Raw genomic sequence first — 52,647 nt, 5'->3', positions numbered from 1 at the left:
GAGATGGACATCTGTCTGAAATAAAATCTGGCACTCGGGATCGTATAAACTAGTAGTCTGAAATCAGAAAAATTTGTATAGGGTTGCTATGAGTCGCTGGGTAAGGTTCTGTAATGTGCATATATTTAATTGATCTAGGGACTTCACAACTTTAGCATTTCAGGAAATAGGAGTTTCTGAATCAAGTTCTTGGGCTTTACAGCATCTCTTTCTTTTGTGAGTTTAAACTATTTTTCTTTCAGGAATCTCTAAACCCAGCAATGCTGACAGTACCTCAAGAGATAGGGACAAGTATGGCCACCTTTTCTCCTCTCTAAGAAACCATGTCAGCATATACCCAACCACAAGCATGCATCATCAAATTTATTCTTGGATCTGGGGTGTCAGTGATACCAAAAGTGTTTGGGCAGCAGCTAGGAGGTTGGGTTGCATCTGAGGGTAGTAGGAAAATAATCTGAGAGAAGCAGAAAGCATTATTTAAGTAACATACTTGTGTGGACTGGTGTGGGAGTTAATTATTTCTGATAAACAGAAAAGCAAAATAGAATGGGAAAAAATGGCTCAAGTCCTTCTAGTCTAAACCAGCAACTGGGATATTGCTATGTTAGCAAAGTCCTTTTTGAGTTCTTCCCAACCCTCTCATTTCTCCTTTATACTGCTGCGATTGCTGCCCAAGGAGTCTTCCTACCTACGCTAGTCTCTCTCCAATCTGTTTTACAGGTCACTGTTTGGTTAATTTTCCAATGTCATTCTCAGCTTAAGGCTTCCCTAAACAAAAATCTCAGTGGCTCCATGTTGTCTATGGAATTAAGTCCAAGTTCAATTTGGCATTCTGAATTCCAACCTATATTCCTTTTAATGAATTTAAGACAAATCATACTACTCATTCCTCCCCACACTTCTGTTATCTTTTTGGTCTCCAGATATTTATAATTTCATGCAGTGAAATTCCTTGCCTCAAGGAATTTCTTTCTTCCACCCTTCTACCAGTTCAAATCTTACCCAATTTTTGAAAGCCCTATTTAAATTCTATTTTCTCCATAAGATTCTCTAATCCTTTCTGCAACTGAATTCCAGTAAAAGTTTCTCTGCCATTTTGTGACCCAACTCCCTTTCTCTAAATACCTTATTTTCCCCGTCAAACCAAGAACTCTTCTCCCGTTTTACTGTCCAGAGCACACAGCCCATTGTTTTGTATACAGCAAGTATTCATTATATGTTGAAATGGAAGTATTTCAGATGATTCCAAACGTGAACATAAAGAACAATAAACAAACTGTGCGATATTGCGTGTGTAACAAAACCATCCCACTCTAATTTGGGGAAAAAAAAAGTGAAAAATACATTTATTTTAAAAAATTTGTTTTACTACAGTGTAGTACAAGGTTGTGGCAACAGAAAATAAAAAAGAAAATGGATTGATAGTTATAAATATCTAAAGCCTCCTTTATCAATTATTAAAGTGATACCATTCTCCTGTTCTATTGTAAAATTTATAGAGAAAAAAGATTTACACTGTACACAAAAGTAAGGAATACCTTACAAGAGTTGTGGAATAAAGGAAGGAGGAAGAATACTTGACCTGATTCAAAAGGTGGTAGAGATCCAGAAGTTTCTGGGAGAAACAGCCCAATCTGGCTGGCCAGCCACCCCCTATTTGGAGGCCCTATTAACGCTTTCTTGTGAGCATATATGTATACGTTCTATTTCTAATACAATCCTTCCATCTTGAAGAATCTAGCTCTTTTTCAGTATTAAGACATGCTTTTATCTTGGTGGCCCCATCTCCAAAGCCACTGATGTTGGCAGATTTAAGAGGTTGGGTTTTTGTTCTACATCTCTTCTACTCTAGATGGTGGCATTCCTGGAGAAGCTGGCATTCATTTATCTGTCTTCCCATCTGGCAGAATACATTCTGAAATCAGACCTTGACTCCTGAAAACTTCCACAATAGGAACTCACTGTCAAAACACAATCACTTCCCTCTCCTGCCAGTTCTCCTCCCACTTCCACTGTGTGATGGTTTATGGAGAAGTCTGTACAAAGAATCACTCCGTCTTTGCAGTGTGTCTTCTGAAGAAGGCAGGATACCAGTTGATTTCAGAGAGTTGGATTTCCTAGGTCATGGTCGCATATTGTCTTGAATCCAGTCTAGGTAATTAGCAACCTTGGTATATACACCCGGAACATCTTTCTGTCCACAGCCAATGCCCCAACTGATGATGCCAACCAAAGTCATGCGCTTGTCCGTCATACACACCAAAGGGCCTCCTGAATCACCCTGCAAAAGAAAGAACGGGTTCGTTGTTTGCCAGAAACAGGGTTAATATTGTATTCTTCAAAGCGCTTTGTTTAGAGATGGAAATTTTTACATCAATGATCTTGATCTTCTACACAATTAGGTTGTATCTACATGTGTAAAGTGAAGTAGAATTGAGATAATTCCTCAGACATTTCAGGCCGCAAAGATCCCTGGTTTTAACTCTACTACTTATTATATGGCCTTAAGCTAAAAGTGCTTTGGTTATAAAAAAAATAGGCACTTGTAAAACCAAAACAGAAAACCAAACCCAGTGCCGTCGAGTCAATTCCGACTTTATGTGAATTAATTGGGAGAATGTATGACTAGCAAAACTCTTGGTAATTGTTAACTGTTATTATTATATTGAATCCAAATGATTTTTTGGTTTTGTTTTTAACTTGAATTTTGCAGGTAGTGGTTTCACTTTGCATACAACCTTTTTATGACTGTTGAGTTAGGTGGTACATTTGAGGTTTCTAAAGAGACCATTCAAAAAGACACCAAATGCTGTCAAGAAGCTAAGAAAAAAAAAAAAAAAGCAACATGATTACCTAATAAGAACACAGCCTACAAAGTCTTCAGCCACAGGAGCCCTGCTGTGCTGCTTTTTGGGTATGGTCCCCTCTAACCCCCTTTTTTTTAACCCCCGGCTCCTAAAGGAGAGCCTGGCCTGCTGCGTTGTTGTTGTTAGGTGTTACCAAGTCAGTTCCAACTCATAACAAACCTATGTACCATAGAACAAAACACTGCCTGGTCCTGCGTCATCCTTACAATCGTCGTTATGCTTGAGCCCATTGTTGCAGCCACTGTGTCAATCCGTCTCATTGAGGGTCTTCCTCTTTTCTGCTCACCCTGTGCTTTACCAAGCATGATGTCCTTCTCCACCAAAATGTCTGCTCGGTAATAGTTCCTGAACTATATTTATGTTCTAATACCAGGAAGTTTGTCTATCCGTAGTATTCCAATATCTTGTTATCCTGAAATTTAAATACTAACTCTGCTAAGAATGTCAGCACAGAGAACCTAAAATAATTGGCTTTCCCAGGGTATTAGGGCTGAATATCAGTTTTAAAAATTACTTCTCTCAGCTCATCTATATCCTGCTTCCCAGGGAGCTCCCTTTTCTCCTTCCTCCTACAAAGCAAACTCCAATCCTCTAACACCTACAGATATGAAGAATTTCTTAATTTGTGTTGCTTTATCTGTCACTTCAACAATCAATTGCCTTGGCTTACAGGAAATCGTGTACCAGGTGGAGTTTCCTGTGTAGACACTGGGGAAATTTCCTGCAATTTAGACTTCTTAACTTTGGGTAACTTTGATCTTTCTCCAATTGCTTTATTCTCTGAGGACCTCATCTAGAATCCCTGGGGCCTCACCAAGATGAAACCACTCCATTCTGATTGTATATATTCTTGTTTAAAAACCTGTTGACTGAGGAACACTTTTCCCCTTGGGTGGGCCCAGAGCATGAAGAGACACTCGTGTTTACCTGGCAGGCGTCATGCAGGTTCACTTGGCTTCCTCCACTACGTGTGTCTCCGGCACACAACATATTGTTTGTGACGGTTTTATTGAACATATGCTGTGATGTGCAGCGGCTGGACGGATACAGTCGGATATGAGCCTCCTTCAGGCGCTCGGAATAGGAAGGAGAAGCTGAAAGAGAGGGGGAAGAAGTCTTATGGTTTTAGAGAAAGGAACGAGGAAGCCAAATTTTCCAGTAAGACCTAACATTTAACAAGTGTTTTGCACACAGTATGTTTAACACTATGATATTGCCAATATTTGTTCTGATTTACAAAAACAACAATTTTATAGGATTTAACCAGGGTTTCTCAATAGCAGCGCTATTGATATTTTGGGCTAGAAAATTCTTTGTTGTGAGGGTCTGCCCTATGCATTGTGGGGTGTTTAGCAGTATCCTTGGCCTCTACCAGATCCCGGTATCAACCCTTCTTTACCCCAAGTTGTGACATGAAAAATGTCTCTAGACATCACCAAATGTCCCCTAGGAGACAAAATCATCCCTGCTTGAGAACCACTAGTTTAACTGCTGTTATCTAATCCTCATAATCTAATTAGGCAGGTGGTTTTACCCCCAATTTACCAATGAGGAAAGCAGTTTAAAAGCAAAAACATGATGTCCAGGACCACGCAGCTAGCAAGATGCAGATCTAGGATTTGACTTCAGGTCTTCACAGCTTCAGAGTCCAAGAACCAGAACCCTCAACCGCTATAAAACCCGTCGCTGTCAAGTCAACCCTGACTCAGGGCAGCCCTGTGTGAGCCGAGGAGAATTGTGCTCTACTGGGTGACCTTTCAGAAGCAGGTCACCAGGCCTTTCTTCCAAGGCGCCTCTGGGTGGGTTAAAACCACCTTCCTTTTGGTCAGTAGTTGAGCACTTAACTGTTGTGCCACCTAGGGACTGCTTTAACCACCATACTGCACTTACATGGTACCTTCTTTAAATCTGAAGTACTTCAAAGCTCTCACAACATCCAGACCTGCCCTGACCTGCATGGTGACCTTGTGAGGAGGACGGTGTGTTCTCAGATACTAGGAGGCAGGGGACGTGCCCACGTTTATGCAGAGTTAGTGCCTACACTGGGGCTAGAACCCAGTTCTCGTAACCACTTTTTCCTCTTTCTGGTCACCCACACACCCCCTGCTATCCTGCAGACAGACAGGATGGAGCCGAGACTTCCTTCCACTTACTCGACTCGTGCTTGCCGTAGCCAGAAAGCTCACATTCGGTCCAGTCGGGCAGCTGCAGGCTGGCCTCAGGGAGGCAGACAGGGCGCACCGTGTTGCTCTCCTGAGCACAGTACGATGAATCAGATTTCAGCCGCAACAGTGCTGGGAGGGAGAGTGAGGCAGAGTAAGGCCTGGGTGAAGAGCTGCTTCTAATTTCAGGGGAGGAAGATAAGGGAGGGGCGAGGGTTTGGAAGGAGGAGGTGCATGCGTGTTTTTGTGGGGGTGTTAGCCCACATGCATGGGTAGGGGTTGCCACCTGGGGAGGTCTGAACTCGAGCAGAGAGAATCCTGACAACTTACCAATGTCATTGTTGTAAGTGTCGTCATCAAATTCCTTATGGACGATGTATTTTTCGACTTCAAATTTCTGCTCCTCCTCTCCAGGAACCAACCGGTACGTCCTGCCCAAGACCACCTTAACATGGTGGGAAGGAAACCTATGGAGAGACGGCCTTAGAACGTCAGATTTCATCTAATGAACACACCTGGTTTCAAAGCCTAAGAGAGTAGAAACACTTATTGGGTTTCCCAAGCTCCTACCTCTCCTGGAAGCAGTGGGCAGCAGACAGGACCCAGCAGGAATTGATCAGTGTTCCCCCGCATAGAAACCTCTCTCCTGGTGACCTCCTGTTCTTGACAAAGATGGCGGCCTGCCAGGGATGAGAGGTGATGTCCGTGTAGAGTCCTCCTTTAATGCGAAACTGAGGCTGCTTGTACTGTCTCAGGCCACAGGTGGCTGGCAGAGGTAAGGACAGAGAAGGGACATCAGAACTTTGGTCCCTAAAATGAGGCCCTTGAGCACTTATCTTGGTTTTTTCTCTTGAAACCCTATAGGCTTAGTGCACTCTAAGAGTGATGTAACAGTCTCTAAGGTAAAAGATCCATGATTCTCACTTGCTCAGTACATACTACATGCCAAGCAGTATATATATATTATGTTTAATTCTCACAACACTGAGCTTCAGAGAGGCTGAGAAACTTTTTACCAAGGTCACAATGGCACCAGAATTTGAACCCAGGTCTGTCTGACTCCAAAGGTGGGGATCATCTGCTATGCTTCAGTGCCTATAGTTTTTCCTGCTGTCACTTCCTAGCTTAAGGAATCATGAAGCAGGCTACCAAAATCCCTTGCAGCTTCCTTCTGGGGAATGTCTACCCCATTTCTTTTTCACCAACTCAACCTTCCTCCATCCTTCGAGGCCCAGGTGAAATCCTACCTCCTCCTGAAGCTTTCTTTAACACCCCAGCCCAGGAGGTTCTGAGCCAGCTTACTGATGCCTCTCATTGAGGATGCACTGTAGATGACCGTGGTTGTGAGTTAACTGGCAGTTTGTGTCTTACCCTCCCAGTCAGACTGTTCCTTGAGGAACATTCTGGCTGATCCTTGTGTTCTCGGAACTGAACTTAATCCTTTCTCAGACCATTCAATCTATTCTCACACAATTTCCAAACTAAAGATTTAGAATTTTCTCTGTCTCCTGTGCTCTACCACTAACCCTGTTCCCTAATGTTAAATGAGCTCAGGAGAAAAGTGAAAGGGTTCACAGTCAGAGTATATAGGATCAGACCCCAGCTCTGCCACTTCAGAGCCCAGTGAATTTGGGCAGGCGACAAGATTCTGAGAGATGGTTTCCCAATCAGTAAAATGGAGACAGGAAGACTACCTCTCACCAGATTGTTGGGAGAATGCTATGAAAGCACTTTATTATCTAAGGAGTGGTATACGAGAGACATCATCTTCCTCTTCCACGAGGATTAATAAAGGAATCTAGAGAGAAAAGTTGGGAGCCTACTTACTGAATTGTTTGTGAAGACTAATGTCAACATAAATTGATATGGGCTGTCTTTTCTTTCTTTCTGCCCCCTCCTCCTCATCCCTATGTTGTGGAAAGTAGTCACTTGCCCAAGCGTGTTGCTGTCCCACCATTGCTTGAGTCATGGAAGTCCCCCTCCCCATCAAGACCTGGCTTTCCTTGGAGACAGGAAGCTATATGGTCTGAATCAGACAACTGTGAAGACACAGAAGGTGGCAGAGAAAATGGTCAAGAAGTGAGACAGGACAAAAGAAAGTAGCCAAGGGCAGCCCTTACAGCACTGGGGCACGTCACAGTATTCCCACGTCAGCTTGTGGTCCTTTAGCACGTGGCACCAGGGCTTGGCATCACCATCTGGATTCCTAGATGATAAGGGAGTTTATAAGAGTTTCAGAAGCTTATGTTCTTCCAGACAGCACATCACAGCCCATGTGAGAGGAGGAGGAGGCTCAGTAAACCAATGGCAAAAACACTGACCTGGGAGGGAGGACCCTGAGCTCTGGACTTGGGTCCATTTTAGACTCCCTCCACAGGAAAAATAACTTTCTTTTAACTTTAATTTTCTATCAGTAATACAGCAATCTAATCTCACAGGGATGTTGAGAACAACTATGAGACGTTCCGTGAGGAAACTCATAATTCATTGAAATAAGGGCACTATGTCAGAATGGAGCAGATGAGGACTAAATAGCTCTGGGGACCAGACCCTTAACTGGGCATTCTCATTGAGAAACAGGTATGCCTGGCTTTTCATAATAGGTGGCATTCTAGCACATGAAAGTTAAATTATATAATATCCATGGTTTCTTACAACCCAGTGAGTCTTTCATAACTTTAAGCACCAAATCTTCTCCCAACCCATCTTACCCCCATGATGTACCCATGCAGTACGCACCGGCAGTAATTGTGTTTGCCCAGGCCCAGTGCCTGGGCGTTGCTGTTCCATGCTGTGTAAATCTTGCCTATCAGGGTCAGAGAATCCCACTGAAGGCAGGTGGCACCAGATGTGGTAATGCTGTGGGTCCCCTGGTAATCTAACCCTTTTCCAAAGTAGCAATCCTCTTTTTTTTCTAGAACAAAAGAAATCTCAAACTGAAACAAAACCAATCAAGCAGATCAGTCATGTCGTTCAGGAGGACCTGGCCTGGAGATGCTGACCAGAGAAGTTGAAGGCCAGCCTAGCATTGAAAAGGGTGTGATACCATCCCACTCCCCTTTTTTCTCTTTCTTAAAGCCCTTTTTTACTTAGTGGCATGGATTGAATTGTGTCCCCCCAAAATATGTGTCAACTTGGCTAGGCCATGATTCCCAGTATTGTGTGCTTGTCCTCCATTTTGTGATCTGATGTGATTTTCCTGTGTGTTGTAAATCCTAATCTCTGTCTGTGGTTAATGAGGCAATATTAGGTTACGTTAAAGAGGATTAGGGTGGGATGTAACACCCTTATTCAGGTCACAGCCCTGTAAGGGGAGTTCCCCTGGGGTGTGTCCTTTTATCTTATAAGAGATAAAGGGAGAGAGAAGCAAGCAGAGAGAGAGGGACCTCACACCACCAAGAATGAAGTGCTGTCCTTTGGACCTGGGGTCCCTGCACTGAGAAGTTCCTAGGCTAGGGGAAGATTGATGACAAGGACCTTCCCCCAGAATTGACAGAGAGAGAAACTCTCCCACTGGAGCTGGTGCCCCGAATTCAAACTTCTAGCCTCCTAAGCTATGAGAGAATACATTTCTGTTTGTTAAAGCCACCCACTTGTGGTATTTCTGTTATAGTAGCTCTGGATAACTGAGACACATAGGGATGACAAATAGATTTCCTCTCATATGCCAACTTCCATCAATTGGATGTGGCTTCCTAAATTGCTGTGTTGACAGAGATTCTGAGGTATATTCAGGTTCAGCAGGAAAAGGTGCTACGTTCAGTTAGTAGTGAGCGCCATGAGCTTAGGAAAGGGAGAGGGGGTGAGCCTGCGAGTGTTGCCTATTTTTACCTATTTGCCTTACTTTTCCCCCTTCCCATTTGAAACTGACCAAGTATACCACTATGCATAAATAATCTAAACCAGTGAGTCCCATTTTAGACCAGATCCTGAGACGTGGAGTGGATGCTTTAGAGTTATGGTAAAAAAGTTCTCAGATTCACAGGTATACCAGCATTACCTGTAGACTTAATGTATACATATAAACACACACATACATATAGAGATATAAATCTTGAAAAAATATACTTATTAAGTCTACAGGTAATAAAGATATGTATACATAAACGTGTGTGTGTGTGTGTGTGTGTGTGTAGGAGCCCTAGTGGTACAGTGGTTAAGAGGTTGGCTGCTAACCAAAAGGTTGGCCGTTCAAATCTACCAACCGCTTCTTGGAAACCTTATGGGGCAGTTCTACTTTGTCCTATAGTGTCACTATGAGTTGAAATTGACTCAACGGTGATGAGTTTGGTTCTTTTGGTAGGGTTGCTATGAGTCAGAATCAACTCGATAGCAACAGGTTTTGGTTATATATATATATGTATATACACACACACATATATAGACACACACACGTGTATATATATATATATACACACACACACACACATTTGGTGTTGTCGTGTGCCATTGAGTTGATTCTGACTCATACCAATCCTAAATAGCATAGTAGAACTGCTTCATAGGGTTTCTTAGGCTATAATTTTTATGGAAGCAGAACGCCTGGTCTTTTCTTCCACGGAGCAGCTGGTGGGTCCAAACTGCTGACCTTTTGATTAGCAGCCAAGCACTTAACTATCATGACACCAGGGATCATATATATATATTTTTCATACCATTGTGATGAATGACATACAATTATTTGCTAAAGCACCACTGAATTCATAGTAACTTTTTGTAACTTGATATTTTTTCAATCTGAGAAATTTTTTTTCACATTAAAAAGTCTTTAAAGAGAGAGAAAAATAATAGGCTCCCTTGCCTGCCCCCCTCCCCCAAAAGGGAGAGACTTCATTCGTTCTCAGAAGGATCGGAAACCACTGACCAGCCTCATCCTCTCCTCTGTAGAGAACAAAACTGAGGGTCACAGGGGTAAAGAGATCACCTCAAGGTCGAACACCTAGTTAGAGGTCAAGCCTGGGTAAGGACCTAAGTCAGGACTTTCTCGCTTTTACAACTAACATGGTTGACCACCCGCTCACTCCTTTTGCTCCTCAGCTCCAGAAGGACTGTCAGGCTTGTCCTCCCAGACACTTCTACCCCAGGGGACACTGCAGGGGGAGCTGGGTGGGGGGGTGCCCTTACCATTGGCACAGGCTGGCGTGCTGCAGAACTCGGAGGTGTACTTCCCCTCCTTAAAGATGTAGCACCAGGGCTTCGAGTCTCGGTCTGGGTTTCTGAAAAATCAGCCAGGCAGGGCCGGGAGAGGTTGGAGAAGTAAGGCCTTTCCTTTCGCACCCCACATTGAGGGCCTTTTCCCCAAGTGTAGCAGCTTCTCGCCTGAGAAGAACCCACTCGGTAGGAAAGAGGCCTTCTCACCTGCAGTAATTGTGGTTCCCAAGGCCCAGCCTGACAGCATCGGGCCTCCGCCCATTGTACGGCTTCAGGGCCAGTGCGCTGCTGTTCCAGTTGAGGCACTCAGCCCCGCTTTCCGCTGTGCTCCATGTGCCCCTGTAGGTGACTCCCTGGTCCTTGTAGCATGTGGCGTTGGTGTCTGGTTTAAAGCAGAACACATGACCCCCTGCATGTGAATCCTCTGCTTATTTAGCTCTTTAAAGGGCTCTCCTATCTGCTCTGTCATTGCAGCAAACCCATGAGGCAGGCTGGCTGCTGACACACTGGAGCCCATGAGGTAAATCGGGTGGCTGCGGTTACCCAGTGGGCTGGGCCAGAGCCAGGTTCTAAATCTGCACCTGAGGTCTGCCCATTTGGCCCAGCACCTTGGTTTCCTAACTGACCCTTGGATGACCCTTTCCTGTTCCCACCCCCACCATTGCCCTTGCCACTACACACTTCTTTTCCTTTCTGGATAAATTCAGAAGTTTGGATGCCAGTTCCTCTCCCACACCCACCCACCTACCTACCCACTCACCTATTTCACAGCGTTTCCCCACAAATCCTTCAGGGCACTGGCAGACAAAATCTGAGAAATAGACAGCCTGCTTACACGTCCCCCCATTGAAACACCTTGGTTCACTGCAACCTGTCAAGTATAAATAAAGAAACACCTAAGTACTTTCTGGGGGCAGTGATGGTTCAGTGGTGGAGTTCTCGCCCTCTGTGCTGGAATCCTGGGTTCAATTCCCGGCCGATGCCCCTATGCCCGGCAATTTGCCTGTTGCTATGATGCTAAACAGGGCAGCATTTCGTCCCTCGGGGCCCCCACAATTTGGGAGCTGACAGGATGGCAGCTAGCAACAAGTGCTTTCAAAGCAGCTTCAAGGATTATTAAAGTTTTAAGAGTCGCTATGAGTTGAAATCGACTCAACGGAACGGGCTTGGGGTATTTTTTTGGGTTTCTATATGTCTGGCACTATTCTCCTTTGTAAAGTGGTTTACAAAAATTAATGTAATCCTCACAGCAAACTATGGGTTTTTGTAAGTGAAGTAGCATTATTTTTAAGAGTGCTTTCTATATGCCAGGCGCCGTTCTAAGCAGTTTTTAAAAATCAACTCATTTAACTCTTGAAGCAATCTGTGAAGTATGTCTTATTATTCTCCCCATCTGCCAGATGAGGAAACCGAGGTTCAGCAAGTGAGGGCATTTCCCTAAGGTCGCATAGTCTCACTCCTTTTACTCTGCCACCTTTACCTTTGCCTAAGGTAGAACATGCCTGGAGTCACACCTTTTGAAGATGCTGGGGATTGTGAAAGACAGGGTTGGAGCCCTCGAGACTGGACCCCAGGAGTTCGAAGCCTCAGTGCAAAGTCCAATACGTACTTTTGATGGGCACGGAGTGGCACTGTGCCCTGCCACTGTTGCACCAGCAGTACTCCACCCGGTTGCTTCTGATCACGGGACGCAGCCACGACTCGTGATGCAGGTACGTCATCTGTGTTTTTTCATCTCTGCAGGTCACTATAACGAAACACAGGCTGGCCTCTTTAGAGTACAACTCACAAAATAATGACTTGCCACTGTCTGGCCCTGCTGAGAGGAATCCCTCTCTTGCTTTCAGTATAATCCATCCTTTACCCCTTTCTTGCTCTCTGTGGTAGACAACAAATACCTAATATTTGCCACCCAAGACCCCTTTCATTGCTTTTCCTCTGAGGGACCCCTGTTTTGAAGGAATTTACCTATTAAAGTACATTTATTAAATAATGCTCCAATTTTCCATTCTTAATTCATCAAATATATACACATATGCACTCTGCCTACCAGAGTTTTTGATTCACATGACTAGTACCACATTGAAATGATTTATTTCTGGCCCCAGAGTGGCATTTTAGTCTGTACAGAAAATGTGCTACTTCCATGGGTATTTTGGATGTAACGAAAATAGTTGAGGTACCCCCTTTACCTCTCCCTCTTTCCGCAAACCAGAATGCCAACTTTAAAAACTCTTTATGCTCATTGTAAATAATACTTTTGCTTCTTTTAAGGGTCTCTTGGGACCCGGATGCCTTGTAGGAAATGCTGTGCTATTCGACAGCTAAGGCAGTCAGAATTAAGGAAAAACTCACTTTGGGGAAACTTCTACTTTAACAGGATGTTGAAAAGTCTTCCATACTCAAAGGAACCAGGTAATGATGGAAGGAGCATGAGAGCCCCAAGCTGATAGTTTTGGACCTGAAGCTGGGCCTAGAGTTTTCCAAATCAGAGTCCAGAGCTTAACCCAGTCGTTAGCTATTTTTTGTTCCTTGGTTGATTTGTTTTGGTTTTTGTGTTCACAGTTTTCTTCCTCCAAGTTCCCCTTTTTGGAAACCTAATGGGAATGGTTCCTCAGCTTTCTAGACATGAGCTAGAGTCAACTCTAGATGTGGACTTATACAGAGAAACTCCCTCTTTCTTTCAATACCATTTCTGTGAGGTGAGCCGGGTTAAAACAGAAAAACCAAGCTCCTCGCCATTGAGTAGTTTTCGACTCATAGTGACCCTATACGACAGAGTAGAACTGCCCCATAAAGTTTCCAAGGCTGTAATCTTTATGGAAGCAGACTGCCACAGCTTTCTCCCGCAGATCACCTGGTGGGTTTAAACAGCCAACCTTTCAGTTAGCAGCCGAGCACTTTAACCACTGCACCACAAGGGCTCCTTAACCCAGGTTAGTTATCCCTATTTTACCGACGGAAAAACACAGAGACATAGAAATGGAAGTTAATGTGTTCAAGGACACCGAGTGGGTTCCTCCAGTGGGATTGGGATTACAATTTTTAGGAGAAGACCACCGAGGACCCAGGAGAGCCTCGCTGTCCTGAGTCTGCTCTCTGGTAATTGTGCAGCCTTCAGCAAGCCGCTTCAGTTCTCTGGGGCTCCATTTTCTCATCTTTATAACAAGGACTTTGCGCTATAGAGCTTGCAGGTCCCGCAGGCTCTGTGGTTCCATGACAGCCTGACTCCTTGTGAGGACATGTGTTCCCTTTCCTCTCAGACCCTGGCTAGCTGGTGTCAGCTGAGTGGACAGAAATAAATGATGGAGGGATGATGTGGCGTCTTTGCGGAACCACCCTGCATAATTCCACCTTCGCATGGCTTAAGTAAAAAGGTCAGGGGTAGAAGATAAATCCCCCGACAGAGCCTAAAGTGCCCTTCACCCATCCTACGTCCTGACCCTGCCTCCTGCCTCCCCCAAGCCCCTTCCACCTCAGCCTCATCTTACCACTGTAAGACCTGGCCCCTCTTCCAAATCGGGCGCGGCTTTCCTGCAAAGAAACCAGGGTTGGAGGGAGGATCAGCAAATGCTGGGTGTCCCAGAAGAAAGGCGACCAAACCAGAAGACCACCCGTGAACCTGCCAATCAGACGTCACCTGCCACCCATGAAGCTGCCAGTCAGACATCACCTGCCCTGAGTTCACCCCTAAGGTAACTGGCCCCAGGTGGAATGTCCAGTTCTTGCCTCTTTTCTAATTTTTCCTCTCCTTCTAGACTAGCGCTTTCCAAAAGAACTTGCTGCATGATGGAGATGGTCTATATCTGTGCTGTCCAACGCGGTTGCGACTAGTCACATGTGACTATTGAGTGCTTGAAATGTGGCTAGTGTGACTGAGGAAATGAATTTTTATTTTATCAAATTGTAATTAATTTCAAAGTTAAATCGCCACATGTAGTTAGTAGCTACCATACCGGTCAGCAGAGCTCTAGACCCCTGTCTCCTCCATGTAGCCCTTCCAGACTCTCCCCTTTCTAGAATCCCGCAGCTCAGGTATCACTCACGTGGCCTGAAATGATACCCTTTATTGTGGGGCATTTTCAGAGAATTTCTGCAGCTTCCTTCTCAGCTAGATAATAAGCAGCAAGAGGACAATTTACCCTCGTTTTCTGGCTCACAGCACTTACATTCTCTTTTATAAATACTTTACGGAGTAACTCAAACACATTCTTTAAAATCAGCTCCAAACATTGCAATCAGAGACAGTGGACTGGAACTGTTTACTCATGTCAGTGACTGGTTCCACTGCTGGGACCCTGAATCCCTAGTATCCTATACACTGGGCAGCCATGTATACGTGCATCCTGCAGGCACACTGATCCGCTCTCCCTTCGCCTGTCCACTCTTTGCCACTACTTCCACCCCTGGGGCTCACACGCCGACTCCTGATAATACTGAGGGGCTTCTGGAAGTACTGCAGCCTCAAGGGATAGGGCACACAGAGATAGCCTGGACACCTCACCTGGCTGGACAGAGTGAAGACTACACCACAAAGCAGCAATAGACACACGAGTTCTTGCTTCATTTTATTCATCGTTTCTTCAGAGTGTCCCTTAAATTCTGGAAGAAGAAGGAGGAAAAAAAAAAAAAGGCTGAATCATGTGGTATGAGAACTCAAAGTATATGACAAAGTTCAAGAATCTGAGACTTCATCATGGTCGGAGTCCTTCGGCATCAGCTCCCACAACAGGAAATACCAGGGCAACTGTCTGGAACATGCTTTCACCCAGAGATTTCTGTATGCTGAAGGACAGGACCATCTGTATGGCTCGCGTTCGCTGGAAGTGAATTTCTGCCCTGGGTTGACTACTCAAGCCACAGTAATGTCCTCTTTCTGACTTTTTCAGAGGAAGCTGTAGGGATTTTATTGCCAGCAAATCACAGGGCCAGCTTACCTCAGATTGCCTCTGCGCTTCCCCTGAAAAGGGAGCCCACTTCCATGTCCGAGCGCTTCCCTGGGTCCAACCGACAAAGGCAAGGCTCCCTCCATGCCAGCCCTCCCCTATCCCACCCCTCCATCGGAATGTCTGCCTCTTTTTATAGAGTGACAGGCCTGACAAAGTGCAGATTTGCAGAAAGGAGAGGAGGCATCTGGTTTTTGGTCATTAGACTCAGATCTTCCTGGATCCACAGTTCCCAGTTTCCATTTATCTTTCCCCAGTGATCTCGCTCTCAGCAGCTTAAAGTAGGTTAGTTGGTTGGGGTGTTATTTTGTGGTCTGGCAGGCCCTCTCACTCCTTCATCCACAAGAATTAAATCAGGGCATTTCTTCCCTTGACTCATTTCCCTTCAGTCACAACAACTTTTTGATCCCACCCCTCCCCCCTTTTCCCTGAGGATCCAGGGAAGCTCCATCCCTCTATCTGTCAGAAGCTTCTAGGACTTTCATCTTTAACTTGCTCTGGCCCCTTCTTTGTTTCTTTGCAAAACTCTGTTGGAAGTCCCATCCTCCTCCCATCACCACAAGCTCTCTTAAGAGCAACAATTAAAAAAATAATAAAAGAGAAGGAAGGGGCTCTTTATGCCTGACTCTCTTGGGCAGCTGATGACAGGTAGCGGAGGGAAAACGGAGCTGGGGAAAGAGGGTGAGAGGTCGTGCAGAAGGATCTGATGGACAGTGAGTCCAATAACAACACCGAGGGCAGGGACTCAGGGGGATTCATGGCTCCTCTTCCCATGAGGAGGGACCGTTGGTCTAATTCAGCATGGCTTCCAAGGCAGGGTGTGCTGTTTGAGGGCCCTTTTCTCACCAGAAGAGCCCTGGTGGCACAGTGGTTAAACACTTGGCTGCTAACCAAAAGTCGGTAGTTCCAACCCTCCAGCAACTCCTCAGGAGAAAGATGTGGCAGTCTGTTTCCACAAAGGTTACAGCCTTAGAAACCCTATGGGGCAGTTCTACTCTGTCCTAGAGGGTCTTTATGAGTCAGAATTGACTCGAAGGCAATGGGATTGGTTTGTTTTGTTTTTTTCTCACCAGAGGAAGCGACTCTGCTACTTACTACTCAGTGGTTTCAAGCAGTTACTGACCAAAAGAAGTAGGGAGTAGGGAGTTGAGTCCATTCAAAATAGGAGCACGCCATGGAATCTTCAGATCATACGGACTTTCTCTGGATTTTCTCTTTCTCTGCTTCCTCCCAATTTCCCTTCTCAAAATTTCTGCAAATTCCTCTCAAGTTCTCCTTTCTAATTTTTCTCCATTACTTATAACCTTTAAAAGTAGATCTTCTTAATATTTACTTCCTTGAGTTGCCCTAGAAATTTAAGTAAAATAATGAAAGAAAAAAAGAAGAGATATAGAGAGAGTGAACAGAAGGAAGGAAGAAAGACCTATTTTCTAGTAGGCATAGTTATTTTCTTATCTTTTTCATGGATTTTCTCAAGAACAAAAATAAAGATTTATTCAACAACTAAAAACAAAAAAACTTCTTAAATTTGTTCCCCTTTTTCTTCCTATGGTAATCATTTTGTACATTTTTTATAGGTGGTCCTACCCTTTATTACCGAGATTAGGATAGAAAGTGTATGTTAGCTTTAAAGTCTTAGGACTTTTTGAAGAAATTCTGAATGAAGCAATGAATAAATGAGTAAATGAACCACCACCCAAAAAAGGAACTTAACTCTTCTTTCATTCCAAGCCACCTAGTCCTTTCAATATACTTATTCACGTGAGTCCTGGGGATTGGTTTTGTCTCTTCTCTGGATGCCCTTATTAGTTTAAGAACTCAAAGTCCTCTTAATGGAAGACAATTCTAGATGTGGGAAAATTGCAATGTGAGAGATGAAGTATTAGTGCCTTTGTATTCCCTGCCTTTCCACAAGATGACAGCTCCTTCCCCGAGCAAAGTTGGGTGGGGGCAGGAGGACAGGGAGGGGGAGCATAACTTAGGGCTGGGTGTAAAAACTCCAACAACTGCATCACGTTAAATTCTACTGCAACTTAAGAATGAGCATAAGAGGGAAAACAAACAAACAAAACAAACCCGTTGCCATTGAGTCGATTCTGACTCACAGTGACCTGGTAGGACAGAGTAGAACTGTCCCATAAGGTTTCCAAGGAGAGGCTGGTAGATTCGAACTGCCAACCTTTTTGGTTAACAGCTGAGTTCTTAAGCACTGTGCCACCAGGGAAAGGAATCTGTTTTTGTTTTGGCTCCTGGGAGAGTTAGATAGAGACTTGTCTTTCTTGGACCAGTCCTTGGTCTTCCTAGGCTTCTTTTCACCTTCCTGGGTCTTCAGGGAATCCAGTGCAAACTAGTCTCACACAAGCAAAGCGAAAGCTCCATCCGTGCTGCACAAACACAAGCAATTAGAGCAGCTGGACAGGCTGTATGGGGCAGGCGGATGACAAAGAAATTAGTCATCTTGCCAGCAGGAAAGGAGCGCAGTCCATAGACAAGGGAGAAAGAAGAGAGCCAAGATAAAAACAGTCCTTGTTTTGCCTCTGTTAAAGGGGTGGGCGTAGAAGTCTGGGGGCACTGCCTGGACAAAGAACCAACTGAATACCAGAAATGTGGACTCAGAATTGGGGCCTGTGGGGCCCAGGCCAGAACAGACTACAGCTCCTTAGGCCACTGTCTCCCACCAACAGGAGAAGCTCCAAGTGCTCATAGTGAGGCCAGGGTGGGAAATGAGATTTTAGGAATAAATATAAGGAAAAAAAAGTCCTTTGGAGGCTCATTTTATAAATACAGAGACTTTGATTTTTTTTTTCCTGGTGATGTTTTTCTTTTGTTCTACTCAACAGTTTCCCAGAATCACCAAAGAACTGAAAAAAAAAAAAAAACCCACCAGGGTGACTGACTTTTTGTTGGACTGGAATCCCTCAATCATGGAAAGCATCACTGTCTTGAGAGTAAGGGTCCCTGAGCCCCAGGCCTGGCGCCAAGGCCCAGGCCCTAGCACACACAGTTGCTTTTTGTAGATTTGCAAAAGGCACCCTCTCTGGTGCATGGGGCTCTGCAGGCACAGGGCTTGGCAAGTTGACAAAGAAGCTGTGCAAATTAGAAATAAACTGTCCTTTCCTCCATGTGGATACAGCCCCAGGCCAGGACACGTGGCTAGGCAAATAAAGTGTGGGCTGGATTTCAAGGCTGCGTGGGACAGAGAGTCCTTGTCTGGGACACAACCTGCACATCCGTCCGTGGCGGCCTTGACTACTTCCAACATGCATGTGCGTCCTGCAGAGAATCTCTGACCTTCCTGCCTGGAAGCCGTGTTTGGTCCTGTTGGCTGTAGCAACCGAGAAACTACTCACTGGCACCGCTCAACAACCTGAGAATGATGAATGTTCTGGGGAAAACGGAAACAATGGTCTGGTAACCAGGGAGGGGTGAAACTCGCTGTAACTCTCCCGGGAAATGGACTGTTTCCCAGAGTCAAGGATGTGTGCCATTTTGACTGAGAAATTGATGCTGTTATCAGCCGGAAACTCAGTGTTCATTTCTACAGTAGTAACATGGCAGAATGCTGATTGATGGGCACCAGTTAACACTTATCTGAGACAGGATTGGGCAGAAGCATTGGAATGGTAGTCAGAGAGCTAGAGGAAGGACCTGGGCGGGGAAGAGTAGGTGAAATTTTGTCTTCAGAGTCTTTACACTTTCTTTCCATTACCTTTTTCCTCTTAGCTAATACTCCCTCTACTGTCTACCTGGTGGCACAGTGGTTAAGAGCTACGGCTGCTAACCAAAACATTGGCGGTTTGAATCTACCAGCTGCTCCTTGGAAACCCTATTGGGCAGTTCTACTCTGTCCTACAGGGTCTCTGTGAGTCAGAATCAACTCAATGGCAATGGGTATGGGTACTGTCTACCTAGGAGTCCCTGGGTAGCACAACAGTTAAGACAACAGCTAAGAGCATGGCTGCTAATAGAAAGGTTGGCGGTTCAAACCCAACCAGTGGTTCCGTGGGAGAAAGACCTGGCAATCTACCACCTTAAAGATCACAGCCAAGAAAACCCTGAGTAGTCATTCTAGTCTGTCACATGGGGTCACTATAAGTCAAAAATCAACTCAATGGTACCAAACAACAACACTAACGAAAAGGTTGGGGGTTCAAATCCACCCATCCAGAGGCACCTCGGAAAACATACAGCCTTGAAAACCCTGTAGAGAAGAGTTACGCTCCATAACACATGGGGTAGCCCTGAGTCAGAATCAACTCGATGGCAACTGGTTTACTGTCTTCCTTCTTCATCTTCCCCCCGTAAAAATCTGCCCTCAGAAGTTGATAAACTCGTTCACATATGGTAAAGATGACTGAGCTACCCTTCTAAAAAACATCTACATTTTGACACATAAAATCTGCTCCTACGGGTGCAAAACCGAGTAGGCTGAGTTGTCCGAGTTTTCCTCCAGGGCTAACGGTCTATGGTTTCCTTTGTTATGAGAAAGAATTACGGAAGGGGTGTGTACATACTGTGTAAACTGTGAAACACTTATAAATGGGTATAAGTACTTTTGTTTAAACACTCAACCACATGCTGTGGTTCTATTTTTAATATTATACAGGAAGGTGATGTGTAATAAAGAACTACGCAAATGTAGTCGGTCAATCACATTTTACGACTGTAGGTGCAAACAATGCAATTGTCCCAGCTGTAACAGCACTTGAGGACTTGTAGTTTCTACTCTTGCCAGCAAGAAAAAGGCAGAGACATGAGCAAGCTAGAGCGGGATGGATACTGCAAGGGAAAGACAAAAGGACGTTGATACTATTATCAAATTTTGTGCCATGTTCACGGTTTGCTACATGAATCTTTGAAAAGGGAATTCTTAATTTTTTATTGCTTTGCCAAGCTTCTCTCTGGAAATCTAAGACAGATTTGCTCTCCAAAAGCGCCAATACTCTGAAGTGACTCACTGACTCAGCTTTTAAAACAAACAACATGTATCCCCCTTCTCCCTTCCTCCTCCCAGCTGTGGTGCAAAAAATTAGAAAAAGAACTGTTCAAAACTGCCTAGAAGAGCACAGGCACATCACTAGAGTCAGGACAAGAAACAAGGAGAGATGGGAGGAAGGACGAGGCCTTGGAAAGCGTGAAGAGCTGCCACAAAAGCTCACCTTTCCCAGGCCAGAGACGAACCCACTTTTAAAAGCTTTGAGCCCTGTGGCAAGTGGTTAAGAGCTCAGCTGCTAACCAAAAGGTGAGCTGTACGAACCCACCAGCCGCTCCTTGGAAACTCTATCGGGCAGTTCTATTCTGTCCTCTAGGGTCGCTATGAGTTGGAATCAACTCAGTGGCAATGGGTTGGGGGTTTTTTGGGGATCAGATGCTATGCTCTCAGAATAAGCAGCATTTTCAAAATTACCATCATATAAACAATTTTTAACTTTTCAAAAGGTAATTTTTATGTACTAAATGCTTATTTTCTTTGTCCTTGACCAGAACTCTTTATAACTACAGGGTAAGAGAGGAAGAGGAGAAATCCCTCAGTTTGTTTACTATCTAAGTGGTCAAATTCAATGAAGCAAATAGAATACAATCCTCTTCTGGCACACTGTACCCCCACAATCTTTACTCAATTACCCAACAGAACTTCCTCCTAAGTATCTTCAACAGGGGCATATGACCTGTGTCTAAGCCATTTGAAATTAACTGGGCCACTGGTAACAGGAAAAACCCATGTTGTGCATGTTCAATTGTCATCCTTTCATCCCCATCTCCCACTCAGGTTATTCTGATTATTTGAAGGCGGTAGTGAAAATGGGTGTAAGGAGCCCTGGTGTCGCAACTGTTAAGTGCTCCGCTGCTAACCGAAAGGTTGGCGGTTCCAACCCATTCAGTGAACCCACCCGGCTTGGGAGAAGAGACCTGGGGATCTGCTCCCTTAAAGATTAAAACACCTATTGCTATCAAGTTGATTCCAACTCATAGCACCACTGCACGACAGAGTAGAACGGCCCCACAAGGTTTCTAAGGCTGAAATCTTTATGGAAGCAGACGGCCACATCTTTCTCCCTCAGAGCAGCTGGTGGGTTTGAACCACCGACCTTTTGGTTAGTAGCCGAGCGCTTAACCACTGTGCCACCAGGGCTCCTCCTGTAAAGAAGCATAGAAAACTCTATGGGACAGAGCTACTTGTCACGTGGGCTTGGTATGAGTCGAAAACAACTCAATGGCACCTAACAACGTCAACAGTGCAAATGGGTAATGCACTCAGCTGCTAACCAAAAGGTTGGAGGTTTGAGTTCACCCAGAGGCACCAGAGAAAGGCCTGGCAATCTACTTTTGAAAAATCATCCATTGAAAACCGTATGGAGAACAGTTCAACTCTGACACTTGGGGTCGCTACGAGTCGGAACTGACTCAATAGGATCTGGTTAACTGGTTAGAGTGAGTGTTGGTTGTGGATCAAGGAAAATACAAGTCTATCCTGCCTTCTTCTAAAATAAAAACAGAAGCAATCATTTCCTAATAAACTCATGTCCTTCTGAAATAAAAATAAGGCTCATCTGACAAACGGTCATTCAGTTAGTCAGTGCAATAAAATGTTAACCCCAAAGTCTGACTCTAAACAAACCCTGAAATCTAATGTTAACCTAAATGAGTGTCCTGTTAAGCAATGACGGTACTTCTTCATGTTCCTTCCACTCCCTAAAGCAAACATCACTACGAGGTAATTAAATACACAAAACTTTGATAATTCTTTAACCTACTTCCAGATTTCAACACACTTGAAATCGGGAAATAATGGTCAGAAGTTCCGTTGTCTTATTATATGGATTTATCCACATTTTATGCAAAACCCTTGCATCATAGTGTATTTCGAAGAAGCATGCACAGACTTATATGCCACATACTCAACACGTATTTGAATACTTACCACTTCCCAGTCATAGAGTTTACAAAACCTTTTCATATGTTAAATTCTTTAAAGCAATATTGTTATCTCATTTTTACAAATGGGAGAACTGGACTTCAAAAAGTGTAAGGGACTTGCCCTACTTGACACACCCTGTACCCATAAGAGATCACATTGGGACTCAACCCAGGATACCTAGTACTTCTATCCAGAGCCCCATCCTCAGTCCACTAGTCCTTATTGTCTCTGCAATACTGGGCTTTCGCTTGCTTACTTTGGACATGTCATCAGGGAAGATTAACTGCTAGAAAAGGCCATCATGGTTGGTAGGGAGCCGACAAAAATGAGGAAAACCCTCAATGGAATGGCTTGGCACGATAGCCACAATAATAGGCTCACATATACCAACTATCACGAAGGTAGCTCAGGACCAGGCAATGTTTCGTTCTTTTATACATAAGGTTGCTGTGAGTCAGAGAGGACTGACAGACAGCAGCTAACCACAATGACACTGGATTTAAATGCTTTTAATGTTATCAGGAGGGATCAGTCCCTGGAGAAGGACATTGGTAAAATAGAGGGTCAGCGAAAAAGAGGAAGGCCCTCAATGAGATAGATTGACACAGTGGCTGCAACAATGGGCTCAATTTTAACAATGATTGTGAGGATGGCACGAGACCAGGCAGTGTTTTGTTCTGTAGTACATAGGGTCGCCACGAGTCGGAGCCGCCTCGACAGCACCTAACAACAACAACAACATAGGGTCTCTGGAGCCCTGGTGGCCTAGTGGGTAAGAGCTCAGCTGCTAACCAAAAGGTTGGCAGCTGGAATTCACCAGCTGCTCCTTGAAAACTCTATGGGCAGTTCTACTCTATGGGGCAGTTCTACTCTGCCCTATAAAATTGCTGAGTTGGAATCGACTCCATGGAAACGGGTTTGGTTTCTTTTGGTTTATAGGGTCTCTATGCGTCAGAACAGCTCCACGGCAACAGATTAATGTGTTCAAAGTTAACGTTTGAGAAGAACAGTGGTCTCTGGACTCTCAACTTTTCAAACTCCAACTCTCTGAGCCTCAGTTTCCATGTTCTTCTAATGGGTTCGTGGTTTTCTAATAGGCTCATTGTTTCCACCTTGCTGAATTGTTATGGTGCTCAGAGGAAAAAAAAAAAAAGGTGAAGTCCTGCTTGATGCCGGGTACACAGTACATGTTAGCTATAGTTATTATCATAAACGTCCTTCAGCAATCAGAGGACGAAACTTTACTACCTAGGCAGGAGAAATGCCAAGATCTGTGGTGCCCTCATCATGCTGAAGTATTAATACCAAATACTGTTCTAGATCCTCTGGGCATCGTATAATGACTTGGAACTGTCCTACTGACGGCGTCTTTGCGATTGATACAAAATCTCCAGCCCTTCATCTATGTGCATAGAACAGTATTAACAGTGGCCATTATTTCCTAATATGGGGTGGTGTCTTTTATTATTAATCCACTTTTTTTATTTGTCTTTCCCAGGTCTGTTTACACCATACATGCCAGGGCCACTGTGGGCTCTCTGAAGAAGCCAGATAAGCAGCTGAGACAGCTGGTAGATCAGGCCCTCACTATTGATGCAGGCTATATGGGTGTTTGAAAACCAAAGTATTACGTGAGAAAAATAAGGAAACTGGAGCTTCCGAGAAAGGAATTCCTTCCCTTTCTCTCTGCAGGCCAGTTGGCAGACACAGACTCTTGCTACCACTGTTGTTTTTAGCTGTGGTCGAGTTGGTCCCTGACTCATGGCAACCCTATGCACAATGGACGTGGGACCATTGCAATCCATCAGGTTTTCATTGACTGATTTTTTGGAAGTAGATTGCCAGGGCTTTCTTCTTAGTCTATCTTAGTGTGGAAGCTCTGCTGAAACCTGTTCAAAATTGTAGCGACATGCAAGCCTCCACTGACAGACAGGCGGTGGCTGAGTATGAGTTGCATTGGCCGGAAATCAAACCCGGGTCTCTTACACGCAAGGCAAGAATTCTGCCACTGAACCAGGCAAAATAAAGCAAGCTTACCTTTTCTATGGACATGACCAAATGTGAATAGCTAGTGGAGATCAAGTGGACCAAGCCTTTCTCTTTTAGATTATTCATACTTGGTTACTGAGTTTAGCTCCCTACCCAGCCCCCTCTCCCCTGCCCTCAAGAAACTACACGAACATCAAGCTGCTCATTTAAAGATGGCTAAAGAAGGGAGCTTGAAAATTTCTTCCCACTGTCTAGTAGACCCTCCACTTCCAATCCACCTCACCCTCAAGTCCTAGCTCAGTCTAATTTTTTTTTTCTTAATTCACAGGCAATGATTTATTCACTCTATTTGTTGGTTTTTTATCTATTCATCATCAAACTTTTCATTGAGCACTGACTGTGCACCAGGGACAGGCTCTGGTGACATAAAGATACATGTGCTGTCCTCAAAGAACTCATTGTTTAGTATAGGGACAGACGGACAACTTCGCAATTGTAGCGTGGTGTAATCAGTATTGTGATATGAGGGAAAGGAGAGAAAGAAAGGGTTCTACTAGAACGTAGAAGGAATATCTAGTTCACTATTGTCAAGGTCAGGTAGGCTTTCTGGAATTGATAATACATGAGCTGTTTATTGAAGAAGGAACAGGAGTTAACCAGATAATGAAGGACTGTTCCTGATAGCATGTCCCACATTGCTTGGAGCTCAGATTTATAGCACTAAGCAACCAGAGTTCCTTTGCTCTTCAGAGCAAACCCCTCTTGATGGGCAAAGAGCATGATTCACATACCCCAGGCTCTCACTCCATGGGTGTCCTCTGGAGGAAGTATAGTTTTGAATCCCTGTGGGTTCTAAGGAATCAGGGGCCTTTGAGGGAGGAGTTCAGTTTGGATTGCCTATTGACTTGACGGGAATGGATTTGGTTTTCTGGCTTTAGTTGTCAGCTAATGGAACATTTCTGTCTACATAATTGGCAGGAAAAGTTCTTAATACAAAGGTGTCCCAGGATCTGGGTTCAGCCTTGCCTTGAAGTGGTCTCTTGAGAGGCTCCAGAGGAATAAGATCCTCCAAGTCACTCCCCAAGCAAACCTCTCCAGGCCACTGGTATGTGCGTCGGGAGCATCGCATAGTCATCCTGTGCACCTCAGCTGGGCCTGTTGGACAACAGTCACCACCTGGATCATGGCCACTGGCACGTATATTTGGCAGCCGGGCAGCTGCTAAGGACACCCAATTTGTATTAGTTCTATAGGAAGAACAGCAAGTTAGCATTTCCTAGGCAATCGCGATCAGCACCAGAAGATGCCTGAGTCATCCCTTCAAAAAATATTTTTGAAACATCTGCTACATCTAGTTCATTTTCTCTTTTGTCTTATTTTGCAGGTGATCCACAATTGGGCTTATCTTTCTCTCTACCACATTCTACAGGAGTATTTCCCAGGCAGGATAATGGAATATAAACTATACAAAAGATCACTAAAAACGTGCTGTCTTTACATGTAAGTAGACAAGTGAGCTGATGGTGGAAGACCACATGGCTTGGCTTGGGGTTGAATCGCGATGGATGATCTCTAAGATTTCTTCTTGTTCTAACATTCTATCTCCCTAACCGTTTTACCTGGTCTAAATCATCCTCACCCTTTTACCAGGTCTAAATCATCCTCACTCTTTTACCTGGTCTGATTTAAGACCCACAACATGGTTTTGTGAGTTGGTTGACTATGACTGACAGTTTTTCATCATGCGAAGTAAGTGGCCCAAAGAAGGAACGAGTGAAATCTTCTACTCACTCATTGTCCATCTGAACCATGTTAATCAGAACAGAGCGAAAATCACTCACAGAAAACAGAAATTGTATTCTGAGATTGCAGACGCACAATGCCAAACAACCAAGTGAGATCTGGACATTTCATTTAAAACCTCAAATTTTTCCTCACTTCCGGATACTCAGTGTCACAGAGAAGAGGTATATGAATTTTGAATTTTGAGTGGAGCTAAGTCCACTACCAGTGCCAGCTGTCTGACTGAAAATGACCTGCAGATACCTCAGAAGCTTTGGAAGTCCTAAAGCTGGCACTTACCAAACCATTAAGTAGATTCTGACTCGTGGTAACTCCATGTGTTTCAGAATAGAACTGTGCTCCATAAGGTTTTCAATTGCTGATTTTTCAGAAGTAGGTTATCAGGCATTTCTTCTAAGCTATCTCTATGTGGACTTGAACCACTAACCTTTCAGTTACTAGCTAAGTGTTTAACTGTTTGCGCCACCCAGGGACTAGCATTCACTACTCCTTCCAAATGGATTACCCTAGCCAACGACTCCCTTAAAAAAATAATAATAATTTTTTTTTTTAAGTTGGTATAAAACCCATTGGTGGGAAAAGCTCCTGTTAGCAAGTTAGTAACAAAGACTTCATGTGGAGAATAAGTATTCCCAAATGCTATATGGTCCCAGCTACTTATTTATAAAAGCCTTAAATGATTATACTCTCTTCAATCACACTACCAAAAGTATACCTGGGCTGTTTGTTACAATAGTTTAAATTGTACTGATCACCAGCTCTGCTCATCAACATTCTTAAAACAAAAAAAAAAACAAACCCACCGCCATCGAGTCAGTTCCGACTTGTGATGACTGCACGTGTGTCAGAGTAGAACTGTGCTCCACAGGGTTTTCCGTGGGTGATTTTTCAGAAATAGATCACCAGGCCTTTCTTCTGAGGTGTTTCTGGGTGGATTTTAGGTTAGCAGCTAAGCCTGAGCTCGATAACCATTTGTACCACCCAGGGTCTCTTATCAACCTGCTAAATTCTGAGGAAATAAAAGCCAGGGTCCCAACTCCTGTCTCATAGAACTTATAAACTAGTAAACTTACAGACATATAAACTTACAGACTATTCCCATTCCTCAGCTACTCTCTGGTTACACGAACTGCCCCACACCTGTGATGAAGCAACTCCGAGTAGCACAGACCCTGGGAGAATCTGATATGAGGCATCACAAAATAAACCGAGGTGGTCTTGGGGTATTTGGACAGAGACTAACCCATTTGAGCAGAAGGGTGGCTATCATTTGCTGTTGACAAGCCCAGAGATTTGAGGCTGGCATTTCTGTGAACTTTTTAGCTAGAATAAATCAATGGGGAAAATGGAGCTACTTTTATTTCGATACCCACAGCGTCCCTGCCGGTGCCCCACGTCCGGCTCCGCTCTCACAGGACCTCCTCGCTCAGCAGCTCATGCTGACCGTCATCTATTGATTCTGGACCAAGCCCCTGTCTAGGTCCCAGGGAGCCTTCCTGCTTACAGGCAGAAATTGCTAGGAAATCACCTTTATGGGAAACCCCCTGAACACTTCTATTTGGAAAAATTTCTTCATGGGATTGAAAATGTATACACGCGCACGCACACACACACGCACACACACACACACATACACATATATAGTTTTCTTCTATCGTCAGTCAGCTGCAGGAGACCCCATTATTATTCCAACTCAGCCACAAATAAATCATTTTTACCACACTTCTTGGTGCACTCATTTGCCATTAACAGAACTGCCCTATAGGGTTTCCAAGGCTGGAAGTCTTTACGGAAGCAGACTGCCACATCTTTCTCCCGCGGAGCAGCCGATGGGTTCAAACTGCCAGCTCCTTCCGTTAGACCCTTCGGTAATCACTGTTACCACTTTTTTGTGCTCTCATTTATCATTAGTCACCTGGGAGCTCAGCGAGTTTCCCTCCTTCCCTTCTTCCTTCATCCCTCCCTCCCTGAGAGGTTAATAAAATAAAGATAATAACAGTGAAAATCTAGAGTCTTCATATGCTTTCTGCGGACTGCTTCAGGAATAAAAGACATTGATTTTTTTCCCCCCTGTAATTGCAAAGTCCTTAAAGAGGACTGCACTCCAGATTGATGCACACTGGACAAAATGCCACAAGACAAAACCTACCTGGGCAGGAGGCGTGGGGAGCAGGACAGAGGGGTTTCTCTACACTGACCCCCAAGTAGAAACAAAAGGCCCTCAGGTCACCTCCTCCCCTTTCCCACCTGGTTAAACCCGTCCTGCAGCCGCCAGCAGGTAAGTCATCCCCCAGCCATCCCTGGCCTCAGTTTCTCCATGGGCTCCTTAGAAGGGCGGCCAGACCACCTCCTGCTCTGAAAGACATGTGTCCCAGTGGCAGCTGATGTTACATTTATAACCCATTAGTCGTGAGGTGCTCCCATTGTCTATTCAGAGCCTTTCTTTGTAATTCTTTTTCACTTTCTCCTTTACTGTGCAAGCAGAGACCTCTCCAAAGAATGCGGCCCTCCTAGTCTCTCTCCTCCCCTGACCACCTCGCCTCCCGAAAACCACTTCAGCCTATCCCAATGAAATGCGAATACAAAATAAATCTCCCTTTTGGAGTGGATTCTAGCTGACCCTCTTTTTGCCTGAGTGATAAAGCCAAGCCCTTCATTAGGTGTTCATTCATTGCTCAGTTTCCCTGAGAGGCTTTTAAGAGGGAGAAGAGGAGCCAGGCAGAGAGAACGGCGTGGAATTTCACCTACCTCCACTTCTTGCCTCCTTCCCTCTGAGAGGCTTTTTCTCCTCAGCTCCAGGCTCTTGCAGGATCTCAGCTCCAATCTCCCCGTGCAGCTCCAGCCTCCTTTAAATTTCAAGGCAGGGGGTGGGGTTGGTGGCCTTGGGTGGGCGGGTTCCTCTGCAGCTGGAGGGTGCCCAGTGGACAGGCTGCAGTAAGGGAGGGGCGGGCCTGTTTTTATAGAGAGGGAGAGGAAGTTCATGATAGAAGCGGCACAGCCAATCCTGGCTCTGGGCCAGCCTGATTATTCATGGTCCTGATGTCATCGAATCCCAGGAATTTGGGAGCTGTGTGGGACCATAAGAGTCATCTTCCTTTAGAGTCCCAGTTTCATAAAGCCCGAAAGGGACCCAATTTAGCTGTTTTTTTTAAGTCCCTATTGTGAAAAGAAACCAAAAGACCCATTGCCATCGAGTCGATTCCAACTCATAGCGACCCTATTGGACAGAGTAGAACTGCCCCATAGGGCTTCCAAGGAGTGCCTGGTGGATACGAGCTGCCAACCTTTTGGTTAGCCGCTGAGCTCTTAACCACCAAAGAACTGCTTACAATTCTGAACACTCACACTGTGAAGAGTCTGAGGGCCTTCCTCAGGAATCCTCAACTGTTGCTTCACACCCTCTGGTCACAAGAGGTTGGAAGGGCTGGACAGGTGCGCTGGCTTCTGCTTCAGGCAGTGGAAACTCTGGTCGGAGCGCTCAGTGGGTGGAGGGGCTCACCTCTGGCTCACCTGCAGTGGAAAGTGGCCCAGACTGGAATCTTCATCTGCACCATGTGCTTGAGTTTCCACTCTGCCACTCCCTAGCTCTTGGGGAACAATCATTTCACTGCTCTGCGGGCGAAAGGCTGGACTAGGTGGTCTCTGAGATTGCTTCCACACTAGCATTCTCTGAGCCGGACTATGTGGAATAGAGGCAAAGCCCTGAGCCAAGGCTCTGCCCCACGTTTTTTTCACAACATTGCCTGAAATTCCATCACTGCATAGCCATCCCTGCTGGAAGCTTTTCAGTGTTCTAGAGGTTGCTTTTAAATGTAAATACTCCTGGCAACAGACAACTTGTTTGGCTTGTTAACCAAACAGTTAATACCTCTTCAGATGACTGATATGAAAAGCTGCAGATGGTAAGGGAAAGTCTTAGGTTTGAAGCTGGCTGTACCAGTAATCACGGATATGACCTCAGTCCACTTTGCAACACTGCTAAGCTTTAGTTTTCTCATCTGCAGGTCGCCGTAAGGAAAGGGCCCTGGCACATCATAAACCCAAACCAAACCTGTTCGGTACTGTGCTCCAAAAGATTTTCTTAGCTGTAATTTTACAGAAGTGGATAGCTAGGACTTTCTTCTGCATTGCTGCTGGGTGGGTTTGAACCCCCGATCTTTAGGTTAGTAGTTGAGCACAAACCATTTGTACCACCCAGGCTCAGAGTGGTATCCATTTATCATTGTTTGATTTTTAGCTGAGGCAGGGCTTGTGAAAACAAGAGAGGTAAGAGAAAGAAGGAGCCCCTTGAGTAATACAAATAGTTAATGCATTCACCTGCTAATTGAAAGCTTGGAGGTGCAAGTCTACCTGAAGGTGCCTTGGAGGAAACGGTTGGTGATCTAAAAAATCAGCCATTGGAAACTCTGTGGAGCACAGTTCTACTCTGATACATATACAGTTGCCATCAGTCGGAGTCAACTTGACGGCAACTGGTGAAAAAAAGAGAGAAGACAGAAAGGGTGCCAAGAGAGATCAGACTGGCAAACTTAATCAGTTAACTGTCAAAACAAAATCTGTAAACATGATGGACATATTTAATATTACCGAACTATACATGTGAAGAGTGTTGAAATGGCAAATATTTTGTAACCTACATACTTACCACAATAAAAAAAAATTCTTCAAAAAAAAGTCTATAGTGGAGAAAGGCTGTCTACCGGGGGACAGTGTTTTGAGGGTGGGGTGGACAATTCACAAGAGATTTAGAGGGAAGAATTTGTGAGTTACCAATAGGTGCCTCTGAGCTTTGCTGAAATATACCCCAAATGACCCAGACCAGTTAATATCCTGGATCCCTAGAAACTGGGGCCATTGTGTTCCTACTAAATCCAAGGTTGTTTTCCCTCTGACAGACTCAGGAAATCTTGGAATGAGGAGGAAGGTGTAGGGACCCTGATACGGTGACAATTAGAGCCCTGATCTTAGGGGATCACTTCTGAAAAATATAAAAATAAATCTTGGCGAAATGAAACCATATCCTGGGAAAATTGTGTCAAAGCCTTTTGCTTTCAAGGAAGATAAATTAAGACCCATATAACACAAAGTGGGCCCCAGGAAACTGTAAGGAAGTATTCCTACAAAGCTTTGCTATTTCAGAATGCATGAGTCACTGCGGGGGTGGGGAATAGCGGCTTAGCCTGCTTGGCTCCTTACCACCTGAGTGGACAGCAGGTATGGGCCAAGAACAAGAACCACACAGAGACTGCCAACGGCTGAGTGAGAAGTGAGGTGATACTTGCGGAAATTCAAAGCAAAGAGAAGTGGACAAGTCAAGAGGCTCATGACATGGTTTAACTTGGTAGCCACTGGGCTCTTCAGAGAATGGAATAAACATCACTACGGATTGCATATTGGTGTTATTGTGGTGTGCCTTGTCTAAGCCTTGGTGCCAACAGGAGACCCACACATTGGTCAGCTGCCAAGTGACCTACAGCTTCCTGAGTGATGCAAATGGCTAAGAGCTTGACTACTGGCCACAGGTTTGGCAGTTCAAACCTACCTGGAGGAGCCTGGAAGGACGGGCCTGGCAATCTGCTTCTGAAAGGCCACGACCTTAAAAACCCTATGAAGCAGTTCTCCTCTACACACATGGGGTTGCCATGAGTCAGAATCAACTCAATAGTAATTAACAACAAGTGACCTGAATCCCACAAAAACACTGAGAAATGCCGACTAGGACAGCCTGAACACATGGGAAACCAAAAAAAAAAAAACAACAAACCAACCCATTGCCGTGAAGTCGATTCCAACTCACGGTGACCCCATGTGTTTCAGAGTAGAACTTGCTCCACAGGGTTTTCTTGGCTGTAATCTTATGGAAGCAGGTTGCCAGGCCTTTCTTTCTGGTTTGGTGCTGCTGGGTGAGTATGAATTGCCAATCTTTTGATGTGCAACTTATTGTAAACCATTTGTATCGCCCAGGCTCCAAAAATGGTACTCTTAAGAACTAGAGAATCTGGGTGAAGGGTGTATGGGATTTCTTTGTACTATTCTTGCAACTCTTCTGTAAGTTTCAAATTATTTCAAAATAAAAAGTTAGAAAATGGTTTTTCTCTTGGAGTGGTAATACTTCTGAATAATTACTTCAATGCAATGTATTTTTTTTAATTCGTATAAAAGCTAGGGATATGTACAACTCATTATTTTGACTATCTAAAAACTGAAAATAACTTATATGTCCAAAAAATAGGGGAATAGTATAATACATAGCAATACAGTGCAGTATTATATAGTCATTACGATGACTAATAGTATAATTATATAGAAATAGCAGAGTCAATCATAAAGTCACCTTACCCAAAACAAGGGAAAAAGAAACCAGTATATGAGCTGTGATATACACTATGGGGGGGGATACACTATGTAAATACCACCTGTATGGATGGATAAAAATTGAAAGAGAAAAGGGTTGGAGTGCTGTAATTATTAGTGAACTTTTTTTCAATTTCTTTCATGATGTTTTGAAATGGCTTTAGTAAAATTAGAGTTATTGACTTGACGCTGAATCTAAGCTAACTGGGGGCGCCCAGCCCAGCAGTCTTCTCTCTTGACACAGGCACTGGGAGTATATGGTTGTCTGTGACAGCATGTCAGAAGTCTTGGAATTTTCCTTAGTAACTTATTATGGAGCTAGCCATGAATTTATTCAAACACTTTTCTAACACATCTCACTTTCAATCAATTCCTTCTTGGAGGGAGTTGAGTTTCTCAGGTTGGCCTCCCATTTCTCCAGAAGAGAACTTCCTTTCCTTGCTTCAAAAGCTAACTCTTTTGAGCTTCAAGGTATAACCCCTGGTTTTAATATTCTAGGATTCAGTAAATAAGCAGGTGCCCACTCTGTCCATGCTCCCTGGTGGGCTATGAAGCCTAGTGGGGAGAGCCTGGGGGTGTCAATCAGGAGATTTACTTTTTTCCTCCAAAATTAGTTGCATAACTATTGGCAAGTCAGTTTTGCCTTGAGCTAGCTTTAGCTTCCTTGTGATTCAAAGGAAGGCAAAAACTCACAGGGTTATTATTTGGGTCAAATAAGGTAACATGGGAAAGAAAGTGCTTTGAGACAAGTGACATACCATTGGTGATTTTATAAATTGTGATCACGTTTTTTGCAGCTTGGAGACATCATCAGAAAAGACCACTCTCTAGAAAAAGGCATCATGGTTAGTAAAGTAGAGGGCCAGGGAAAACAAGGGAAACCCTCTTTGAGATGGATTGACACAACAGCCAAAACAATGGGCTGAAATACACCAGTGATCATGAAGATGGTGCAGAACCTGGTAATGTTTCTTCCTGTTATACACTGCGTCACTGTGAGTTGGAGTCGATGGCAACTAACACAGCTAAGAATCCTCAGATAGAAGCCCTGTGCAAGGAAAGCCTCTTACTCTTTTTCAGAGAGGCTGAAAGGGACCTTTAAGAGGCTCGATCTCAAATTTTCACAGGCTGTCTTCTAAGCAACATTACTATCACTAAAAAAAAAAAAAAATCAATGCTAAGAATACACATATATATTTTTATTTGAACAAAGAACTATGATTTATTCTTTTAGCTACCGTATATCAATTGTTGACAATCAATTGGGTAATTTGGATATGCTTGAGGACACTTAAAAAAAATATTGCTATCTTAAACCAGCAAATTTATATGCATAGTCATTTTTGTGTGTGTGTGTATATGTGTGCTTTAGGTGAAAGTTTACAAATCAAGTCAGTCTCTCATACAAAAAGTTACACACCTTGCTATGTACTCCCAGCTGCTCTCCCCCTAATGAGACAGCACACTCCTCCTCTCTACCGTGTATTCCCCGTGTCCATTCAACCAGCCTCTGTCCCCCTCTGCCTTCTCATCTCCCCTCCAGACAGGAGCTGCCCACATAGACTCATGTGTCTACTTGAGCCAAGAAGCTCACTCCTCACCAGTATCATTGTCTATCTTATAAAAAAAAAAAAATAGTCCAGTCCAATCCCTGTCTGTAGAGTTGGCTTCAGGAATGATAATATACATGTATATTTTTAAATTGTTGTTAATTGCAAAATACAACCATTTCTAATATGATAAAATATTCATTGCATATTATACACACAGATTTAATTTTTATATTTTCTTGCAGAGATTAATTGGTCTGTGATCACTGCCATCTACTTATACCCCAGCATATTATGTCTAATGAATATCTCTAGGTGTTCTGTCAACATCTTATAAGTTTAAGACTCTTCTGTGGTCACGTAAGTCAAGGAAAACCCAGCTATTCTAACCCCTTTACTTTCAAATTGTGGACACTGAGGAGAAGTGACTCTCCTGAGTCAAGTGCCTCAATGCTGCCAGGCTGGCACTAGAAGTCTGGTCTTCTCTGCTCAAACAGGCCCTCAGTGCCACCAGACCTTGTAGCCTCATGCGAAGTACTTTGTTTCCTTTTGACCCTTCTGGTCATTTCTTTTTTGCTTTAAAATAATGATGACAAAAATAGCTGAAACCAAATGGACATGGATAAGTCAGATCCAACTCATGGTGAACCCAAAGTGTTAGGCCATGGCTGTGTCTGGGAGAGGCTACAGGGAGAGCTGCCAAAGCCCTCCTCATCTCAGCAACGAGGTGAAGCATCCCTGATACGGGAGTCGGACGCCCAGCCTGGTGACATACACAGGGCAGCTCTCACATCAGTTCTGGTCACCAGCTGGAATGATTCCATGCATTCAGGGTGACAGAAAAACTCCTGTTTGTACTGGACCCAACTCTCCATTGCAGTATCACAGGACCGCCTATTCCTGCCTTCTTCCTGAGTCAAGAATTTTTGCCCAGTGAATACACTTTTGGTGAGGCTTTCCATAGCTTCCCTCTCTTCCCAAGGGAAGTGATACATATTTTATAAAGATGCTCTTTTACCTCACCCTAACTGAGTTTCACATTTTTCCTCTGTGAGGGGTTTGCACCAATCCAAAGGAGCCTGAGATCAATTTTTTTTTTTTCCAGCTTTCTTTTATCTATGGGGTCAGGGCTTCCTGTTTGATTTTAGTCACAGACTGAATTAACGGTCTTGATTACATTCCAATGTCATTGTTCCATCTCACTGTGTGTTCAGGAGTGGCACAGTTCACAGATTTTATTAGAAATTAAGGGAATCCATCAGAACGCAGAATACTGGGTGGGCTATTGTTCATCTGGGTAATCTGACATAAACACAAATTTGGGGGCAGTGGTGGTTCAGTGGCAGGATTCTCACCTTCAACGCAGGAGACCCAGGTTCGATTCCCAGCCAATCCACCTCATGTGCAGCCACCGGTGATGACTTGCATGGCACTATGGTGCTGAACAAGTTTCAGAGGAGCTTCCAGACCAAGACAGACTAGCAAGAAAGGCTTAGTGATCTACTTCCAAAAATCAGCCAGTGAAGACCCTATGGATCACAATGATTTGATCTTGTTGTGCACAGGGTCGCCATGAGTCTGGGGCTGACACAACAGCAGTTAACAGCAACATACACTGATTTAAAAGAAAGACCCTTTGTGAGCATCTACCTACCTGCCCATCATGATCAATACGACTGTAACAAATGGCACAGACCCACCCATCCTGAACTATCTTTTGATCTATTTTAGCTAATGTGAAAATTATTTCATATTGTGAAGAACTAAATCAGGTTAAAAAACACTATTACCAATGGAGAGGCTGGGCCAAAATGGCAGAATAGCCAGATGCTTCCAGCGATCCCTCTTACAACAAAGATCCCCAAAACCAAGTGAAATGATTATATTTATGACAAGCTAGGATCCCTGAACATCAAATGCAAAGTTAAAAAATGGACTGGGCAGCTGGGGGAGCGAGAGAGATGGTTCAGAAGCAGAGAAGAGTTACCGGACCTGAATCATGGGGAGCCCTCAGGCACCATTCCCAGAGCCACGGCAGCGGGCTGGTACTAGCGTTCAGCTGCATTTTCCTCAGGGAGAAGCAGCCAGCCACACAGCCTACTCACACCTCCAGAACCTGAGAAGAACGGCCCTCTCGGCAAAAGCTAAGTACTTGCCTATATTTTACTGTGAGCCCCATCCCCAAGCTGGCTTCAGTGGCTGAATTCCCTGGGCCTGAGATAGGCCCCACTGAGCGTCCTGAGCCATGCTCTTGGCCTTGGAGAAGGAATAAATTCACAACAGGGGGAAAAGATAATTTGCCAGCTCCACTATCCTGGGGAGCTCAGGACAGAAGCGGCTAATGTCCAGGCATAAGTGGTCCATGGACTTTGAAAACCTTTCGTCTCTGCATAGACCTGTGTGGGCCTGTTTCAGGAGAATAGACCCTTGTTGGCAGACCGCAACTGTTTAAGATGTGCGGTGGAGAGATGGGTGTTTGATGTTTGACACTGCTTTGCCTATTAAACAGTGTCCTCAACTACCCACATCAGGGGCCTAAGGACTGGTGGCTCCACTTGGGTCACCCAGCCACCCACGACGGGGCCCAAGGATAACTGGTACCTCCCAGTCCTTACAACCAAAAGCATTGGGTGCCCATGGTCCATCTGCAGAACTCACCCGTCTGTGCACTCTAGGGAACAGGGTCGTACTTTCCTCACAGACACTGGGGGGATGGTTTTCAGCCCCCTGCCTTGTTCAGAGTGTGACCCTCTGCTGCAACCAGATACCGGTACCTACACCAAACACCTCTGCCCCTCTAAGACTGCAGGACAGAGCCTGTACTGCACACTTGATGACCAGCTACCTGGACACCTGACCTGAATCCACACAAGAAAAGTGAATGTACCCATAAGCTCATATACCTGATAACAGCTCTAGCCATCTGGTGACAGGACATCAGAGCTCCAAAGGCAAAAATAATCAAGCTAGCTCACTCAAGCAACCTATTTGGGCACACCAAAACAAAAACACTATTACCTCTGAGAGTGGCGATGGTTGCATAACATGGCAAATGTAATTAATGTCACTGAATTGTATAATTAAAAATAGCTAAGGTGGCAAATGTTTGGCTGTATGTATCTTACCACAATAAAATTAAAAACAAAATACAAAAGCACTGTGATCCAACTTCTTAAAAAATGCGTGTTCCCCAAAGAGTTAACAGCATAGGAGAAGTTGTAGCTGAAGAAGTCGATTTGAAAGGCAACAGCTCTGAAATAGTATTTGAAACCAAAGGAGTAGGTGAGCCCTCTCATTCAAGACTTGTGAGAAGACCAAGGTCTAAATTTTGGATTTAGAATTCCAGTTGTCGTTGAGAGAACTTGGACTAATGGTGACCCCAAGTGTGTCAGAATAGAACTGTGCTCTCTAGCATTTTCAGCAGCTGAATTTTTGGAAGTACGTCATCAAGTCTTTCTTCAGAGGTGCCTCTGCGTTGACTCGAACTGTCAACCTTTTGGTTAGCAGTCAAGCATGTTAACTGTTTACACCAACCAGGGACTCTGGATTTGGAAAAAGAAGGTAAGAGTTTCTAGTGTGTTAGTGGGCACTGGGGAAGTGGGTCATTGAGTTCAGACTGGCAGAGCATAAAGGGGTAAGGGATAGGGAGGGACGGTGCTGAAGAGGAGTGAAGACCAGGAGGAAGGGAACTGGGAAGCTTATCAGGTAGCATGACGCTGGAAAGGAAGGAAGCGTGGGACAGGGGGCAGTCCTGGAGAAGGGAAAGGTAATCTGAGTCATCACGGAAGATAGAAATTACTCCTAATGGGTGATAACTGATAGCGTGACTCTCTAAGTCATCACACCACAGATACCTAGAGGATGATATCTAGAGGATAGTGACTGTTTAGAGAGAGATGGAGGAAGGAGACATCAAAAAAGAAGCTTCCGGTGGCAAGCTCACTTTGCAGATTCCATGTGGTTGTTGTTAATGAGTAATTTTATAAAGTGCCTTATCTTTTACAGGAAACCCTGGTGGCGTAGTGGCTAAGAGCTATGGCTGCTAACCAAAAGGTTGGCAGTTTGAATCTACCAGGTGCTCCATGGAAACCCTATGGCGCAGTTCTGCTCTGTCCTGTAGGGTTGCTAAGAGTCAGAATCAACTCGATGGCAATGGGTTTGGTTTTTTATGGTTTTTGTCTTTTACAAAGCTCTTTCATATATACTACCCATGTGTTCTTCTCAAATGTGATATCCTGTGAGAGGGACAGATAAGGTGTTATACCCATTTCACGGAACAGGGAACGGGCTTGCCTGTGGCCATGGAATTGCTTATCAGCTGAGGAGGGAGGTCGACATAACCGTGTGAAATAAAATCTGGGGCTTTAGTCAGCACACCACTTGGCAAGGGGACTCTTCTCCTTCCTGCCTCCTATCAGTGGGCAAATAAAGAAATCAACATCAGCCTTGTATAGGAGGCAGCTCAAAAGAGGATTAAGTTGGTTGATATTTTTGTCTGTCTTGTTACCAGCAGAACCCACACCACATCAGAAACAGACCCTCATGGCGTGGTGGCCAGAAAAGATCCTATTGTGGTAAGTTCGCATGCCAACTGGCTTCCTGTGGCACACGCTACCCCTGAGCTCTTCATGGCTCAACATGCTCAGTCCTCAACCAAGGCAGTCTAGATCGGGGCTCTTGTCTCAGAAGAACCTTCATAATCCTGCGTGTTGTATTTCCTCCTGCTTGACTCATTCCCTGATGGGAATAGGAGAACTTTTTCCTGAGTCCCACGATCACCGCCTCTTCTGTTCCTGGCCCAGCGAGCTCCCACGCCCCAGTCAGGAACCCCCAGGTGTGGCACAGCCTCCTGGTCAGGGGGAGGGCACCGATGCTGAGAGGAGCTTTGCCCTCACCACTTGCCTCTGCCCCATTTGGCCTGGGACAGATCGCTCTTTTTCCAGAGATGTCAAAGGCACTCCCTTGCCAGAGTCATTAAAGTTGTCCCTGCAGATGTGATCTTCCACTGGGCCGTGAGCCCCACAGCGGGCCCTCCTGGCCTGGACTCCGAGGTCAGACTGAGGTCGTTGTGCTCATCTGCTGGACCAGTCCTGCCTGCTGCCACAGGGCTGGGCTTTGGAGGATGCTTTCCACCTGGGAGAGGCAGCAGGAGAGGTGGGATCACTGGGCTCACATCTGGCACACAGCCGCCCAAGGGCTCAGACATCCTGTATTACCACTGACACAATCAGAGGTCAAACCCTCCCTGAGGCTGTTTGTCACGTACCACTGAGCAAGCCACCTGATTTCTCTGAGCCAGTTTCCTTAACTGTAAAATGGGAATGAAATCTGACCCTATCTACTTTAGAGAGACTTTGGAGGATAAAATGATAACTTGCATGACATTGCTATGCAAACATAAGTTGTTATTCCCTATGAAGTAACTTCGTAAAGTACAGATGGAAAAGGAGGGTGGGGGCAGAGAAGGTGGGGGGAAGTACAGGCGTTTGCTGCTTCTGCACACTCCACGTGGCAGCCCAGCTTCACCGGATTTTTCTCAGGCCACCCCGTGATCACCTGGCTGAGCTAGTGGGGTTGATGGTACAGGGAGCAAAGAGCTAAAAAGATAAACTGCACGACTTCCCTGAAGCATTTCTGTACTCTCCTAAACAGGAAATGGGTGCCTGGGTGCTGAATTCCTAAAAGTGATTCAAGGTAAAGCAATAAACAAAAATCCACCTGAAGTGATCTTATCCAGCTGGGAGTTGCATGAAAAGTCAGATATAATTGTTTGTTTATTAACATACTGGAGTAGCTGTCTTCCCATGCTAAAAGCAGGGCTGTGTTGCAGTCAAAGTTTCAAACTTCCTTAACTGCCAGAGCTCACATCAAAGTAGCACGCCTCCCACATCAGCACTGCCCCACTGGAGAGAACATTTCAGGAACCCGGAGAATCTGCCCTTTATTTCCCAGAGCAAGTTTCAGGTCCGGGAGTAAGCCTGCCATTCCCAGAAGCATTTCTGTAATTCTGCATAGCTCACAGAATCGGGCTTCGCTGGATGATACTGCTGGCTCTGGGGTCCCCCACTAGCCAGACCCAACAGAGAGGTCACTGGCACTCCAATTGTCAAGGTTTCAAATGTTCACCACTTCTGACTCCCTTAAGCAGGACTATCCGACATGACTGTAACACTGGAGACAGACAGAAACCCATTTATTATCAGGAGGACCAGGTTATTATGGAGAACAATGAGAGCCACCACTTACGCAGCACTTACCATGGGCAGACACTTCACATATGTTCAATCCTGTGAGATCAGTGCTGTTATTGTCCCTATTGTGTACATGAGGAAATTGAAACTCTGAGCAATGCAGACACTTGCCCAATGTCATACAGCGAGTCAGGATTTAATCTCACCTGGCTCCAGAGTCAGCCTGGTATAATCGCATGCACCGCTACCTAGTAAAGAGCAAGCAAGGGCTCCCAGATAAGAATATCCCAGAGAGAACGAAGAGGGCATGCAAGTGGGTAACACTTTGAGTAGAAGGTGGGCAGCTGTCCCAAGTGCTGCAAAGTGGCTGGGACTCTTTCATTTACTGGGGAGAGAAGGCCAATGTGACTAGCCAGCTTGAGTGGAGAAGGGGTTTTATTTATTTATTTATTGTGCATTCCCCATGTGTTTGTTAATTTGTTGTACTGTAGGGGCTTGCGAGTTGCTGTGATGCTGGAAGCTGTGCCACCAGTATTTAAATACTAGCAGGGTCATCCTTGGCAGACAGGTTTCAGCTGAGCTTCCAGGCTAAGAAAGACTAGGAAGCCTTCTTCAGTAGAACTGGTGGTCTACTTCTGAAAAGAATTAGCCAGTGAAAACCTTATGAATAGCAGTGGAACCTGGTCTGATATAGTGCCAGAAGATGAGTCCCTCAGGTTGGAAGGCACTCAAGATACAACTGGGGAAGAGCTGCCTCTTCAAAATAGAATTGACCTTAATGACGTGGGTGGAGTCAAACTTTTGGGACCTTCATTTGCTGATGTGGCATGACTCAAAATGAGAAGAAACAGCTGCAAACATCCATTAAAAACCAGAAGATGGAATGTACAATGATTCTAGGAAATTCGGAAATCGTCAAAAATGAAATGGGAGCCCTGGTGGCACAGTTGTTAAGAGCTCAGCTACTAACCAAAAGGTCAGCAATTTGAATCCACCAATTGCTCATTAGAAACCCTATGGGACAGCTCTACTCTGTCCTTTAGGGTTGCTATGAGTTGGAACTGACTCAACGGCACATAACAACAACAACAGGCATTAGTGAGCTGAAATGGACTGGTATTGGCCATTTTTTAATCGAAAAATCATATGGTCTACTTTGCTAGGAATGACAAATTGAAGGGGAATGGCGTGTTGAATTCATGGTCCAAAAGAACATTTCAAGACCTGAAGTGAAGTACAACGTTCTCAGTGATAGGATAATACTGGTATACCTACAAGGAAGACTAGTTAATATGACTATTATTCAAATTTATACACCCACCACTAAGGCCAAGATGTAGAAATTGAAGATTTTTACCAACTTTTATGCAGTCTGAAATTGATCAAACATGCAATCAGGATGCACTGACAATTACTGGTGATTGGAATGCAAAAGTTGGAAACTAAGAAGGAGGATTGGTAATTGGAAAATGTGGTGTTGGTGATAGAAACGATGCTGGAGATTGCATGATAGAATTTTGCAAGACCAATGACTTCTTCATTACGAATACCTTTTTTCCACAACATAAATGGTGACTATACACGGGAATCTCACCAGATGGAATACACAGGAATCAAACTGACTATATCTGTGGAAAGAGACAATGGAAGAGCTCATCAGTCAGAACAAGGCCAGGGGCTGACTACAGACAGACCATCAAATGCTCATATGCAGGTTCAAGATGAAGATGAAGACAATTAGAATAAGTCCATGAGTGCCACAGTGCGATCTTGTGTATATCCCACCTGAATTTAGAGACCATTTCAAGAATAGATTTGATGCTTTGAACACTAATGACCAAAGACCAAACAAGTTGTGGAATGACATTAATGCCATCATACATGAAGAATGGAAGAGGCCATTAAAAGACAGCAAAGAAAGAAAAGGCCAAAACAGATGCCAGAAGAGACTCTGAAACTTGCTCTTGAACATCACATAGCTAAAGCAACTGGAAGAAATGATGAAGTAAAAGAGCTGAACAGAACATTTCAAAGGGCAACTCAAGAAGACAAAGTAAAGTGTTATAATTACATGTGCAAAGACCTGGATTTAGAAAATCAAAAGGGAAGAACACCTCAGCATTTCTCAAGCTGAAAGAACTGCAGAAAAAATTCAAGTTTCAAGTTTCAATATTAAAGGACTCCACTGGGAAAATATTAAACGATGCAGGAAACATCAAAAGAAGATGGAAAGAATACACAGAGTCATTATACCAAAAAGAATTGGTTGTCATTCAAACATTTCAGGAGGTAGCATATGACCAGGAAACGATGGTACTGAAGGAAGAGGTCCAAGTTGCACTGAAGACACTGGCAAAAAACAAGGCTCCAGGAATTGACGGAATACCGACTGAGATGTTTCAACAAACAGATACAACGCTGGAAGTGCTCACTCATCTATGCCAAGAAATTTGGAAGACAGCTACCTGGCCAGCTGGCTGGAAAAGATCCATATTTATGCCTATTCCAAAGAAAGGTGACCCAACCGAATGCGGAAATTATCAAACAATATCATTAACATCACACGAAGGAAAATTTTGCTGAAGATCATTCAAAAGCAGCTGCAGCAGTACATTAACAGGGAAATTGCCAGATTCAGAAGAGACATGGAACCAGGGATATCATTGCTGATGTCAGATGGATCCTGGCTGAAAGCAAAGAATACCAGAAAGATAAAAATGTTGTATTTTATTGATTACGCAAAGGCATTTGACTGTGTGGATCATAACAAATTATGGATAACATTGCAAAGAATAGGAATTCCAGAACACTTAATTGTGCTCATGAGGAACATGTACATAGATCAAGAGGCAGTTGTTCAGACAGAATAAGGGGATACTGACTGGTCTAAAGTCAGGAAAGGTGTGGGTCAGGGTTGTATCCTTTCACCATACCTGTTCAATCTGTATGCTGAGCAAATAATCCAAGAAGCTGGACTATATGAAGAAGAATGTGGCATCAGGATTGGAGGAAGACTCATTAACAACCTGATTTATGCAGATGACACAACCTTCCTTGTTGAAAATGAAGAGGACTTGAAGCACTTACTAATGAAGATCAAAGACCACGGCCTTCAGTATGGACTGTACCTCAACATAAAGAAAACAAACGGCATGGCTTCAGTTCCAGGTCAGAAGGGCATCTTAGTGCCATAGTCTTAGGGTTCCTCCATTCTCTGTCAGAACATAATTCTAATCTTTTTTGTGAGTTTGATTTTTTTTTTCTACATTTTTCTCCCTCTCTGTCCAGGACCCTCAGAGCAGTCGATAGTGGTAGCCGGTCACCATCTAATTCTTCTGGTCTCGGGGTTGTGTAGGCTGTGGCTCTTGCGGACCATTAGTCTTTTGGACTAATTGATCCCTTGAGTCTTTGGTTTTTTCACTCTCCTTTGCTCCAGACTGGAAGAGACCAATAGTTGTATCTTAGACGGTTGCTTGAAGCTTTTAAGACCCCAGATGCTACTCACCAAAGTAGGGTGTATAACATTGTCTTTAAGAACTATGCTGTGCCAGTTGACATAGACGTGCCCGAAGTCTATAGTCCTTTGCCTTTGAGCCTGGGAACTTCTTCCCACGAGGTGTTTGGTTATGTCTAAGCTTTTTGCCTGACTGTGCCCTTTGTGTGCTCTATTGTCTATATTAATATTTGAGGAACACCTACAGTCATGTATGTAGACATGTCCACCACCAAACCTGTATCTGCCAGTAGGCGTGCTTCCTTACACCCTCCCACACCTCTTGGCATATCTATCTATGTATCCATTGGTAAATTATTGCTTGTTTGTACTATTTTTGCAGTATTGTCCACGCTATAGTAGTTACCGTAGTTGTCCTTTATTCAGAAGGGGGTTTACTGGTAGAGCCACTGGGTGGGTTTGAACCATCAACCTTTTGGTTAGCAGCCAAGCCCTAACCTGTTGTGCCTCAGGACTCCTGTTTATTGACCTAGGTAACCAATAAGTTGGCCTGATGAGGGAGAGGATCTTGAGTCTTTTCTCAAGCTCTCTTCTCTGCATGAGGGCTCTTCTCTCTCAGACTGGCACTCTATGCCATAAGGACACAGACATTATAGTTCCAGGCTCAAATTCTTACAGCTCATGACTAAAGAGAGAGGCTGGGGAAGTACCCAGGTCGACCCAGCCTGTGTCACGTGGCCACCTTGACAGCCTGGGAGTAGTGCCTGTTACCCAAAGAAGCAGGATAGGAGTACCAGAAAGACAAAAACAGTGGCCACAAGATGCTGTCGCTTGAGAACGCATCCCTGGCTATGTATGTCTCCGCTAAGATCCTTGTACCTTATTCTCATGAATGCAAAGGGAATCTTGTACTCTCAAAGGCAAGGATAGAACAAATCAAGTTTATGGATTTATAGAACTAGAAGAAGCCTTAGATATCACTTGATCTGGCCTATTATTTTATACTTCCACTTCTCTGGACCCATAGTTATTTAACCAGTCAGTGGTGAAACTGGGACTAGATTCTACGGCCCCTGTACCCAGCCCCAAGCTCTTACTAGAATACCATGAAATAAAACCAACTGTTTCAAAGAAATGCAGTCAGAAGAAGTTAAATGTAGCTGTTGTCATGTGCCGTCAAGGTGATTCAGACTCGTAGTGACCCTATGGAACAGAGTAGAACTGTCCTATAGGGTTTCCTAGGCTGTAATTTTTTTTTTTTGAATTGTGTTTTAGGTGAATGTTTACAGCGCTAATTAGTTTCTCATTCTAAAATTTATACACAAATTGTTTTGTGACATTGGTTGCAATTAGGTTGTAATCTCAATGGGAGCAGATCACCAGTTTTTTCTTCTGGAGTGGCTGGTGGGTTCAAACCGCTGATCTCCCAGCTGATTAGCAAACAAGTGCTTAACCATTGCAGCACCAGGGCTCCTAAACACAGCTACAGGGTAAGAAATACTGTTTATCTGAACTTGTTGTTCTTTTTTGGGTGCTGTTGAGTCAATTCCTGCTCATAGTGACCCCATGTAACAGAGTAGACCTGCCTCGTAGGGTTTTCATTATGTAAGCAGATTGCCACACCTTTGTCACATGGAGCAGCTGGGTGGGTTCAAACTGCCAACCTTTTGGTTATTAGCCGAGCTCTTACCTATTACACCACCAGGGCTCCTTGTCTATCTGAAGAGAGGCTCAGTGATTGACCCTCCAAAAAGATAGACATAATAAGCACTAGCCAGTGTAATACACCCAAGCCATTATCGCTTTCATAGCAAACTGATTGGACTATTTTTCTTCCCCCTTTAGGTCGCTGGGTGCTTGAAGTGGTTTGCGCTCAACTGCTAACCTAAGGGTTGGCAGTTCAAAGCCATCCAGCAGCACCACAGAAGAACGGCCTGGAGATCTGCTTCTGTAAAGATTACAGCCAAGTAAATTCCACAGGGCAGTGTGCTCTCTAACACATGGAGTTGCCATGAGTCAAAACTGGCTCAATGACAACGCTTTTTTTTTTTTATTATTATTCCCTTTTTCATCAAATCTGAGCATTGAGCCTACCTATGCTGTATAGCTTTCTCAGACAGAAGCAGCCACACACTGTTTCTGCCTAGTTTTCCTACTACCCTACTGTTGATAGTCTATTTTACAGTTTTGGGGACCTCCTAGGACCCATCTTCAAGGGCAGCTGGATCTCTTGCATGATCTTGAAAGTGAATCTCTTGTTTGAGATTGAGTTTTTCATAATCTTGATAAGCTACTTTATTTCCAAAGTATTTAATTCTGGTATAGCGATCCAAGAAAATTCATCTCAACCTAACAGATCCTAAACCCATTTCTGTTGAGTCGATTCCGACTCATAGTGGCCCTATAGGACAGAGTAGAACTGCCTGTTAGAGTTTCCAAGGAGTGCCTGGAGGATTTGAACTGCTGACCCTTTAGTCAGCAGCTGTAGCACTTAACCATTACACCACCAGAGTTTCCTAACAGATCCTGGTGCCTCTAAAATCAAGCCCTAAAATGGGTCCCATACAGCTAGATGTAGGAAGACAAAGAAAAAAACATATGTGTTCATTTATTTACAAGTTCAGTCTTTTACTCCTCAAATATTTACTGGATTCTTGCAATGTGCCAGGCAGCCTGTTATACGCTGGGTATATAGAGGCAAGTAATACTTACTCTTTGTCCTGCACTGGCTTACATCCTAGTGAGGGAAGATACACATGCCCTAGAGCAGAGGTCAGCAAAAAATTTTCTGGAAAAGGTAATACAGTAAATATTCTAGGCTTTTTGGGTTGTATGAGCTCTACCATACTACGTAACTCTGTCCTTATAGCATGAAAGCAGCCGTAGACAATCTGTAGACAAATAAGTGTGACTGTATTCCAATAAAACTTTATTTATAAAATCAGGTGGCGGGCCACATTTGGCCCACAGGCTGTAGTTGGCTGACCTCTGCACTAGAACACAGGTATACAGGATAAAAGAAGTAAGCACCTAGTGCAGTACGGCCCAAAGGAGGGACTAGTGTGTTTTGTAAGAAGACAAAGATAGGTAGACATACAGAAATCAACATTCTTTTATGGTTACCAGGGATGGGAGGAAGAGGGTATCACTCTAGACGACAAAAACCATGCTGCCATAGAGTCGATTCCAATGTATAGCCACCCAATAGGACAGAGGAGAACTGCCACATAGGGTTTCCAAGGCTGTCAATCTTTATGGAAGCAGACTGCCACATCTTTCTCCCAAGGAAAATAACACTCTATTTTTTAAAAAAAGGCCAGACTTATTGAACCAGTAGAAACTCAAAGAACCCCTAAAACTATCTCCCTGAGATACCCTTTAAACTCTGAACTGAAACTACTCCCAAAGGCCGCCTTTCAGCTAAATAATAGATTGGCTCATAAAATAAACAATATCACCCGTAAGTACTGTGCTCCTTTAAAAAAAAAAAAACTCTATGAGACCCAATGGTCAACATTTACCCTAAAGCAAAAATGAGAAGGTCAGGGGTGGGGGGTGGGGGGAGCGGGGCAGAGAAGCAGAACAACCAGAACGGAAATAATGAGAATGCTGACACAATGTGGAAAATGTAACCAATGTCACTGAACGATATGTGTAGAAATTGTTGAATGGAACCTAGTTTTCTGTGAAACTTGATAAAATATCAAAAACAAAAAACTCTGCCTTGTTCATTGCCATCGCCATGATCGGTTACAGATCAGCCTGTTATGATAGGCAAGTTTTTCATTGGCTGATTTTCAGAGGTAAATCACCAGGCCTTTCTTCCTCATTCATCTTTGTCTGGAGGCTCCACTGAAATCTGTTCAACATCACAGCAACACACAAGACTTCACTGATATCTTTCATGTGGCTCTGCATGAGGTGGAAAGCCTGGTGGTGTAGTGGTTAAGAGCTATGGCTGCTAACCAAAAGGTCTGCAGTTCAAATTCACCAGGCAGTCCTTGGAAACTCTATAGCGCAGCTCTGCCCTGTACTATAGGGTCACTATGAGTTGAAATTGACTCGACGGCAATGGTTTGGTGCATGCATCGGCTAGGAATCGAACCGTGTCTCCTGCATGGAAGGCAAGAATTCTACCAAGGTTGTTGTTGTTGTTAAGTGCCACCAAGTTGGTTCTGACTCATAGCAACCCTATGTACAACAAAATGAAACACTGTCCAGTCCTGTGCCATCCTCACAATCCTTGTTATGCTTGAGCCCATTGTTGCAGCCACTGTGTCAATCATATTGTTGAGAGTCTTCCTCTTTTTCGCTGGCCCTCTTCTTTACTAAGCATGATGTCCTTCTCCAGGGACTGATCCCTCTTGATAAAATGTCCAAGTATGTGAGATGCAGTCTTGCCATCCTTGTTTCTAAGGAGTGTTCTGGTTGTACTTCTTCCAAGACAGGTTTGTTCGTTCTTTTGGCAGTCCATGGTAGATTCAATATTCTTCATCAACACCACAATTGAAAGGTGTCAATACTTTGGTCTTCCTTATTCATCATCCAGATTTAGCATGCATATGAGGTGCTTGAAAATACCACGGCTTGGGTTAGGTGCACCTTAGTCTTCAAGGTGACATCTTTGCTTTTCAACACTTTGAAGAAGTCCTTTGCAGTACATTTGCCCAATGCAATGTGTCTTTTGATCTCTTGACTGCTGCTTCCATGGGTGTTGATTGTGGATCCAAGTAAGATGAAATCCTTGGCAACTTCAATCTTTTCTCCATTTATCATGATATTGCTTATTGGTTGCCTATTGTTTATTGTGAGGATTTTTGTTTTCTTTATGTTGAAGTGTAATCCATACTGAAGGTTGTGGTCTTTGATCTTCATCAGTAAGTGCTTCAGGCCCTCTTCATTTTCAGCAAGCAAGGTTGTGTCATCTGCATAATGCAGGTTGTTAATGAGTCTTCCTCCAATCCTGATACCACGTTTTTCTTCATATAGCCCAGCTTCTTGGATTATTTGCTCAACATACAGATTGAATAGGTAGAGTGAAAGGGTACAACCTTGACGCACATCTTTCTTGACTTTAAACCACACAGTATCTCCTTGTTCTGTTTAGATCGCTGCCTCCTGATTCCACATGAGCATAATTAAGTGTTCTGAAATTTCCATTCTTTGCAGTGTTATCCATAATTTGTTATGATCCACACAGTTGAGTGCCTTTGAATAGTTGTTAAAACACACACAAACATCTTGCTGGTATTCTCTGCTTTCAGCCAGGCTCCATCTGACATCAGCAATGATATCCCTGGTTCCATGTCCTCTTCTGAATCCGGTTTGAATTTCTGACAGTTCTTTATCGACATACTGCTGCAGCTGCTTTTGAATGATCTCCAGCAAAATTTTACTTGCTTGTGATAGTAATGATTTTGTTCAATAATTTCCACATTTTAATTATCACAAAATACAACGAAGTTGGTATTGTTAATCCCATTTTGTGATGAGGACACTTGCTCAAAATTCCCTGCTTCCGCAAGTGGCAGAGTCAGGATTCAAACCCAGATCTGTGCATCACAGACTTCCACTCTCTCCAATGTACTGCCTCTTGTTGCAGAGAAGAAACTACCCCCATTAACACTGAGGAGGCTTTTCCTCCCTTTTGCCATAACAAGTGGCCTCTCTAGACTAGTGAGAAGGATTTAGAGGATGCTATGATTTTTTTTTTTAATGATTTCTCAGAGTTGGCCAGGACTTCAAAGATAATGGGGAAGAAAGGAAAATCCTTGGTGGTGGGGGAAGGGGACCTCTTTGAAGAGAAGCAGAAATGACCTGCCTTCTCAGGCTGGAGGCTGGGTCACTCCGTTAGTTGGGGGGCAGAGGGAAGGCAGCCAGGCTCTCTTGGCACTGGAATGTTTCCAAGTGGCTGGTTGGGAGCCAGGAAAAGCCTGGCTCCCTTAGGGGAGAAGGGAGTGCCTTTTGGTGGAGTGTTTTTTGTTTCTTTCACATTGGCTGAGGCCCACCTGGAGCCCACGGAAGGGGCAGCAGCTCCATTACAATGTCTTGAGGTCATAAAATAAGAGAGATTCCTGCAGAGGACTCATCCTTGGCTCATCTCCTCCCTGTGCTAGTTTACTTGGCTTCTTAGTTGCTGAACGCTTCAGATCTGTAATTCCACCCTTTGAAAGTGAGTAACTCACAAGAACAGGCCTCTTTTTCCTTTATCATATATGCCAGGGATGTGGTAGGTGCTCAGTAAATAATTTGCTGAGTAAAGCGATTAGTATTTAAATATATCTCCTATACAAGTGGCTTTTATTTATTTCTTCACATTTGCTCCACACTAAGACCTCATGAAACCATTTTACAGTGATTTGTCCTTTACAGAGCCTGGCTTCTTGTCGCTCAAAGTGTGAACTTGGACCAGCAGCGTCAGCACCAACTGGGAGCTTCTTAGTAATGCACCGTCTCAGGCCCCATCCCAGGTCTACTCAATCAGAATCTGTATTTTAATAAGTTCCTCAGGTGATTCATACTCACATTAAAGTTTCAGAAGCACTGGGGCCGTGCTTTTGCAATTGTACCCAGAAATGGTCACCAACCCCAATTCCATTCCTTAAATAACCTCTAAAGTGATATTCTCTATATATTTGGAACCCAGCTACATTCTGAGTCCAGAAAACATTATCAATCCCCACAAATCCCTCCCCTTTTCAGTACTTTCCCTTGAGCATATCTGCCCCATTTCTGCTTCTAGTAGCCATGGGAGTGGGATAGGTAAGAAGGAAGTGAGAGTAGAAAAATTAAAAAAAAAAAATGACACGTGAGAGACAGAGCCAAATAACTCATGTCTAAAATTCACATTTTACGTAGGCTATGTATATTCTGTGACCTATTTCTTCATTCCACTGCCAAGCCTTTAGAAATTTAGAGTGAAGGTAAGTGACTTTTCCAAGGTCACACACTTAGTGAAGTGGTAAAGCCTGGAGGGGAGGGGAGGTGCAAAACAATTCTTCTGGCTCTAACTACCTGGAGTTAAGTCAGATTTCACAGGTTAAGGCCACAGTCCTCCACAAACCTGCCCTCACTTCAGACACCAGCGGCAACCTTGGCGGTTTGCAGGCTACTTTTGACCAACAGGCTACCAATTGAGGGGTTCCCACTACCCATCAGGTTTGACAATTTGTTGGAATGACTCACAGAACTCAGGAAAGCACCATACTTACAGTTTTATGATAGTGCAAAAGGATACAAACTAGAACCAACTAGAAGAGACCTATAAAGTAAGGTGTGGAAGGATCCCAAACATGAAACTTCCTGGCCCTCTCCCAGTGGAATCAGGATGCCTCACCATCCTGGCACATCAATGTCAATCAGGGAAGCTCACCTGACCTTTGGTGTCCAGAGTTTGTTTTGGGGTTTCATTACATAGGCATGGTTGATTGAATCATTGGCCACACGATTAAATTCGATCCCCAGCCACTTCCTCTCCTTGGAGGTCAGGCTGACATCATATGGTGGGTCTTTCTGATGAAACCAGCCCCCATCATATATCACCTCATTAGCATAAACTATCAGGTGTGGTCTGGAGCCCTCCATGAATAATGAGGACACTTTAATCACTCAGGAAATTCCAATGGTTTAGAACCAGGAACAAAGGAACCAGGAACCAGGAACAAAGGCCAAATTCTTTAGGTTAAGTTAATTCTTCAACCCCAAAGGGAGAGGGACACTTAATCCCAGGGGGTCCCTGGAAAGACAACAGAAACCCCACCACCAGACTGCCCTTTGCTCAGTCCAACGGTCTCCTTTCCCTCGAAGGCAGGGCGTCTACATTTCTAGTTGTAGCAGGCACTTACTTCATGGCCACTGCCTGGGGTAGAGGAAAAAATGCCAGCTTCAGAGTCAAATACTCATGTTCTGAATCTTAGCTCCACAATTCACCAGTAGTTTGGCATTCAGCAAGATATACGGTCCCTGAGCCTGTTTCCCGATTTGTGAAACAGGGACAATATCCACTTTGCAGAATGACTGTGAGAATTAGAGATAGAATATCCACTGGGTCTGCACAGAGTCCAGCACATATTGGTTGCTCAAAAATGAATAGTTGTCATCATTTCTCAGCGAGTTGCTCCCAGTCATCTCCAATAATGCCTTCTTCATATTGCTACCTTGCTCAAAAACATTCATAGATTCCCTGCTACATATGGGAGAATGCGCAAACTCTTTAGGACTCAAGGTCTCCCTGTGACTGGTTCCCATCTCATCTTTCCAGACTTCCAAACTACTTCTCCCTTAGATAAATGTATGCTACGAAGTCTGATTTTCTTATTGTAACCAGACTGCTCCAGGTCTGCTTGGAGTGGTCATACCAAACCAACACCAAACCCATTGCCACGGAGTTGATTTCTACTCATAGCGACCCCATAGGACAGAGTAGAACTGCCCCATATGGTTTCCAAGGAGTGCCTGGTAGATTCGAACTGCTGACCTTTTGCTTAGCAGCTGTAGCACTTGACCACTATGCCACCAGGTTTTCCAGCATGGCCACAGAGACACAAAATGGGTGAAAGCAAAAGAAGAAGCTTTATTTGGTTGGCCAAGCAAAGAAGCATACCAGGACTGGTGTCACCAGTATGGCTCCCTGAACAATGGTTGAAACAGTATTTATTAAGGGAAGGGTCTTGGGGAAAAGAGCAAGGTCTTTGACTGGTCTGACCTGAAAAAGACATTCTGCACTTGCTCAGTCCAAAAGGGGGGTTTCTCAAACTGAATCTTAGGCCCAGACCCCTCACTTCTGAATGTCTCCCCCCAATCTTTGGCCACTAAAGTTTGGTTCTGTCCGGTGGGAGTAAAGTTCTGGGGTCATCCAGAGGTCAGAGTTGATGGTTCTGCCCATGTCAGGTGGACTAGATTTGGTCTTAACTGGTTCTGTGGTCTGCAGACCCCAGCCTCTTGTTTTTCTTATCTTGGGTGGAGAGTTGGCCGGTTGCCTAATAAACACCTGGAGAAACCAGCTAGAAGGGGAGGGGGCTCAGGCTACTCTACTTACAAGTTGGGGGTTGGTCATGGTGCCCTGAGGCTGGGGTCTCATTATTATTTACTTATATTAATATTATTTCTTCTACAAATATGTAATTGGTCCAATAGTTTCTTAAAAGTACTAGTTGATTATAGGAATTATGCCACTTAATTGATGGCTTCTCTTCTACCTACTATGGGTCTTGGTATTTTTATTTACTAACAAAGACTATTTCTTGTTTCAAAAGAGCTGCA

General features: G+C 44.2%; 1 protein-coding gene across 2 annotated transcripts; it reads right to left on the bottom strand.

The window, feature by feature from the left end:
* Positions 1-1,317: 1,317 nt before the first annotated feature.
* PLAT (plasminogen activator, tissue type) lies at positions 1,318-28,695 on the bottom strand. Of its 2 annotated transcripts, none has more exons than XM_010592431.3 (14): positions 28,586-28,695; positions 14,685-14,782; positions 13,672-13,714; positions 11,790-11,927; positions 10,941-11,051; positions 10,388-10,562; positions 10,154-10,245; positions 7,769-7,943; positions 7,150-7,235; positions 5,600-5,795; positions 5,360-5,496; positions 5,021-5,161; positions 3,795-3,961; positions 1,318-2,281 (listed from the first exon to the last, which is right to left on the bottom strand). In XM_010592431.3, the coding sequence occupies exons 2-14, from the start codon at positions 14,754-14,756 to the stop codon at positions 2,123-2,125; spliced, it is 1,692 nt and encodes a 563-aa protein (XP_010590733.1). In that variant the 5' UTR covers positions 14,757-14,782; positions 28,586-28,695; the 3' UTR covers positions 1,318-2,122. The 2 variants fall into 2 exon arrangements, with proteins under 2 accessions (XP_010590733.1, XP_010590734.1); XM_010592432.3 differs by lacking the exon at positions 28,586-28,695 and adding an exon at positions 15,118-15,205.
* Positions 28,696-52,647: the final 23,952 nt, after the last annotated feature.

This window comes from Loxodonta africana, chromosome 19, assembly GCF_030014295.1.
Source record: "Loxodonta africana isolate mLoxAfr1 chromosome 19, mLoxAfr1.hap2, whole genome shotgun sequence".
NCBI classification, from domain to species: Eukaryota; Metazoa; Chordata; class Mammalia; order Proboscidea; family Elephantidae; genus Loxodonta; species Loxodonta africana.
The sequence above is the reverse complement of the archived record's forward strand: the minus strand, read 5'-3'. Positions and strand labels throughout refer to the sequence as shown.

Coding starts and splice junctions, on each gene's coding strand:
- PLAT (XM_010592431.3), bottom strand. CDS start 14,756: ATGAATAAAATGAAGCAAGAACTCGTGTGTCTATTGCTGCTTTGTGGT. Junction 10,563..10,940: donor GGGGAAACGCTGTGAAATAG/GTGAGTGGGTAG, acceptor GCTTTAAACCAG/ACACCAACGCCACATGCTAC. Junction 7,236..7,768: donor GGCAAACACAATTACTGCCG/GTGCGTACTGCA, acceptor CTTATCATCTAG/GAATCCAGATGGTGATGCCA.